The 62,755-nt window shown below is 31.7% G+C and overlaps 2 protein-coding genes across 5 annotated transcripts; one reads left to right on the top strand and one right to left on the bottom strand.

Annotated features, from left to right (window-relative positions):
• Positions 1-7,198: 7,198 nt before the first annotated feature.
• LOC132724393 (hexosaminidase D-like) lies at positions 7,199-57,153 on the bottom strand (the record flags this gene model as incomplete). Of its 2 annotated transcripts, none has more annotated exon segments than XM_060709248.1 (12): positions 7,199-7,353; positions 28,735-28,821; positions 29,721-29,825; positions 47,266-47,347; positions 49,784-49,866; positions 52,786-52,981; positions 53,514-53,582; positions 54,124-54,307; positions 54,791-54,876; positions 55,520-55,598; positions 56,402-56,489; positions 57,044-57,153. In XM_060709248.1, coding segments are annotated over 12 exon segments (1,251 nt in total), but the record flags the coding sequence as incomplete, so codon positions are not given.
• LOC132724392 (uncharacterized) lies at positions 12,937-45,821 on the top strand. 3 transcript variants are annotated; one of them, XM_060709245.1, is made up of 2 exons: positions 12,937-13,503; positions 39,823-45,821. In XM_060709245.1, the coding sequence occupies exons 1-2, from the start codon at positions 13,172-13,174 to the stop codon at positions 41,165-41,167; spliced, it is 1,677 nt and encodes a 558-aa protein (XP_060565228.1). In that variant the 5' UTR covers positions 12,937-13,171; the 3' UTR covers positions 41,168-45,821. The 3 variants fall into 3 exon arrangements, with proteins under 3 accessions (XP_060565228.1, XP_060565227.1, XP_060565229.1); XM_060709244.1 differs by lacking the exon at positions 39,823-45,821 and adding an exon at positions 14,021-15,625 and having other exon boundaries at positions 12,943-13,503; XM_060709246.1 differs by lacking the exon at positions 12,937-13,503 and adding an exon at positions 29,848-37,068.
• Positions 57,154-62,755: the final 5,602 nt, after the last annotated feature.

Raw genomic sequence — 62,755 nt, 5'->3', positions numbered from 1 at the left:
AGTTTCATTGCACACAAAATATCTAAAAACTGATCTGATGATTAACTTGGTTAAATTAATTCTATGTATGTTTAAAGAAAAAGAAACTTCTTGCAAAAAGTAACTTTTGCAAGTTTCACTAAAATGGTGATGATTTTATTTATTTAAACCCACCAGTTGTCCCCTACTCCCCTTAATGCTGTCTTTGACAAACCTTTTTTACTGCAAAACAAAATTAAAAAATTATCTTAAAAAAAACATTTTTTTACAATGCCTGTTTAAGAATGAAAGAAAGTCCATCTCAGAAAAAAAAAAATGGTAAACTTTTTACCTTTCTTAAATTTTAAAAAAGTGGTGGGTATTATGAATTTTGTGCATTGTTGAGTATATTAATTTATTTTGGGAAACTGGTTTAAGCTGATTCTTAATTCTTTTGGACATATATAGCTGACAACCTTTTTTACACGAATTTTGCCCAAGCTTGTTAGTAATTTTGGTTGGAGATCAAAATTGAAAACCCAGTTTTTTCCCACAGATCTTTAAAATTATAAATTCAAACATGAGAGAAAATAAAAAAACAGGGTTTTAAAAAAAATTTTATGTTATTTTTAAATTTTTCAGAACGACAATATATGGATTCAAAAAAAACATGTAATTTTAAATTTCTTCAGAAATTATCATCAATCATTATAGTAGTGATTATTAGTAACAAAAATGTCCCCACATTTACACAAAAAAATTTCTTGACACATATAAGTTTTTTTAAATTTAATGAAAAATATAGGGAATAGTTAGTGTTTCTTTTTTTTTGTTTTTTAAAATTTCTACACTAAATGAAATACATGTATTTAAAAATTCTAGTACCGATATTATAAAAAAGTTTTTTTTGCGATTTTTATAAATTATTTAAACAATTTAAAAAGGAATTTCTGTATTAAAGTTGCGTTTATCTTATAATTTTGGGCAATGTTTTTTTCATTTCAGATTTAGTGCCAAATTGGGAAAAATTTAAATATTTTAGATAATTTTTAAATCACAGGGATTAAAAAAATTTAAAAAGATGTAGTTAAACATTAAACTGTAAAATTGGAAATTTTTTAGACTTCTGAGATAGTTTTAATGTTTTTTCCCAACCGACTTTATTTTGGAAAAAATTAAAAGAAAATTTTGCCCAAGATTTTAAAAAATTTTCCCCCACTCTTAACGTTGGGTGAAAAAATTGCATTTTCCCTGAAAAAATTGACAGTTCCCCCAAAAAATGACATAAAACAAAATTGACTGTTGCAGAAAAAATTTGGGCATTTGAGAAAAAGTTATTTCTTAAGTAATGTATATTAAATAGGACTCCGAATATATGAAAATGTGTTTTAAAACTTGTGTAAGGACCATGTGTTAAAAGTTTCCCTTCATAAAAAAAGTGTGAAAAACAATACAGTGTTAAATGAATGTGTTAAATGTTTTACTTTTTTATGTTATAAAATTTTTGAAATTTTTTTTTAACATTTTTTTTTTTTGTAAAAAAAAATGATAAAAGAGAAAAAAATGGTAATATAAAATTAGTGTTTTTTATATAAAAATTTGTATAAATATATTTTAAAGCATTGTAAGAATAATTTTTTGTCAACTGTCAAAATTATTATGTATAATGTTCCCGAGTGAAAATTGTAATTATTTCATTCATTTTTAAAGTTGGAGACACAGTCCCATCACATGTAATGTTTTTTTATTCAAAATTGTAAAAATTAATCAAAGTTTTATTAACTTGAAATTTTGATTTCAACTTAAAGTGTTTTCACTTTAAAAAAAATTTACATTAAATTACATGAATTTGATTTCAGCATAAAAATAGGTGTAAAAATTTTTTTTCACATATGGGTGTAAAAGGAAAATTTTTTTTTTTTGTGGTCAGAAAAAAAGTAGTTTCTGATTTTTTAGGCTTCTACCTTTGTTTTTGGATTTGTTATCAATGGGTTTTTTATCGTTCAAAATTGAAAAAAAAATTTTTTCATTGGTTTTAAACCCCCTTTGAAAAAGTAGATGACGTATCCAAAATTTCTCTATTCCCCAGGTAAAGTGCTGATTTGATTTACCTGAAATATATCTTACTTGTTCATTAAGCCATGTAGTTCCAAAAAATAATCCCTTTTCTGTTTTGGATAGATGATGTGGGCAAAATTTTTGTTGGTTCATTATGTATTTTTATGTCACATGACTCCCCCAAAATTTTAAAAACCCTGTGGTTTTTTTACGTGATTTGAAGCCCTGTGACTAAAGATTTATAATACCTGTATTCGTGATCAGTCATGTGACATTAATTTTCATATCAGATGGGGTTGATGAATTCCAAGTATCTATTTTCCTGAAAAGGAGGAGATTGTTAGTTCGCTTCTTACTACTTTTAAATTTTAAAAATTAGAAAAAATCATGATAACTTTATTAAAAATTCATATTTGTTTTTATATGCAAATTTTTTTTAAAAAAACCATTCCCAATTGCTTAAAAATCTTGCTTTTGGATAAATTTCAGTCTCACTTATTAGGGTTAAGAAAAACGTTTTTCTTATTTTAATTTTATCAGAAAAAAGTAATACTTTTGATCTTGAATTTCCCACATTGCATTGCAAATTTAACAAAATTTTTCCCCCCATTGACTTCAGATTTCAATTAAATGACGTTTTAAAATTTTAGATAACGGAATTTTTTACATAAGTTCATTAAAATTGTTGAAAAATCTCTTTCTTAACTTCAGTTTGAAATTGCTGTTTTAAATTCAGCGTTTACTGAACTATGTTTATTTGGGTTTTAAACAACTTACAAGACAAATAAATAGATTTATAGTTTTTTTTCCTTTTCTTTATCGGGTAATTGTACAATTTAAAAGGGTAAAAAATATGCCCAATTTTGTTTGCATTAAATCAGCGTACTAGATGTAAAACTGAAATATTTACTTAACATTATATGATTACTTGTAGAAAAGTTTGTTTAAAAAAAGAAACTTAAAACCTTTGGTTTAAAAGGGTAAAATTTAAAACTGTAAAAACGTGATTTAAAACTCTCCGGAAAATTTTAGATAAGTTAAATATAAATACGTTTACAAAAAATTTACCTAAATTTGAAACATTTAAAAATAACATACTTTAAAAGTATGACAAAATGTTATCGGCCATGTATTTAATTATTACGTAATTGATGAATAATCAGAAATTTTAAATAAGTAAATATATTATTTAAAAAAGCTCCACAAAAATGTTTTATTGTATATTTGACTTTTAAAAATAACATGCCTCTTTATCCTGGTTTGTCTCATTATTATACCCCCAAATTGGGGGGGGGATAAAGATTGTTTGCCGGTTCGGGTAGTCGGTCGGGTTTTGGTCGGTCGGGTCGGTCGGTCGTGTTCCGTTCCATTTTTTGTCGCTTAACCTATTTCCCCTTGAAGGATTTTTAACTTGGGTAAATGTTCACTCAGCAAGGGGGTGTGCAGAACCATTTGCCCCTGTGTCAGCTTTAGGGCAAGGTCACAATTGAAGGTCAATATCAAAAACAATCATATTTAGACAGTATTTGTGTCCGTTGTAGGCACAATGTTGAAAAATTTTCTTAACTTGGTAAAAATTTCCTCAACAAGGGGGTGTGCAGAACTCATTTGCCATGTTTTTTAAGGTCAAGGCCCCAAAATTTAAGGTAAATATCAAACAATCAAAAATTTCACAAAATGTCATGTCCGTTTAAGTCCCACACTAATTGAAAGATTTTTTCAAATTGTCAAATTTCATTTCAAAAATGGGATGTGCAGACCCAGTTGCCATGTGTCCCCAGGTCAAGGTAAAATTTAAGGTCAAAAATTTAAAAAATAAAATTACAAGTATGTCGTGTCCCCTGTAAGTCTCACTTATGGAAAAATTTTCTTCAAAAGGTTTAAATGTTCACCTCAAAGGTTTGTCAGAACCCCTGTCACTTTGCCCCCTTCAGGTCAAGGTCCCCCTTAAGGCAAAAAAATTTATTAGAAAAAAGTTCTTTTATTTTTAAAATATATCTGAAAATTTTGAAATTGGAAAGGGATTTGCTTTAAACTTAAAAAAAAGTGTACATTAAGATATGTGGTAAGTTTATAACTCTGTATGCAATTTTAAAAAATTATGCCCCCTTTTTTAATTAAAAAATTTTCATACAAAACATATTAGCAATATGTTTTGTGTCCGTCTATAAACCCTTATAAAATGGAAAAAATTTTTTTAAAACTTTTCTCAATTTTTCACCTAAACGGGTTTATGGTAAAATTTATGCCCGTTTGGGTGAAAGACAAAAGGGGTAAGGTCAAAATTTAAAAAGGGTAAAAATTGATTTAAAGAAAAAATTTTTTAGTTTAAAAACATTTTTTTGAAATTTAACCCTAGAAAAAGGGAAAATTTTTGCTTGAAATTTAAAAAGATAAGAGGTGTCAAAATTTTACTTGCAGGTCAAGTTTTATAACTCTGTTTTGGAAAATTTTGCAAAGTTATCCCCCCTTTTTAATTTTTAAATTTACATACAATAAATATAAAACAATAGTTTTTCCCGTTAAAAATTCTACCCTAAGGGGAAGGTTTTTCTTCAATTTTTACTAAAATGTTCATTTTCCAATTGGGGCGATTGGCAAAACCATTTTAACCCTTGTGCCACCCGAAGGTCAAGGTAACTTTGAAGAAAAAATTAAATTATAAAAGTTTAGTTTTTTTGGGAAAATGAAAGGTTTTTTGGGAAAATTTTTTGGAACATAAATTTGAAATAGTTTATTTTTAAACTATTACCTTTTTTAAAATTTTTTTTTTTTTTTCCCCAGAGAAAATTTTTTTTTATGTATTTGTGTCATTAAAGTTTTTCCTTAACACCTTTAAAAGTTGTTTTTTTGTAAGGCATTGGTGGGGTTAAAATCGCATTCGGGGATAGTTTTATTTGTCCAGTCATTCCAAAGATTCAAAGAAAAATTAAAAGTGACAAAGAAAATTCTTCACATTAAAAAATGTTTTTTTTATTTTTTGTTAGGGGGCCATTTCTTATTTTTAAAAAATTTAAAATTTAACAACTCACTCACTGTAAAAAAGTAAGTAAATTTTTTTGTTACAAACTGCCCCATTTTAAAAAAAAGAAAAACTTTGAAAAAAGTTTGCTTGTTTTTTTTTCAAGTACGGGAAAAAATCCCCCAAACAAGATTTAAGAATGAAAATTTAGGGGAAAATGAAAGAGGAATATAATTAGACTTAAAAATTGACTTTTAAGATTTTCCCTTGGGGAAAAAACCCAAAAAATAAAAGGGTTTTGGGGGCCAAAAGAAAGCCTAATTTTAATAAATTAAACCCTTAAATCCCATGTACATTTCAAAAAAAAAAACAAAAATTTTTTAATCCCATTTAATATAATTCATGAAAAAAACATTAATACAGACTAAAAACCAAATAAACCAGAAAACCCCCAAAATTTAAAATTAAAACATTTAAAACATTTATTAAAACCATTTTTCTAAAAGGGTAAATATACAAAAATGATATTGAATTTTTAAAGGTTATAACATCGGGTTTGGGGGTGGGATGGGGAAATTTTCCCTTTAACCTAGGAAAGAAAATAAGTTGTACATTTTATTACTCCCAGGGCCATGAAAAACCGTTTCTTTTAAAAAATTATCTTTTTTGTAAAACAATTGTTTTTTGGAATATTCATTACCTCCATAACAAAAAATTCAAGATGCATAAAGGGTACTGGTTATACTATGTATAAGAGAAAAAATGATCCCTTCCCATAATTTTTTTAATAATTTCAAAAAATTTCCAAACCCAAAAACCCATGTTTTTTTTCCATAATCATATAAATTTGATTCAAAAAGAGTTTTTAAAATTTGATTCTCGTACAACAGGGGTTTATTACTTTAAAACTTTTAAAAATTTTCCAGAAAAAAATTTTTGAGTTATTTTAAAGGAAGATTTTTGCTTTTTGCAATGTTTGAGTTTTGGGGAATTTCCCTTTTTAAAAGGACATGACAATTTTCATACATATTTTTTTCATGAGGTACTTTCAATATTATTATTTTAAAAAAATTCAAAAAAAATTTAATTTGTAAACTGTAAAAGGGCAGCAGATAAACAGTTTTTAATATTTTAAATGAAATTAAATTAGTTATTTTAATTTTTGGGGTTAAAAATTTTAAATAACTTTTTAAAGATATTATTTTAAATTTCGTTTTCAAAAGAAATAAACTTTCCCCCTTCCCAAACATAAAAAAACATGTTTATAAACATAATAAAAAAAATTTTTACTGAAATTTTTGAAAAGAAAAAACATTTTAAATCTTTCTGTGTAACATAAAGGGCAACAATTTATAATCATAGTTACATAAACCACGTTATTGCTAAAAAAGAAATTTTCTTTAGAAAATTATCAAGGCAGGAATAAAAAATCTCGTGTTAAAAACAATCCAACTTTAAGAATCGTTGAAAATATAAGATTATTATTCCCCAAAAACATGCTAAAGTTTATACATTCAGGTATGTCATTGATAAAAAGAAAAGCGAAACTTTTTTTCTCAGTGCCGGTGATATAATGTTGAAAAAAGAACAGCATAGAAACAGGGGCATAAGTTAGCAGAATGCAAAGCATATTAATTAGTCAACAAGATAGTTTAAAAGAATACATTAACAGTTTTTTTTTCTACCCTGAGAAATGCTATTTCAATTTAGGAGTGATCAAGAACTCCAAGTTTAAAGTGAATTTTGTTATGTTTTTCTTAACAAAACGTTAAACCAAAATTTTAAAGTCAAAAAAGGGGAACTGAGAAAAAACAAACTCTAAAGTTATTGTCTTTCAAAATAATTTAGGATTTCTGCCCTGCTGAATCGTCTTTTAATAACAATAAACATGTAGTGAAAAGCTTTTATAACTTCTGCGAAAAATGGACCTTAACGTAAAGATTAACCCATCACATTATCGACACAACGTAACACGACAGTAATTACAATAACTCCACTTTTTTTCTCTTTTGAAAAGTGAAAGCTAAAAAATACTAGACGCTTAGCTCTAGATTCAAAGGAACTGAATTTCCGGTCTTCACTGATATAAACATGAAATCAAAATTAAAAGCAAAAACTTTTTACTTTTACTGAAAAATGTTGAGAGGCAAAGTCATAATTTAAAACAAACACCAGATTTTATCCAATACACATTGGCTATGTCTCTAGACTAAAGCCGCTATCCTGGTTCCTGGCCAACTCCACAATGTCGGTCATTTTGTCTATTTTAGGTTTAAGATATACACCACACCATTCATACAACAGTATCAGGAAAGAAAACAACTTTCAGAGAAGTCTCAAACTTTTTATGTAAAAGTTTTAAGCCATTTAGAAGGCTGAAATAGAACAACAAAAGAAAATATCAGCATTTTTCTGGTATCAATCGAGAAATTGTTTAAGAAATCGGAAAAAGAACCCCTTCAATAGGACGTAAGTATATGTATACTTTTGACCATGATTTGATGTCCATGTAAGTTGGATTTTCACTTGCTTTCAGTTTCAAAAACAAAATCTTAAGTAAAGGCATGCACAGACGAAACACAATATTCAAAACAATTTTAAGTAAAAATTATTCAGTTGAAATGAAAACTCACAATTGAATGTAAAATTGTTATACCTAATAAAGGCTTTTCTTTTTTTTTTCGCTGGACATTAAGATAAAAAATTTGGTCAGCCAACATCGAGCCTGATCAGACTCCACAGACATGAAAGCTGGCCTGATTCTATACTAGTGGCAAAAGCTAATAAATATTACTGTTTGAACATCAATATATTCAAGTTAAAAAAACAACAACAAAATCACACACACGGAAGCATATTCTTATATTAGCCTTATTAAAGAGGTTAAATAACAATCACTCCTGTTAGTACAATTTCTGATAAGGCGGCAAGTAATTCTTCATACAAGTTAGCTGTCCAGTAAGCTTAAGAAACGACAATGCTTCTATTTAAAAGTGCTTTCTAGTGCCTCAAACAATTAACATAGAGACATTTGCTTTATTCCAAATCTTGTGAACTTACAATGTTATGATGTTTTTTGTTCTAAAAATCTCTGATCCCCCAAAAAAATATATATATAAAAAGTTTATTACTGTACCCGTAAGACAGTGTGCGTAATACCTTACTGCTTGAGGCCAGAAGTGCTTTCTAGATGCATTGGGTTTGGTGAAGTTTTCTACGCATGTGATATTCATTCATCCATGAACAATCTCCTACAAAAATCAAAATTTAAATAAAACATCAAATTAACAAACTAAAATTTAAACTGATTACATAATTTTTTACATGTTCTTCGTTTATATTTATGCATAAGCATTAAAAACTGTTTATATTCAAAACAATACGTTTGAAAAAAACATCAAATTTGCAGTGTATAAATTGAACTTTAAATTGAAATTTATTTGTAAAGATATTATATTAGGATCTATATAACTTTTTTCAAGGAAGTTTACATAACTGATTATTTAATGTTTATAAGTTAACAATTCACACAGAGTTGAGAGTTGTGAATTTTCAATATATTTAAGGAGTCCCACTATGATCCATGGTTTTAAAAACATCAATTCGCAATTAATTGTTTTCTTACAGTGATCAATAAGTGCTAATACCATAAAAGGAAACATATAAAATAATAAGGAAATAATTAAATTAAACTAAAAAATCATTTCTTTGTGCTATTTTAAACCTGATTTATGTTAAACGTTTCATTGTTTGGGCCATTTTTCACGCTTATAAAAATAATTATTCACGAAAAACGATGAAAAAAAAAAATGAAATGAGATTTAGCACTCAAGTTATTTGTCAAAACATACATCAAATTGTAATATACACCTGATCACAAATGTATGAGAAAGTAGCACAAACAAAATTATGTTTTAAAGATAGGAAGTAGATTAACTGTTGTAAATGATGCAGCTGATGATTCTATCCGATAATGCAATTACTTTAGACCTGGACAGGCAGATAGACAGACAGACAACTCCGCATTATAATACATCCCCAAACGAATCTTCGGGGGCTTATAAGAATTGGTAAAGCATCAAGTATTTTATAGAGGAACTTACCCTTCACTATGCAGAAAATCCTCATAGGCAGCTTCTAACCTGAGTAGTTCTATTGTGTCTTTATAAATATCTGAACCAGGAAATTCACATGCTGGAATGTCCTCCCTGAAAAAAGTAAGAAAAAAATACCATGACCTTTCTTTAAATATTCTCCCCAAAAACTGTCATTGACAATAGTGAATAAAATGATATTAAAATGTGTTTGTTAGTTTATTTAGAATTTCTGTAAAATTAAAACTCTGTAAGAACATTACCATGCAAAAATGTCATACCAGCGCAAAATAGAAAAAAAAAACAATTTGAAAAGTACTTTAATTAGACATAAATGTATATAAAATCTATTAAGAAAGAATTTCTTCTTCCTTCAAAACTGTTCTGGAACGAACATCTCTCCATGCCACTTTTTTATGTTGATAAATCCTACTGACTTAAAAGTTATGCTCTCAACAAAAATTAAGTACGAAAATTAACTCCTTATTATACATAAAAAGAGTTACAGCTCTTTGACATCTCATTCACGGGGGTGGAACCCCATATGAATCTCAAAATGGAGCATCGGTAAAAATATATGTGAATTTCCGTTAAATGTTTCAATAAGTGTTTGTTTGAATGATAAGCATCGTTTGGTGGTAATATTTTGTGAAAACTCTGTATTTGGAGTCCGTTTAGCGACATTTTCTTCATACCCATTGCATATTTTGGGCACACCAGAACCCACGACGGAAAGAATATTTCGTTGAAGACTGCATAAAAATCCGAACAAAACTGGGTAAATATAAGGGGAAGCCAGGAGGGTAGGAATCACATTTCGATTTATTTTCTTCGATTCTTCGATTTTCTTTAAAAAAAATCTTTGAATTAAATATAAATGTTTAAAATGTTGAAAACTTACCCTGTGATTGACCTATTTTCTCCTTCATATATCATGATGTTCAATTTTTAGAATCATATGAGATTCCATCCTCGTGGCACTTTACCTCATCAAGATTTATTTAACCAATAAGCTTCATATTGATAATTGATAAAAAAATACAAAAGGCAATGACTGCAAAATGCATAGATCCCTGAGCTATCTTATTCTTATTATCAGATTAGTGGATATATTTTATAACAATTTAACAACAACCTATTTGTTAACAAAAGAGCACATGTCTATGTTTGTGGTTAAATTTATTGTTATTCAAATAAGTAGGGAGCTATCAATTGCAACTACTAGAGTTATGGTTAAAGTGGATACGTTTTATAACCATCATTAAAAAGGGTTAATAGTCCTTGACATGGACTGAAATTACAAGAAACATGAACTAATCCAGATCTAATCAACCTATGGAGGAAATTTGTATGAACAAATGAAAAATCAAGATTGATTTGAAAAGCAATGCCATACAAATGCAGCAGATGTTAAAGTTGAATTCATTGTTGATTCGACAATAAAGAATGCCTTAAAAGATTGTTAGACATTTGGATTAATTTCAGTGACTGCAACAGACAAAAGGTAAGTTTTGAAAAGCAAGAGACAAGTCAACATCAAACATGTAAATGATAGAACATCATGTCATGTGCACAGTACATGCTTTACTGATGATGGACTATTATTTCTAGCCGACTATAACAATAAAGCATTAACGCTTATTGATTTGTCTTCAGAATCCATAAAACATCGATTAGATTTGGGCGTGCCTCAACATACAATTTACAAAATAAGCAAAAACGACTTTGCAGTAAGTTTGAGCAATCAAACCATTCAATTTGTTTCAATGGGTGACAAACTTGTTACCACCAAACAACAGAAACTAGATCATAAGTGTTATAGACTGGCTTGTAAAGACAACATAACTGTTTATCTCTGATCAAAGTAACTCCCTCTATATTTATTATGAGAATGGTATCATGTTTCGCAAAATCAAGAATGACAAACAAGGCAATGCCATCTTCAGTTGCAACAGACATATCAGTGTTAGCAGTGATGGCAAGACGATTTATGTGGCTGATTTTGATAAGGGTCTTGTTGTCTTTGACCTTGAGGGAAACTACAAGACAACAATCACCGATCCAAATTTTGTTTATCTATGTGGAGTTTACACGGACAAACATGGAAAAATATTTGTGTGTGGATCGGGCTGTCAAAACTTGTCCAGATCAATGAGAAGACTGGTGTTTAATTGGGAGCCCTTGGAAATGTTTCTAAAAGTTTGTCTACAAGCTTTGATTTGAAACATAATAGACTGGTGGTTACAAATTGGTCTAGTAATATGATAGAGGTGTATGATTTATTCTAAGTCTACCATACTAAAAAAACTAGTCATCAAACTGAAGTGAAGATGTACATTATCATAGCTTATGTAAATCATCAATAAATTACAACAAAGAAAAACTTCAAGTTCTTATGATGAACTGTATTATTATCAATTTTATATTCTTACTTTTAATTGGGGTCCATTTGAAAAAATGTATTTTTGTTTTTGTTTTTCAAACCTTCTTTTTGGTTGGGTTATAAGGACATATTATGCTTCAGAAACAAACCAATTTTTATTTCCTATGAAAGGGCAATCATGGGTTTTACAATGGAGCTGATTATTAAAGTGTAAAACCTAAAACATATAAGGAAAACCCATGATTCCCAGAAATTGGCTAATTCTGACCCCACGACAAGGCTTTAATTTGAATGACAAAACTTGGATAATGTCCATTACACAATGTTTCATGCAAAATACCTAAGCTCTAACCTGATATGATTTTTAAAGACATTTAAGGAAAACCAATGAACCTACGGCTTTTATTCGAACAAGCTTGGTAGAGGTCCACTTTATGTTGATTCATGACAAATATCGAAACTCAAACGGCTTCTGGGAGAAGATATAAAAGAATTTACTATACTAACATATACGGAAAACCCCTTACCCTTTAGGCGAGGGGAATTTTAACCCATGGGCTCCGAACAAGCTTGGTAAAGTTCCACCTTATGCCAAATATCATAGCTTTACGCAGAGGAGATGATTTATAAATATTTTTCTTTCGGTTGCCATGGCTAGCAGAGTTCTACATGAAATAGATATTTTTGAACAACAAAGATCGCCTTGAAATGTTGTTCACAAAGAAGAGTGGACAGACGGATGCCGGATGATGACACTAGCTCACTTTGAACAAGATGTGTTCTGGTAAAGCTTAAAAGTAATTCAAAAGACATGTGGGATTAATGACACAATCAAGTCATTATTACTCTGTAATAAGACCTGCCTGTTGAAAAAATACTGATCGTTTTAAAGTTAAAGGAATTATAATACATACAGACTTTAAACAATTGTGTTGTAAAACAGAATTACATTTATAATATTTGAGCAATAACAACACATAAATAAATAAAACAGGTGCATCTTTAATTGTGTGCATCCCATTCCTAGTTTTTGGATTTTTTTTGTATTAAAATGGAAGACATAAAACTATCCATGACTCCAGCTATATCTGTAAACACCAAGAATGTATCTCAATATAATCAATTTGAATGAAAACATTCAAGATTGACATCATAACAAAAGGTACTTGAAAAAGAAAATGTAGGGCAAAAAGATAAATCAGAGCTTCTATATCAAATAATTGTTTAAAGTAATTTAATAGGCTGCTCAATACACAGTAATTTGATAGGCTAAGTTAAAAGCTAATACCTAACTACCCCAAATGAATGTTTAAAAACTTTGTCACTTACTATCATAAGTGTTTATGTAAATATTAAAAATTGCATAAATAGAATTTTCTTTTTTATTATACTTAAATTTTTACATAACCGGTGAAATAAGTGAACAGTATCTTTCTTCAGTGACCTACTTATTTTCATATAACATCTGTTACGCATGTACATGATTTATAAATACCTCAAATAACAAAGTCCAATATCTTGTACACTGATAATGCTATCAGTAGTTAGATCAAAATTTAGGTCGATTTAAACAAGAAAGTAAAACTACACTACTGGGATCACCTCTAAATAAAATGGATAACGCTGTTTTTAAACTTTTTTCACTAATAATTGATAAACTGTGTTACGTTGGGTTTTTTTTGCAGTAACTAGGAAGTAAAAAAGAAATTGTAGAAAATGGCGGACGGAGGTATTGGATCAGATGAATGTATCAACTTTAAATGTTGTTTATGTGAAAAGAAACATATAGTAAAGGAGGCAGACACTTATTGTGTAGAATGTCAGGATTATTTTTGTTCACCATGTACAGACTTGCACAAAATGTTTCCTTCTGCTATGGGCGTACATCAGTTTATAGACAAGTCAAGTTTCAATACAGTTAGCTTACAGAAATCGTTGCCAAGTTTTCCAGTTGAAAGATGTGAAGTTCATAAAACCAAGTTGCTAGATATGTATTGTGCAGATCACGATGATATAGCATGTGCGACCTGTATAGCCGTAAAACACAGGTTAGATTCTTTAATTATAGCATTAAATTTAACTGAAATTAACAATTTAGACAGTTGCATTTTTCAATCAATATACAATTACCTGAAACTAAATTAAAGGTAATTTATTTCTCTGTTGTTATTATTATCATACAAACTTGTAGAAAACTTACAAGCATATCATATAAAGCTCATTTTCATTCAGTTGTTACCATTCATATGAGTTCCAAATTAATCAGTGAAGATAATATATAACAAAAATAGTAAAACTATCAAATGAATAGATATTTCAAATGCCATGTTACCCAAGTAACACAGCAAACTGTCTCGGAATAATTCTATTATCTTTTTTTTCTCAGTTTAAGACACAATTGCTTAGTTTAAATATATCGCAAAAATTAGCTCTAAATCTATGGCTAATGAGTAAATTTTTGTAATAGGGCACCAAAAATATAGCATTAATGAGATGAAATGGGCCTTTAACTTATATCACAAATCATTCTCGTAATTTTTATATTTTTTACACTATAATTTTCAGAACATGTCAACATATACATTCGGTACCAGATGAAATTGATGACTTGTGTAAGGAGATTAATGCTGATAAAACAAATATTGAGCTGATTCATATAAAAACTAAACTTGAATGCGCTGAGAGAGCAAAGAAACTTCTTGTAAAAGAGCTCGATGCACAGAAAGACAAGGCTGTAGAGTCAATCAGACAATTCAGAAAAGAAATGGAAGGAATACTGGACACACTTGAAAAGGCGACATTAAAATCTTTAGAGGAAAAGTACAAAAATGGCAAAGAGAAATTAGAGAATGAGATTAAAAACCTACAAAGACATATTGATGAACTCGAACTATCATCACAAAAACTAGCAAAGTCAGTTGGGAATAAAGCGCAAGAGTTTGTCGCTGTGAAAACTTCTCGGAAACAAGTCATGGCAGCTAATGGAGCAGAAGCAGAGTCTGTGACAAATTCATCAGATGTTAAAGTTGAATTCATTGCTGATTCAACAATAAAGGATGCTTTAAAAAACTTCAAGACATTTGGATTAATTTCAGTGAGTAATACTGAAAATATAAGAGACAAAATGTATGTTGTGAAAAGCAAAAAACAAGTCAACATCAAACATGTAAATGATAGGAATACATGTAATGTTTATGGTTCATGTTTCACAGATGATGGACTACTATTTCTACCTGACTATAACAACAGGGCACTGAAGCTTATTGATTTGTCTTCAGGTTCCATAAAACATCGGTTAGATTTTGATGTGCCTCCACACACAATTTGTCAAATAAGCAAAAACGACTTTGCAGTAAGTTTGAACAATAAAACCATTCAATTTGTTACAATGGGAGACAAACTTGTTATCACCAAACAACTAAAGCTAGATCATAACTGTTACGGACTGGCCTATAAAGACAACAAATTATTCATCTCTGATAAAAATGCAGTGCTCTACATTTATGATATGAATGGCTCCATGTTACGAAAGATCACAAATGATAAACAAGGAAATTCAATTTTCATTGGGAACAGACATATCAGTGTAAGCAGTGATGGAAAGATAATTTATGTGGCTGACATGTATAAAAGTCTGATTGTCCTTGACCTTGAGGGAAACTATAAGACAACAATTACTGATCCGGATTTTGTTTCCTTAAAGGGTGTTTGTAAGGACAAACGTGGAAATATATTTGTGTGTGGATCAGGGCGGTCAAAAATTGTTCAGATCAATGAGAATTCTGGTGCAAAAATGGGAGTACTAGGGGATATTTGTGAAAGTAGGTCTGCTAGCTTTTATTCACAACAGGATATACTGGTTGTAATCATTAGTAACAGTGATACAATTGAGGTGTATGATTTACTGTAAAGCAATATACTGACATCAACCAAACTAAATATTAGTGGGCTATTTACACTATCTACAAACACAAATGTTTTACAACAAAGAAAAATTTCAGATACTTTTGATGAAAACATTTCTATGGATTTTTTTGCTTTAAATTTAAGTCTTCTTGAGATTTTCTTTTCAAACATTAAATAATTCTAGAATATGCTATATATACACTGATTACTGTGTAATGTTGCAGTTTTGTTATGCTACAATAAAGGGGATATGCTTGTGTTAGATTTCACTGTTTATGTTCTGTGTTAAAGCATTTTTTTATTTAAAAGAATAAGAGTCAGGTCATTTCTAAACCAGAACATGTTTGGTAAACACATATGGCCCTGGTCCAGATTTTTGTCGGTAGCATTTTATTTTCAAAAACGGTTTACACACTCACACAGTTATAGACATAATATTTGCCAAAACAAGAGCTGTCATTGGTAACAGACAAATGCACTCCATCCCAAGCAGGGCCAAGTAGAGAAACCATGACCTTGACTTGCATCAAAGGTATGGTTACAATAATAAGACTGTTTCAGTAAATAATATAGAAACATTCACAAATATCATCTCATATTCTCAGTTAGCCCAAGTTTTTAAAAAATATCTGTAAGTGAATGACAAAATATGTCAAGACACAGCCCATAGTGTGGAATTTTTACATTGTATTTATAACCATCATCTTTTAGACAGTCAACCTGGCCTGTGAATGTGACAAGTTTTCCTAATGTGCGACAGAAGTATGTCTTAGGCCAGCTATTTCAAAATTCATTTCTGGATTACAGAACTGACAATTGGATATAACTGTTGCACTCTCATAAAAATATAAAACATGACATTGAACTTTTAAAATTGTTTTAAAGAATCATATCTTTAATCAAAGTTTATTACAAAATCTGTCAATGAATAACAAAAAGACATGTCTGGACATGACCATCAAGGCACTGTCATATCATAACTTATGACATTTAAGTATGAATTTGAGTTAAGCTAAATTTTGCTCAAAACATTATCTTAATAAGCAGCATATTTATGCATAATTATTTCAAAGTTCATCCATGAATAACAAAGCTGTGCACAAAAGAAGGCAATCTATTCACAATTGTCTAGTATGACCATGCAAGTGTCACCTTGACCTTTGAACTAAATACTTGACCCTTTTGGGCGACATATCATCATCATATCTTTGACACAACCATAAATTCACCTGAATTTAAACAAGAAATGTCGGACGGTAACGCTCGACTATTCGAAAAGTTGTCACAAGGGTGTTTCATCGAGTATAATAATGCGTACCTAAATCAATACATAAAATTGTCCGATAAGGTACAAAGGCTTGTTATTAAATGTTTTATCGAGTAAATCACTGCTTTATTATTATGAATTCATAAAATTGTCCAAAAAAAGGCACAAACCCTTCAGTAGCTATGGAGATACCAGTTTACAAGCAAAACCTTTACCAAAAATTTCTAAGTCGCAAAAGGGGCATAATTATGAAAAAACAAATCAAGAGTTATGGGACTTGTGCCAATCATGTAAGGTTATCACAGAGAACAAGTGTGTGAAGTTTCAATCCATTCCCTTCAGTAGTTATGGAGATCCAGCTTACACGCAAAAGCTTAACCAAGAATTTCTAAGTCGAAAAAGGGCATAATTATGCAAAAAAGCAATCAGAGTTATGGGACTTGTGCCAATCATGTTAGATTATCATAGAGAACAAGTTTGTGAAGTTTCAATCTATTACCTTCAGTAGTTATTGAGATACCAGCTTACACGCAAAAAATTAACCACACGGACTGCGAATAGTCGAGCTAAAAACTATATCATGACTTTGGATAGTGTGACCTTGACCTTTGAGGTAGGAACTTGATCCATGCTCAATACATACCATAATGTCAAACACATTTATTTATGCATAATAATATCTAAATCCATCGAGGAACAACAGAATTGTTGAACCAACTTCGCTTGTGGGGATATAAAAAATAGAGAAAATCATTTTCTTTACAAATAGCATTACACATTTCACACTTCTTCACACAAAATGTGATACATAATATATTATTATTGCTTCAAATGGATTTAGTGGCAGGAGACCATGAAATTTGAGTTGCTGGGTCACATCTCAATGAATGCCAGAAGTGAATGTTTCTGGAAAAAACATTCAAATGCAAATGTAGACATCCACTAGAAGATGTTTCATGCTTAATATTTAAGCTCTAGCTATTTGAGTTTTTGAAAAGAAGATTTTTAAGCTTTTACTGTATACATATTAGGAAAATCAATTGTCCCCCCTATGCGGGCCAATTTCAACAAACTTGGTAGACACTCACTAGAAGATGTTTCATGCCCAATATGCTATATGACATCTAAATTTATACATGCTATATGACATTTAAATTTGAGGTCAGTAAAGCAAATTATGTCATAAAAATTACATCTCTCCTCAATGTATTTTAAAATAGATGATATTGAATGAGTATAAATTTAATAGACAAAATCATATTATCTGAGAATTTTGCGAGGATAATATTGTTTTATTCAACAAGTACAATAAATTTAGTATTGTATTTACATTAATATAATCTTCTTTTTATCACAAATCCAAAATAAGGAAAAGATAACAGTTAATAAAAAGTCTGTTTTCATTGATGCACCTGTAGTGTAACACTACATCAGCGTGTTTGTACGTCATGTTTGTATATAATGCAAATAACATGACGTCAAATTGTAATTACTAAAGTGTACATTTGTTTTATTTAATGGCTTTATTACACTCCTGCACCTTGATTTATACAATAAAAATTTCTATTGATTGAATAATGGGCTAAAATAAAGTGTTTGCATTTAGGTGATTCCGCTTTGTCACCAAGTCTATCCAAAGTGAAAGTAGGCCAAAATTCATATAATAACAAAGTTCACGATGTAAAATGATGAGCCATTTGCATGTTTACTTCCAGTTCTATGTTTTAAGGACTGTTTTAAACAAAAATGAAAATGATAACAATAAGAAAATTTACCTTGAATATGCTTAATTTCTGAAGACCAATTAAGTACAATATGTTGTAAAGTTTTATGCACATTTCATGAATGGCAAAATCCAGTTTAAAGTCAGTTTTAGTGCAGACAAAATGCTATATTTTGCAGAACACACAAAATACTGTGTAAAAATTTAAGTAGTACCATGAAAATAAACATCAATAACCTATTTCTTGTGTACATGACAAACAGACACACTTCACTGTTACACAATATAAAGGTTAGATTTTAAAGTCTGGTTGTGTTTTCATTTTAATTGTAGTTCATCAGGCTAGAAATGGTTATTGTCTTCTTGCACTACTTTTTTACAAAAAAATAATGGAGGCCATGTGCTTATAAGGACATGTGATACTGATTTATTTGGAATTAAGGTTTGAAAGATTTTTGTATTTGCTACATAATATAGCATTTGTTGGCACAAAAACAGACTTAAAAATGGATTTTGCCATTCATGAAATGTGTATAAAACTTTGCAACATAATGTTCTTGGTCTTCAGAAATGTAGCACTTTCAAGGTAAATATTCTTATTGTTATGGTTTATATTTTGACGGTCGGTCTATTTACACCAAGACACCCCAAGACTACCCCAAGACACCCCTAGACCACTTCAAGACACCCAAGACTACGTCAAGACACCCCAAGACAACATCAAGACACCCCAAGACCACCCCAAGACACTTTTACTGACATGTTAATACGTCTTAAATTTACATTTTATATGGGAGGAAACTATGCGATTTCACATTTACACATTGAATCTCTCTTCATTTATTTCCATATATTTTTTAATGTAAGATTATAAATGTATTCTTTTTTGTGCAAAATAGTTTACAACAATGAAATAATTGCAATGTTGCGGGATTTGGGTGTAGTGCAAGTTTAATTCGGCGACAATGTCATTTTATGAGTGACACATTTTTGATGCCTGATTATTAAATTGATAACATTTTGTTTCATAATATTGATTTTTTTTTATTTCATCTGCCCTACATTTCATTAGATTAACATAGTCTTGCTGTTTCAGTAAAGTTAATTTTAATCAAAATATTTTTATTTTATATTAAAGAGCATATCAATAAATAGTTTAGTGATGAAAGAACTCCATACATAATTAACAATATTTGATATATTAAACAGTAATTAACAAGATGAGATGTAAATTAACAAGTGACGTATATAACACTTTCCCAATATACACAATATACACAATATATAAGTTTCTTGGAGTGTCTTGGGGTAGTCATGGGACTAAAAATGTGTATCTTTCTGTACCAGAGTAGTCTTGGGGTGTCTTGGGGTATCATGGGGTGTCTTGGGTAAACCTGGAAGTGTACTTTCAAATGGTTCATCATTTTACATTGTGAGCTTTGTTATTTTATGAATTTTGGCCTTCTTTCACTTTGGATAGACTTAGTGAAAACAAACATGGCTGACAAAGCGGAATCACCTTACGACGACAACAACAACACAAAAATCATTAATAGTTTGACTTTTCCATTGGAACTTGATCAGCTTGAACTGATCAGCTTAAAATCAATGTTCATTTCTCAAAAAATAAATTCACATTGTTTGTCATAAGTTATAGTTATAGTACATGAAACGATTTATTTACGAGGATATTACACTGGCTGGGGCGGTATCAAGGGATGTTTCTGCTAAAAAATGGCAATATGACCTAAACAGTGTAAGTGTTAACTTAAAACCAAGGGCCACTCTCTGCTGAATCAAATCCGACTAGGGCTAATGAATTCTTTCATGCGAGGAAGCTATCCAGCCAACTTATAGAAAGTCTGTGATTCAACTTCAAGTGCATATTTGTGACTGAAATAATGCAAAGATGGGCATCTGAGGACTTCCTTCACCAGTAAAACTGGAAAATGACCATATGCCCTATCAATGACATAAATGTAACTTGAAACCGACAAAATGAATAAATATATAAATACAATGTCATTTGATATACTTGTAGTTGTTTCTGACAGATTGATTCTCGAGACATGTATTTTCAGCATTAGAAAAAAAACAAGAAGTAAGAAAGGCTATTTATATCTATAGTATTTCTATTCTATTTTTTTCTTGTATATTTGCATTGTACAAAATAAAAGGAATAAGATATAAAATAATAAACAAAACTTTCTATTCTGATTTTAGCTATTATATTTTATTCAATGTGTACATAAAGCATGTCTGTTATCCAGCCATTCCAACCCCCCCCCCCCCTAAAAAAACTTTTGAAAAAAAAACATTTAAGTGACTCCTCATTGAAGTTATTGCCTACAAAAGGTTTGACTATTATATATAGGATATGGACTGGATAAAAGTTTACTTCTATATCATACAATTCACCTTTGCCAGTCAGTTATTGCAATACCCTTGATGTTTTCAAATTTTGATTTGATACGATCTAAAACATTCAGCCAGGTGAGATGATTGTCCACATGATACATAATGTTGGTAGCATTTATACACGCCCCTGTAGCACCTTTAAAAGCACTCGCCACCCAAATGTTACTAAATACTTTGGAAAAACGATCCCATATATCTACAATATAGAAACGGTTCTTCCTCCACTGGTCAACTCATGCCAGAAATAACGCACAAAGATGAAACTAGTCCACTACTCATGCCAGAAATAACACAAATAGAGGCACCTGAGATATTCCCCCAATAATCCTCTACTCCTGTTAGAAATACACACAGAATTGCACCCGGAGTCTTCCTGAAATAACACACAAAGGGGCACGTACTCCATTACTCATGCAATAAATAACAAAAAAGGGGACCCTGAGGTCTTCCTCCACTAGGCTGCTCATGCCAGAAATAACACACAATGGGACACCTTAGGTTTCCCTCCACTAGTTCACTCATGCCAGAAATAACACAGACAGGGGTACCTGAGGTCTTCCTCCAGTAGTTCACTCATGCCAGTAAAAACACACAAGTGAGCACCTGAGGTATTCCTTTACTTCTCCGATCATGCCAGAAGTAACACACCAAGAGGAGCCTGAGTTCTTTCTCCACTATCTTGAATATGCCACAAATAGCACACAGAGGGGTTGCTCCTCTATGTGAGATTTTGTTTTTGTTTTTACTATATACAAATTAGGAAAATCAATGATGCCCCCCGTGGCGGACCAGTTTTGACCCCAGGGATTTTATTTGAACTAACTTGGTAGACACCAATCAGAAGATATCTTAGCTCTAACTCTTTGGAGTTTTAAAATGAAGATTTTTTAAGTTTTTACAATACACATATATAAAGAAATTCAATGATCTCTAGCTTTTTGGGTGTTAAAAGAAAATTTTATAAGTTTTTGCTATATACATACATGTATTAGAAAATCAATGACGCCCTAGGCAGGGACAATTTTGACCCCAGGCATTTTATTTGAAACTCACTAGAACATGTAGAAGACATTTCAACCCAAATATATTTATAAACGTTCTAACTATTTGGGTTTTTTTTTAAAAGAGGATTTTTTAAGGTTTTTTTTCTTTCGGTTGACATGGCAACCAGAGTTCTGCATGGAAATTAATTCTTTAGGTGACCACCAAAAAAACATTTATGTATCATAACGACATTTGGATCGCGATGTAATTCCAAAATATCATAATGCCTCGTAGATCTGTAATGTGATCGATGTCATTAGATCCCAAGATTTATAAAGCCATGTAAATCTTCTTATAAATCCATGTGATGGTTGCCATGTGATTGCAAAATATCATTATGCCATGTGATTCTATTACATAGCGGATGGCCATACGACTTAAAATACGATTTAAAACACAATACATAGATGTTTTAACTGTCATGCTTCTCCAATTGACTTCAGATTTCAATTCAACGAAAATTTTCTTTAGTCCTGAATTGAAATTGCATTACTAAACTGACAATAGTTTACAATAAGTATAGTTTATGATGGCTAAACAACTTGCAAGAACTACAGAATATAGCTATAGTTTTTATTTAAATTTCCATTCTCTATACAGATAAATTCCTACACAGATGAAATTCACATTTCACAACCAATGATGTACTAGATAGTCATACATGAAATATCTAACACTAACATTATCATGACATAAGTTATAAGTTAATGTTGTAAAGAACAATAAACACTTAAAACTCTTGGTTTTATATGGATAGGAGAAATTATACTGTATAAAACCGATATATTGGTCTATGTTTCTAAACTCTCCGGCTCATTTTAGCAATTCTGTATAACATTTAAAATACCCTAATATAATAACAACATCTACGACTATATGTATAGTATGACAAAAATGCTTCATCAGGTTTCATATATATGTAATTATAATCAGATGAATAATCTCTGACAATATTTTAAACTAGAACTATCACTAAATGTGATTAATACCCCCGCAAGACTGCTTTGGAAATTGGGAAGTTACTAGTCACTAGTTACTAGTAACAGAATACCTTGCAAAAGAATTGGAAAAGAGTTATGGTTGTGGGAAATTAAAGATAGTTGTGGTTCTTGTATGTTGCATTTCCTTTTAATGTGGTTGACTATTGATGAAATTATATTGAATTACTCTGTAATAAGTCCAGAAAGAGTTACGCTTCTTGAGCACTGCACTTTCCCTCATTGCACTTGACAATTGTATGAAGTTCCATTAAACATTAGTTTTTAAGTAATGCACCGGACAAGGAAAAAGAACAAAGGGCAATAACTCTACAAATACTGAAGATGGAGTAATGGTTATTGTACACTGCACTTCCTCTCATTGCCTTTTACCATTGTATGAAGTTGTACTGAATTCCAACTACTAGTTTTCAAGTTATGCACTGGACAAAAAATAACAAAGGGCAATAACTGTAATTTGTTCAAATAGAGATATAGTTCTTGTGCACTGCACTTCATCTCACTGCCCTTGACAATTGTATGAAGTTTCATTGAATTCCAACTATTAATTTTCAAGTTATACACTGGACAATAAAAAGTAACAAAGGGCAAAAACTCTTAAATGAGTCAAGAAAGAGTTATGGTTTCTGTGCACTGCACTTCCTCTAAATGTGCTTGATCATTGTAGTCTTCTAGTTATGCTCCGGACAAAAAAAAGCAATGGAAAAGTAACAAAGGGCAATAACTCTGTAATTACTTTGGATAGAGTTATGGTTCTTGTGCACTGCACTTTCTCTTATTGTGCTTGACCATTGTATGAAGTTGTTTTGAATTCCTACCAGTAGTTTTCAAGTTATGCTCCGGAAAAGGAAAAGTAACAAAGGGCAATAACTCTGTAATTAGTCAAGATAGAGTTATGGTTATTGAGCACTTGCTCTCAATGTGCTCAATCATTGTATGAAGTTGTATTGAATTCCAATCAATAGTCTTCAAGTTATGCTCCGGACAATTAGTCAAGATGGAGTCATGGTTCTTGTACACTTCACTTCCTCTCAATGTGCTTGATCATTGTATGAAGTTTCATTGAATTCCAACCATTAATTTTCAAGTTATGCACTGGACAAAAAGAAAGCAATGGAAAAGTAACAAAGGCAATAACTCTGTAATTACTTTAGATAGAGTAATGGATTTTGTGCACTGCACTTCCTCTTATTGTGCTTGACCATTGTGTGAAGTTGTTTTGAATTCCTACCAGTAGTTTTCAAGTAATGCTCCGGAAAAGGAAAAGTAACAAAGGACAATAACTCTGTTATTAGTCAAGATAGAGTTATGGTTTTTGTGCACTTCCTCTCAATGTGCTTGATCATTGTATGAAGTTGTATTGAATTCCAATCAATAGTCTTCAAGTTATGCTCCGGACAAGGAAAATGATACGGACCGCTGGACCGAACGACCAACCGACCGACCACTGAGTAACTCCTATATAACCCCCCAAACTTCGTTTCGGGGGTATAATAAGTAAAATATATCTTACTTAACAACAAGCAATCCAACAAAATATGTTTTATTATATGACCTAAACTTGCCTTGTTGACTTTTTATAATAAGCATGCCCTCCTTCAGACTACTGGCTTATGCCTCATCATTGTCATAACTATTCAGATATTAAAAGAGAAATATAGTGACTAAGAAAAACAACTTAACTATACTTTTTTTTAGTTATGGCACTTTTATTTATATATTGCATTAACTTACACAGATACAACAAAAAAGACTTACATATGTCACCAGTATAAAGATAGGCCACACCTGTGCTTCCATATAGTCGGAACAAATTCTAGATTTTGGGGTACTTATTTTTCTGAATTCTAATACCAAAAGTTTTCACAATAAAAATCGATGGGTTTTGATTTCAAAACTATAGCAGAAGACCATAATACAAATTAAGTATAGAGGATTAACAATAAAGTTATGATTCCAAACGGTAGTCAACTCTAAACCTGTCAAAGTTAGTTATAAATTTAAAATACATGTACATGTATTCCGTATCAAAATGCGAAAGCTGTTTTAAAATAGATGTCTAGTTGGTATGACTGCACAAATTTGCAACCTGGCCCAATTCCAATTGTAGCAGGTCAGTCATTACAGCTCTTGGGCACAAAATGTATTTCATAAAGTATGAAAGATCCAACCTGTATGATTGAGAAGAATACAACAAACTTTTACACTGTGGTCTGTGATCAAATATTTCCTCCTTTACTAGCTACATGTATGCTATTATCAAACATAATGGCACAAAATTACTCGATTTTCGTAGGTCTACATCAAATATTGAATCAAGTAAAACATTCCTAATTCTATATTTTACCTCTTATAATACTATAATTGCATGCATAGAAACATTTTTTTTTCAAACATAGAAATATATTAAGAAGTAATCACAACAAATGTTTTTCAGTCTTTCAGCTTAAAAAGAATACAGCTAAAATAAGAGGAAAAAATAAAATACTAACAAGACGGCCTTTTTACTGAAACAATTGTGTAATGTTCTTGACTAGACCAAGTAAATTTCAAATAAACACTGAGGGAATAGCTGATATTTAAATGTTTGCTAGGATTTAAAGTTTTAATTGAAATTGACACAAATTTTCTGTCAGATTTACACAAAAGCCTTCATTAAATCTTAAAATATATATCAAGCAGTTTGTGTTTTTTTTTAAAAGAAATTACTAACTAAAACAGGAAAATAATACGATGTTGGCATGTACATCAAAACATGTACAATAAAGCACATTTTAGTACACAAGGTATTACATGAACATTGTACATTATACAAAAGCTTAAAGAAAAGCATTTAAATGTGGTATCTCTGCAGGAAACCTTTTCATAATCTATGTTAGACAAGCTATTCATTTTTAAATATCTTATCCCCTTCATATATGTATTAACTGTTGCAAGCTAAATTGATATTCTGGTTTTTTAAACCAGTATAGAATGGCTTCTTTTTGAGTAAGTCAAAGTGTTACCTACTGCCCCATGTTAGAACAAATCAGAAGAACATTTGAATAAAGTTTGCTTGTTTTCTGTTATCAAGTACAGGAAAAAATACACCCAACAAGATTTAAGAATGTAAATTTGTATGGGAATGAAAGAGCGAATATAATTAGACTTAATAATTGACTTTTAAGATATTCCTTGAGGGAACAAAACTAAAATTAAATATAAGGTTGATGGCCAACTAGATAAGGCTAATATGATAACACTCAACTTAATGCCATATACATTTCACAAAAAACATAATATTAAATACACTTTAATATAAATCAATCAGAAACATTATTAACAGACTACATCAAATCAACCAGAGATACCCCTAAATATAATGTACATTTCAAACATTTATATAAAACATTGTCTATAAGGCTAACTATACATTACAGAGAGATAATATTGCATATTGTAAGGTAATAACATGCATGTTTGGTAGGACTAGAGAATTGTCATAACCTAGGCAAGATCAATGCAGATGGGACATTTTATTACTACCCATGCCATGACAACCGATCCCTATATAAAATTATCTTTTTGTACAACAATATGTTATTTGGAATATTCATTACCTCCCATATACATATTCATTAAACAGAAATTCTAGATGCATAACATGTATATACAATATATAAGAGTAAAATGAGACAAGTCAGAATGTTTTTAATATTTTCATAAAATTCAAAACCCATAAAACCATGTTGCTACCATAATCTTATAACAGTCGATTCACAAAAGAGTTTTAATATAGAACATTTCTGCTATTCACACATGGATTCATTACGTAAACAGTATTAAATGTTCCAGAACAAAATATTATGATGTTACTTTAAGGAAGATTTTATGCACTTAGCAATGATTGAGTGTATGGGAAGTTCACTTTTAAGGACATATACCAACATATTTCTTTCATGCAGGTATCTTTCAATAATTATTACTCTTTAAAATTCAAAGAAAATAATTTGTAAACTGTAGGAAGCAGCAGATATACAGCTTTATATACTTTAAATGCAATTTATAATTATTTTATATTGTTTGGTAAAAGTAAAATAACTGTTACAAGATATTATATTAAATCTTCGATTTCAAAAGAAATGACTTTCCGCCATTCACATGAAATAAACACTGAAATCAAAGTCATAATAAGAAAATTTTACTGACAATGTTGAGAGCAAAAACATATTATCTTCCTGTCTAACATTAATGCAACAATTTATAATCATAGTCATACATGATAAACAGTTATATGCTAAAAAGCAACTTCTTTAGCAAATTCACTCAAGGCAGAGTCAAAAATCTCATGTTAAAAAATCCAACTTTAAGATAGTTAGAAAATATAAGATTATTATTTATATTAAAGTGCCTACATTTTATCATACAAAGTATGTTGTTGATAAAAAGAAAACCGACACTTTTTCTCAGTGCCGGATAATGTTGAAAAAAGACAGCATAGAAACAGGGGCATAATTATGCAGACATGCTAAAGCATCTTAATAGTCAACAAATATTTTTAAAAGAATACCTTAACAGTTTTTTTTCTACCCCTGAGAAATGCATTTCAAATTTAGGAGTGATCAAGAACTCCAAGTTTAAAGTGAACATTTTTGATGCTTTTCTTAACAAAACGTTAACCAAAATTTTAAAGTCAAAAATGGGGAACTGAGAAAAAAACAAACTCTAAAGTTATCTGTCCTTCAAAATAATTTAGGATTATCTGCCCTGCTAAAACTCGTCTTTTTATGACAATAAACATGTAGTGAAAAGCTTTTATACTTCCTGCGAAAAATGGACCTTAACGTAAAGATTAACCATCACAGATGCAGACACCAACGTCAACACGACAGTAATTACAATAACTCCACTTTTTCTCTTTGAAAAGTGAAGCTAAAAACATACTTAGACGCTTAGCTCTAGATTCAAAGGAACTGAATTTCCGGTCTTCACATGATATAAACACTGAAATCAAAATTATAAGCAAAAACTTTTTACTTTTACTGAAAAATGTTGAGAGCAAAGTCATAATTTTAACAAAAACACCAGATTTTATCCAATCACACATTGGCTATGTCTCTAGACTAGAGCCCCTATCCTGGTTCCTGGCCAACTCCACAATGTCGGTCATTTTGTCTATTTTAGGTTTAAGATATACACCACACCATTCATCAACAGTATCAGGAAAGAAAACAATGTTTAGAGAAGTCTCAAACTTTTTATGTAAAAGTTTTAAGCCATTTAGAAGCCTGAAATGCAACAACAAAAGAAAATATCGGCATTTCTGGTATCAATGAGAAATTGTTAAGAATCGGAAAAAAACCTTCCTATGACGTAGGTATATGTATATTAATTTAGCATGATTTTGATGTCAATGTAAGTTGGATATTCACTTGCTTTCAGTTTCAAAAAAAATCTTAAGTAAAGGCATGCACAGACGAAACACAATATTCAAAACAATTTTAAGTAAAAAGTATTCAGTTTTTATGAAAACTAACAATTGAATGTATAATTGTTATACCCAATAAAGGCTTATTCTTTTTTTTTTTTCGCTGGACATTAAGATGAAAATTTTAAGTTGGTCAGCCAACAACATAGAGCCTGATCAGACTGCACAGATAGAAAAGCTGGCCTGACTAGTGGCAAAAGCTAATAAATATAACTGTTTGAACATCAATATATTTAAGCTGAAATAACAACCAGAAATAAACACATACACAAAAACAAGCATTTACTGTTGACCACAGGGTGCCTCAAACAATTAACATAGAGGCATTTGCTTTATTCCAAATCTTGTAAACTTACAATGTTATGATATTATTTGTTCTAAAAAAATCTCTAATCCCCCCAAAATGAAATTTCTATAAAAGTTGATACTGTACCGTAAGACAGTGTGCATACATACCTTACTGCTTGAGCCAGAAGTGCTTCTAGATGCATTGGGTTTGTGAAGTTTCTACGCATGTGATATTCATTCATCCACGACAATCTCCTACAATAAACCGATCAAAATTAACCCTCAAGTTACAAACTTAAATTTACAATTGATTATAAATCATTTTACATGTTCTCGTTCATCAAGCTGTATATACTGTTTATATTTGGCCCACCAATATGTTTGAAAAGAACATCAAAATTTGTGTAAAAAGGTGTATAAATTGAGCTAAAAAATAAGATTTATCTTGTAAAGATCATAATATAAGTATCTATGTAACTTTTCGAGGAAGCTTACGTAACTTAAAATATTTAAAGCCTAAGAGTTCTTAACAATTATCACACAGAGTCGAAGTTGTGATTTCAACTATCACTAAAGAAACTCCACTAAGATCCATGGTTTAAAAACATCAAATTTGAAATTCTTAAAGTGATTAATGAGTACACATAAAACAGAAAATATATAAATAAACAAAATTATAAAGAAATATACTCCACATTTTACTTGAAAATTATTTCTTAGTACTACCTTTAGCCAGATTTTTTGTTAAAAAATGTTGAGCAACTTTTCATTGTTGTGGCCATTTTTCACAATTATGAAAACAATTATTCTGGAAAAACGAAAGAAACGAATGATATGGGATTTAGCAATTAAGTTATTTATCAATACGTACATCAAATTGTAATATACACCTGATGATGACAAATGTATGAGAAAGTAGCACAAACAAAATTATGTTTGAAAGATAAGAAGTAGATTAACTGTTGTAAATGATGCAGCTGATGATTTTATCCAAAATTACTTTACACCTTGCAATGCCTGGACAGGCAAATAGACAGGCAGACAGACAGACAACTCTGCATTATAATACATCCTAAAGTTATATCTTTGGGGGCGTATAAAATTGGTAAAATATAGAAATGGTAAAAATTCAAGTATTTTATAGAGGAACATACCCTTCACTATGCAGGAAATCCTCATAGGCAGCTTCTAACCTGAGTAGTTCTATTGTGTCTTTATAAATATCTGAACCAGGAAATTCACATGCTGGAATGTCCTTCCTATGAAAAGTGAGCAAAAAATACCATGACCTTTCTTTATAAATTCTCCCCAAAAACTGTCAATGACAATAGTGAATAAACTGATATTGAAAGATATTTGTTAGTTTGTCTAGAATTTCTGTATAAACCAAACTCTCCAAGAACTTTGCCATGCAAAAAATGTCATACCTGAGCAAACTAGAAAAAGGAAAAACAGCTTGAAAAGTAATTCAATTAGAAATATATGTACATAAAATTTATTAAGAAAGATCTTCATCTTTCAAAACTATTCTGGAACAAACATCCTCACATGCCACTTTATCAGAAGGATATTATGAAAAATATAAATCATAGTATTACTGACTTAGATATTATGTTCTCTACACACATTTAGTATGGACATTTACAAAGAAAAGTAACTCCTTATTATATATAAACAGAGTTACAGCTCTTTGACATCCCACTTTACCACATCAAGATTTATTTATCCAATAAGTTCCAATGTTGATACAATGTAATTTTAAATTTTTTAGCTCCAGATAAAAATAAACAAGAGGGTCATTTAGGCCACAAGGATGGGGCCAATTTTAACCCCAGGACTTTAATTTAGACACCCATTAGAAGATGTTTCATGCTAAATATCTAAGCTCTAGCTCTTTGGGTTTTTTAAAAGAAGATTTTTAAAGTCTTTATGAACAGACGAAAAATCAAGGATAATGTGAAAAGCAATGCCATACTTTAGTCATACAGATTTGTAAAGAATTCAACGTAGAAGTATTACAATATTATCTCATTTTTCTTTTAAATTATTAATATTAATACACTTTAATCATTGGTAATTATGCAAAACATGAGATCAGTAATAGCATTTTAATTTAAGAACACCTGTCTTTAATGATCTCACAATGTTATATTGCATAGGATATACTTATACACACACATGTTAAACATGGTTTAATATCTACGTCAAATTATTTCAAAAATTTTAGTCAATACATTATACACGGATCAATATTTAAATCACAAAGTACTCCAATATTAAAATAGGAAAATAAAGCTATACCATACATACTAATAATACCTATATAAAACTAGAAGAACTATCGCTGAATGCGATTCATACCCCCACCAATGTCCTTGACAGAAGACGACTTGGAAAGGTGGTTAAGGCAATTACAAATATATATACATAAAAAGAAATTATCTCTGGTGAAAAAAAAGACAAATTATAAGGTAATAGTATAAAAATATATTGTCAAATCATGTTCGAAACAGTTACAAATAACCTTAAATTTTCCCAATGTACTAAAACAAAAAAAAGCAGTGAAGTTAAGAAAATAGCATAATTATGTCAAAATGTAATTAAGAGTGGAAAAACTTTGCATACTTAGCTTACTTGTGACCCTTCATATATTATATAGTTTCAAGTGAATTTCTGTTCTAGTTTCAAAAACATTTAAGTATTAATGGTTATATCAGAACATCTTCTAAGCCTAAAAGGGGCATAACTTGTGTCATAATTCAGTGGAATTGTAGAAGTTTCCTCATCTGAGCTTACTTGTAACCATTCATGTAAATTTTAAGTTTCAAGTAAATATCTGTTCTAGTTTAAGAAATATGACATCAAAATGGACTTAACTTTGTCAAAATACTATATAAAGTTATCCCCCAACTTTTTTTTAGTTATGAAACTTGACCTGCATATCTTACTTGCGACACTTCGTATATATATATATATATGAAGTTTCAAATGATTATCTGTTCTTGTTTTAGAAATATTCAAGTACATGTTAATTTTTCAGAACATTTTATAAGTCAATTTTTTACCTTCAAGTGTGGCCTTGACCTTAAGCTGGCACAAGGGTCAGAAAGGTTCTGCACATTGCCCAGTTGGGATAAACATTTGAGTCAAGTTTGAAGAAAATCCTTCCATTAGTACAGAATTTATAGAGCGGACACGACATATTGTCTAGTATTGATTGTATGTAAATTTAATGACTAAAAAGGGGGCATAACTTTGTCAAAATGCAATACAAAGTTATGAAACTTGACCTGCATATCTTACTTATGACAACTCATATATCTTTCAAGTTTCAAGCAAATACCTGAAATTTTCAGAAATATTCAAGTACATTTTAAAATTTAAGAACATATTTTACCTTTAAGTGTGACCTTGACCTTAAGCCGACACAAAGGTAACATGGGTTCTGCACATAACCTTCTTGAGGTGAACATTTGTGTAAAGTTTGAAGAAAATTCTTCCATTAGTATAGGATTTATAGAGCTGACACGACTTATTGTCTAATATTTGATTGTATGTAAATTTGAAGACTTAAAAAGGGGCATAACTTTGTTATGAAACTTGACCTGCATATCTTAATTGTGACAATTCATATATATTTTAAGTTTCAAGCAAATACCTGTGCTAGTTTCAGAAATATTCAAATACATGTTAAAAATATTTTCTTAGTCAATTTTTGACCTTCAAGTGTGACCTTGACCTTAAGCCGGCAAAAGGGTGACATGGGTTCTGCACATAACCTTGTTGAGGTGAACATTTGACCCAAGATTGAAGAAAATCTTTCAATTAGTGTAGGACTTACAGAGCGGACACAACATACTGTCTAATATTTGATTGTTTGAAATCTGACCTTTAATTGTGACAAAGCGAATCCATTACTACCCCCCCCCCCCCCACACACACACACATATTGTGGTGGGGGTATAATGAAAAGCGATGTAAAACATACAGATTTTAGCTTGTTTAGCTTATCATAGAATCAATACTCTATGTTAAACTTATTTTTCTTAACAAGCAAAAAAAAATAACTTGGCGAAAATGGCGGACGGAGGTATTGGATCAGATAAATTTGTCAACTTTAAATGTTGTTTATGTGAAAAGAAAAATATAACAAAACAGGCAGATATTTATTGTGTGAAATGACAGGATTATTATTGTTTACCATGTACAGACTGGCACAGTTTTTTTTCCTGCGAAGGACCTGCATCGGTTTATAGACAAACCAAGTTTCAACACTGCTAAATCGGTGCCAAATTGTCCAGTTGAAAAGTGTGAAGCTCATAAAACCAAGTTGCTAGATATGTTTTGTGCAGATCACAATGATATAGCATGTGCGATTTGCATAGATATAAAGCACAGGTAAATCTTACTTGGAATCTTTGATTAAAATTTTGAATCAAATTGAAACTAAACTGTATGCTGTCACATTATTCAATCAATGTAAAAATGAATATCTCTCTTAGCTATTACCATATAACAAGCATATCACACAAGCTCACTTTTAATTTTGTTGATATTTTTGCTCTAAAATTATTTCTCATTTGCTTCAATTGATATAAAATCAACGTTAATCGATGCAATGATATGACACTGTGTATATACATGAAAAATAGAAAAGATAGAAAACAAATTTTAAGAATAAGCATGTATTTTAAATGCCATGTAAACTAAGAAATAAAAGAGAAAACTTTGGAATTATTGTCTTACATTTTTTTCTCAAATCTGGAGACAATTGGTTAGTCATAATACATGTATTTTACACTGTAATCTTAACTTTTTTAATGCTCAGAATTGAAGTTATTTTCAAATTAAAATTTTCAGAACATGTATATATGTAAATTTAGTCTTAAATGAAGTTGGTAGCTGGTATAAGACGACAAATCTAGGGTTAAACAAATACAGAGCTCCTTCATATAAAAACTAAAATTGGGGACAAAGAGAGAGCAAAGACACTTATTGTAAAAGAGCTTAAAGCACAGATGGACAAGTCTGTAGTGTCAATAAGACACTTCAGAAAAGAATTGGAAGTAATACTGGACACATTTGAAAACGCTTCATTAAAAAGTTTAAAAGAAAAGTACAAACATGCTAAAGAGAAGATAGAGAATGATATCAAGAAGCTACAGAAACATATTGATGAACTTAAACTTTCATCACAAAAACTTAAAAAATCAGTATGGAATAAAGTACAAGGGTTTGTCACTGTAAAAACTTCTCAGAAATAAATTGTTGATTCTTATGAAACAGAAATGTTATTGACAAATGCAGCAGATGTTAAAGTTGAATTCATTGATGATTCAACAATAAAGGATGCCTTAAAAGACTGTGAGACATTTGGATTGATTTCAGTGACTGTAACAGGCAAACTGTATGTTGTGAAAAGCAAGAGACAAGTCAACATCAAACATGTAAATGATAGAACATCATGTCATGTTCAGGGTACATGCTTCACTGATGATGGTCTATTATTTCTAGCTGACTATAACAACAAACCATTAAAGCTTATTGATTTGTCCTCAGAATCCATAAAAGACCACTTAGATTTGACATGCCTCCACATACAATTTGCAAAATAATCAAGAACGACTTTGCAGTAAGTCTAAACAACCAAACCATTCAATTTGTTTCAATGGGTGATAAACTTATTACTTCCAAACAACTGAAGCTAGATCATCACTGTTACGGACTGGTCTACAAAGACAAAAAATTATTCATCTTTAATAATAATACAGCACTCTACATTCATGATATGAATGGCACATTGTTGCAAACAATTACAACTGATAAACAAGGTAATGCAATCTTCAGTAACAGCAGACATATCAGTGTCAGCAGTGATGGCAAGATGATTTATGTGGCTGATCCTTGTAAAGGTCTGATTGTCCTTGACCTTGAGGGAAATTACCAGACAACAATTACTGATCCGGATTTTGTTTATCTATGTGGAGTTTGCACGGACAAACGTTGAAACATATGTGTGTGTGGATCGGGGCAGTCAAAACTTGTCCAGATCAATGAGAAGACTGATGTTAAATTGGGAGCCCTTGGAAATGTTTCTAAAAGTTTTCCCACAAGCTTTGATTTGAAACATAATAGACTGGTGGTTACAAATTTGTCTAGTAATATGATAGAGGTGTATGATATATTCTTAGTCTACCATACTGAAATAAAACTAGTGACATCAAACTGAAGTTAAGATGTGCACTATCATAGCTTATGTAAATCACAATGATGAACAGCATTATTATCAATTTTTCATTCTTACTTTTAATTGGGGTCCATTTGAAAAAAAATGTTTTTTTTTTCAAACATTCTTTTTGGTTGAGTTTTAAGGACATTTTATGCTTCAGAAACAAACCAAATTTTATTTCCTATGAAAAGGCAACAATGGGATTTACAATAGAGCTGATTATTAAAGTTTTAACCTAAAAGATATATGGAAAACCCACGATTCCCAGAAAATGGCTAACTTTGACCCCATAATTTAAATGACAAAACTTTGATTATGTCCAATACACAATGTTTCATGCAAAATACCAAAGCTCTAATCTGATATGATTTTAAAAGACATATAAGGAAAATCAATGAACCTACGGCTTATATTCGAACAAGCTTGGTAGAGGTCCACTTGATGTTGACTCATGACAAATATCTAAGCTGGAACGGCTTCGGGGAGAAGATATTTAAAGAATTTACTATAAACATATACGGAAAACCCATGACCCTTTAGGCGAGGCTAGTTTTAATCCATGGTCTCCAAACAAAATTGGTAAAGTTTCCACCTTATACCAAATATCATAGCTTTACCCAGAGGAGATGATTTATAAAGATTTTTTTTCGGTTGCCATGACCAGCAGTTTTTACATGAAATGAATATTTCTGAACAACTTTTAAAGATCACCCGAAGATCATTTCTAGAAATGTTGTTCACAAAGAAGAGGACGGATGCCGGATGATGGAAGTTTAGTGATGACCTCACTTTGAAGAATATGTGCTCTGGTAAAGCTAAACAGTTACCGCTCAAAGTAAATTCAAAGACATGTGGGATTAGTGACACAATCAAGTCATTATAACTCTGAAATGAAACAAGCCTGTTGAACGAATCCTGAATTTTTTAAAGTTAAATGAATTCTAAAACGGACTTTTAACTTATTGTGTTGTAAAATAAAAAGACATAATATTATTTATCACACACCTGTGCCGATTTTGCGACTCCGTAAATATGGTATTGCACGGCCATGCATATCCTCTATATAATCAAATAAAACAACAGGTGCATCTTTATATTTTGCATCCCATTTTGAGTTGTTAGATCTTGTATTAAAATGGAAGACATAAAGCAGTCCCTCATTCAAGCTATGTTTGTAAACACCAAGAATAAAGCTCAATATAATCAATTTGAATGACCAATGTTGCTTGAAATAGAAAATGTAGGGCAAAAGATAAATCAGAGCTTCTACCGGCTTTGGAAACCTGTTGTAAATATAACATGGGTAAGTGCACTTCAGAAAAGTTCAATTATGAGTGTATGGACAGGATAGTAATAATTATTGTCCATGGTTTTTGCAGTGAGGCGTTGGTAGTGCATATAGCTTTTACCTGCCACCCCTGTGTACTTTTAAATTTGAGATTGTACATTCTTAATCATATTTAAATCTAAAGTATAATGTGTATAAAAATATTTACAAGATCAACAAACAAAATTTGATAGGCTATGTTTTATGTGTGTACCTAACTACCTTAAATGATGATTCGTACTGTCCTGATTGTTTTTGTAAATATTGAAAATTGCATGAATTGAGTTTTCCATTATTGTGCTTATTTTAATTACACTTAAATTATTACATAAACGTTGAAATAAGTCATTGCACTGTTATATAGTACCTTTCTTTAGTGACCTAAATATTTTCATATTATATTTATTATATATTTACCGTCATGTTTTAAATAAACTCAAAAATTGTACACTGATAATACAGTGGTTTAATCAAAATCTAGTACGATTCAAACTACTCTATCGATATTACCATATTTGCTGTTTTACATATTGAAGTTAAACTTATTATACTGATTATCAATAATCTCTGATATGTTTGTTTGTAGTAACTAGGAAGTAAAAAAGTAACTGTATAAAATGGAGGACGGAGGTTTTGGATCAGATGAATTTGTCAACTTTAAATGTTGTTTATGTCAAAAGAAACATATAACAAAAGAGGCGGATATTTATTGTGTGGAATGTCAGGATTATTATTGTACACCATGTACAGATGTGCACAAAATGTTTCCTGCAATGTGCACACATCAGTTTATAGACAAGACAAGTTTCAACACAGTAAGCTTACAGAAATCATTGCCAAGTTTTCCAGTTGAAAAATGTGGAGCTCATAAAACGAAGTTGCTAGATATGTATTGTGCAGACCACGATGATGTAGCTTGTGCGACCTGCATAGCCGTAAAACACAGGTTAGAATCTTTTAAGTGTATAAAGCTATATATCTGATGCAAAATTTATTGTTTGGATTTTAAAAAAGAATATTTCCAAAATGCTTGTATGAAATAACACAGGTTAGATTCTCTAATTATAATATTAAATTTAACTGAAACCATTGCATTTTTCAATCAATGTACAACCACCTGAAACTGAATTAAAGACAATTCATATCTCTGTTGTTATAATTATCACACAAGCATGTAGACAACAAACAAGCACATAATACATGTTCCAATTCATATAAGATTCTGTGGCAGAGATTTCAAACACCCTTTTTTTACACTTGTACACTTTTAATTTTCCACCACATTAGAATAGAAGACGAGAACGAACGTTTAAATCCACATATTTTATTTTCTATTTGTTCACATTTTTGGTTGTATCACTACTTTACTATATTCTATATAGTCCAGAAACATACAAATCAGAGCGTATATTTGTACCAAAATTGTTATCACCAAAAAAGTATGAAAATCATGATTTAGAGTAAACCTAAAGAGTAATGTTTTCCCGCCTTAACTATATGGAGCGAGATAGTTATATAAGAAACATTTGGAGCAATTAAGAATTATGGAGCATGTCAATATGAACACAAAAAGAAGCATTAATATGTTAAATCAACGAGTATTTCGTGGAATTAACGATAATCTCAGTTTATCAGTGTGAAGATTTCATGACCAGCATCAAAACAAACAAGGGGGCCAACTGCCCTCATCTGAAGACTTTTATTCATGTAAGGGCCTATTTTAACAATAGGGGCAAACTTTGAACAACCATGGCAGAGGACCTATAGATGATATTATAATATTATTCCAAATATCTAAGCTCTAAGCATTGTACCTTCAGAATAGAACTTTTTAACATTTTTACTTTATACATTTAAGGAAAACTTATGACCTCGGGGTGGGCCAATTTTGACCCCAGGGCTATAATTTGAACAATTTTAGTACAGTTCGACTACACAAAAATGCTTCATGCCAAATATCTAACCTAGCTATATCCTTTTTCAATTCAGAGGAGAAGCTTTATAAGATTTTACTATATATACATATAAGAAAAACCTATGACCCCTGGGGTGGGGCCTTTTTTACATTAAGGGCTAATTTTAAACAACTTTTGTAAAGGAACTATAGATAATATTACATACCAAATATCTAAGCTCTAAGTTTTGTACCTTCAGACAATTAGATTTTTTAAGTTTTTACTATATACATGATTTTAAGGAAAATCTATGACCCTCGAGGCTGGCAAATTTTGACCCCAGGGCTATAATTTGAACAGTCTTGGTAGAGTTTACAGATATTTCTAATGCCATGTTACCTAAGTAAGACAAACTGCCTCAGCATAATGACCAATCAGTATGTGAAATATGAAGTCTTTGTGGTAAATAGTTTTTAAGATAATCAGGGGAAACCATGTGGTCTACCGACGGACAGTCTGACAGACAAACAGACAGACATTTGCAAAACAATATACCCCATCTTCTTTGAAGGGGGCATAATAAAGATGTAAGAAGGAAGTATTGTAAAACAAGAACGTGTTTGTTAAACACAAATGCCCCCCGGCTCCGATTCTTGTCAGTAAGTTTTATTTCAAAAAATGTTTACCCATTCACTCAGTTATGGACAGAAAAATTGCCAAAAAATTGTAAACACAAGTTATATAGCTTGACAGAGTCATGGCATTTTGTAATTGTGAAATATATAAGTTGCCAAGTCATTGCTATGACTTGTGAAGTGATAAATATTCAACTTCATCAAATATATATAAATGTAAGAAATCTATACTTGGCACCCTTGACCTTGACCAACGGACACCTATAGAATATCCTACCAAATATGATATACACCTGTCAATAAATAAAGGCTGTATGGGCAAAAATGTTAAAATCTATTTTGAGCATTGATGACCTTGACCAAACTGACCCCTAACTCCATCCAAAGGAAGAATACCATGCAAGTTATCTTCAAACCAAATATGAAATAAATCTGTCAATAAATAAAGGCTGTATGTGCAAAAGTGTAAAAATCTATTTTTAGCACTTGTGACCTTGACCCAACTGACCCCTTCATCCATCCCAAGTAGGAATAACATGCAGGTTATCTACCTACCAAATATGAAATATATCTGTCAATAAATAAAGGCTGTATGGGCAAAAGTGTAAAAATCTATTTTTAGCACAAGTGACCTTGACCCACTGATCCCTATCCCTATCAAAAGAAGGAATACCGTGCAAGTTATCTTCGTACCAAATGTGAAATATATCTGTCAATAAATAAAGGTTAACCATTATTCATTTTCTAAGTGCTGAAAAGGGCAATAACTTGGTAAATATGGAAGCCATAGTTATGTAACTTGACCAGATCATGTACTTTGTATTGATTAGTAAGTGTGTAAACTAAGAAGCCATTGGTACAGGTAGAACTTAAGAAAAATCCAACTTGCAGTTCTAGGTTAACCTCGTACGGACAGACGGACGGACGGTTCAATTACTATATGCCCGGGGGCATAAAAATACTTACTCACTTTACCAGCTGTACTTATATATTGCCAAAATGCAATAGAAACAAAATAAGGCTTAGCTTTAAATGTATGGCTAATGAGTAATTTTTTGTAAACTGTAATAGGGCACCAAAATATAGCATTAATGAGATTAAATGAGCCTTTAACTTATATAACAAATCATTCTGATAATTTTATTATTTTTTTTACATTAAATTTTTCAGAACATGTCAACATATACATTCGGTACCAGATGAAGTTGATGACTTGTGTAAGGAGATTGTTGCTGATGAAACAAATATTGAGCTGATTCGTATAAAAACTAAACTTGAGGGCGCTAAGAGGGCAAAGAAACTTCTTGTAAAGGAGCTCGATGCACAGAAGGACAAGGCTGTAGAGTCAATAAGACAAGTCAGAAAAGAAATGGAAGGAATACTGGACACACTTGAAAAGGCGACATTAAAAACGTTAGAGGAAAAGTACAAAAATGCCAAAGAGAAATTAGAGAACGAGATTAAAAACCTACATAGACATATTGATGAACTCAAATTATCATCACAAAAGCTAACAAAGTCTGTTGGGAATAAAGCACAGGAGTTTGTCACTGTGAAAACTTCTCAGAAACAAATCAAGGAAGCTAATGAAGCAGAAACAGAGTCCGTGACAAATTCATCAGATGTTAAAGTTGAATTCATTGCTGATTCAACAATAAAGGATGCTTTGAAAGACTTCGAGACATTTGGATTAATTTTAGTGAGTAATACTGTAAAAATAAGAGACAAAATGAATGTTGTGAAAAGCAAGAAACACGTCAACATCTCCCATGTAAATGATAAGGTGACATGTTATGTTAATGGTTCATGCTTCACAGATGATGGACTATTATTTATAGCTGACTTGAACAACAACACATTAAAGCTTATTGATTTGTCCACAAAATCCATTAAAGATCGTCTAGATCTTGATGCACCTCCATTAAGTATTTGTCAAATAAACAAAAACAACTTTGCAGTAAATTTGAACAATAACACCATCCAATTTGTTTCAATGGGAGACAAACTTATTACCACCAAACAACTGAAGCTTGGTCATTACTGTTACGGACTGGCCTACAAAGACAACAAATTATTCATCTCTGATCAAAATGCTGCACTTTACATTCATGATATGAATGGCACATTGTTGCAAACAATTACAACTAATAAACAAGGCGATGCAATCTTCAGTAGCAACAGACATATCAGTGTTAGCAGTAATGGCAAGATGATTTATGTGGCTGATCTTTGGAAAGGTCTGATTGTCCTTGACCATGAGGGAAACTACAAGACAACAATCACTGATCCTGATTTAGTTTCCTTACAGGGTGTTTGTACGGACAAACATGGAAACATATTTGTGTGTGGATCGGGGCAGTCAAAAATTGTTCAGATCAATGAGAATTCTGGGGGGAAAATGGGAGTTCTAGGGGATGTTGGTAATAGTAGGTCTGCTAGCTTTAATTTGCAACATAATAGACTGGTTGTAACCATTGATAACAGTGATACAATTGAGGTTTTTGATTTACTGTAAATCCAATATACTGACAGCAATCAAACTAAATATGAGTGAACTATTTACATTTAATACAAACACAAACGTCTTATAACAAAGAAAAACTTCAAATACTTTTGATGAAGACATTTTATGGATTTTTATTTTCTTTAAATTCAAGTCTCATTGAGATTTTTTTTTCAAACATTAAATCATTTTAGAATATGCTATACACTGATTACTGTGTAATAATGCAGTTTAGTTATGCTAAAATGAAGGGGATATGCTTGTATTATATTTCACTGCTTATATTCTGTGTTATTCTTATTTTTTTATTTAAATGAATAAGAGTCAGGTCATTTTTAAACAAGAACATGTTTGGTAAACACAAATGCCCCTGGCCCAGATTCTTGCCAGTAATTTTTTTTCAAAAAAGGTTTACCCATTCACACAGTTAAGGACAGAAAAATTGCCATAACAAGAACTGTCATTGGTAACAGACAAATGCTGTCCACTCCCCCTAAGCTGGGCCAAGTAGAGACCCTTGACTTGCATCAAACGTATGGTTACAATTAAAAGTGTTTCAATAATATAGAAACATTAAAAATATCATCTCATATTCTCAGTTAGCCCATGTATCAAAAGAAATATCTGTGTGTGAATGACCGAAATATGACAAGACACAATGATCAATGTAGAATTTTAATAATAACAATGATAATAATAATTATAAAGGCTTTATTTAACGGGGCTACATATTAGCCAAAACAATCTTCCATATGTAACTCAACATTTCTACAACATATTTACATCAAAATTGTACAAAAGACAATGTAAAATTATAAAACATAGTATTAACTAGTTATAAATGCAATGACGAACATTAACAATGAAAACTTCAGTAAACATTATTATATTAACATAATACTATGGTACTGGTTTAACCAGAGTTCTTCCACTATATGTAATCTTTTTTTGAATTTTTCAGTATTTTCAGACTGGCGTACATAGAGTGGTATATTATTCCAAATTTTAGTTCCAGAATAAGAAAGTGATTTTCTGTAAAACTCAAGATTAGGTTTAGGGACATGTAGATTAAGATTGTTTGTTGATCTGAGATTTCTGTAATGTAAAGTTGAGACAAATTGAAATTTCCCTATCATGTAGCATGGTGAGTTTTCTTCATGTAATGATTTGTATATCAGGATAGCCTTTTTGTACTCAACCATGTCATTAAATTTCATCCATCTTTATTCTTTGAAAAGAGGGTCAGATGGTGCATCTGTAGCTTAATTTAGGATAATGCGAGCTGCTCATTTCTGAAATTTTAGCATTCTCTCAAAAGTTCATTTGAGCAATTTCCCCAAATTGAACAGTAATAGTCTATATGAGGTAATATAAAAGCATTGTAGAAAAGTTTCCTGGCATGTAAATTGAGAAATTGTTTTAACCATAAAAGGAGATAGGGATTGCTATTGCATTTCTTTATTGTTTGTTCCACTTGAAGTTTCCATGTTAGGCAATTATCAACTTGAACTCCAAGAAGCTTTTCAGATTCAGTGGACTCTATATTATTGTTAAGTAATTGAAGTGATGTAATTGTTGATGCATGAATGCAATGTTGGGTCTTTTTTAGGCTGATATGTACATAGCTTTAGTTTTGTCTGTATTAGGTATCATAGCAACGTGAGTGCACCATTCTTGAATAGAGTGTAGGTCTTTTTGAAGTTTTAAATTGAACATCCTGTAGCACTTATTGTAGCATCATCTGCAAATATATCCATTTCTGAGTGTTCAAGATGTAAAGGTAAATCATTTATATAGATCAAGAATAATATGGGCCCTAAGACAGATCCTTGAGGGACTCCAGCTGAATCAACCAAAGACTCAGATGTGGTACCTGAAACAGATACTTTCTGAGATCTTTCTATTAAGTATGATTGGATCCACTGTAATGTATGATTTGAAAACAACTAAATTTTTCAATGAGTAGTTTATGCTTAACTAGATCAAAGGCTTTTGTTAAGTCAAGAAATATGGTTCCTACAAGATTGTTGTTCTTGATTTGATCAATCCAGTTGTCTACTTTGGATGTTAGACCAGTTTCATAAGAGTGATTTGTTCTAAACCCAGACAGTTTTTGATGAAAAAGGTTATTGTCTTCAAGAAATTGTTTGAGACTATCAGATACATGCTTTTCAATGATTTTTGATAAAACAGGTACAACAGAGATTGGTCTGTATTTATTACCCTTTTTTGTAGATTGGAATTACTTTAGCCATTTTAAATGCAGTAGGAAATTTGCCTGTATCAATACTTAGGTTAATTATTTTAACCAAATGGCTTGAGATAGCATGGCAGCTTAGATTTAAGAAACGAGCTCTTATTTGGTCAAGGCCAGTTGCTTTGCAACAGTCTAGAGTTTTAAGCATGTTCCTCACAAATTTTTCAGATATTGAGGATATTCGAAACAATTGGTCAGTTTTGAAACAATTAGAATTATGAATTCTTAGTCTAGTTTTGTATGATTCGGGTTAGTTATTGACATTAGGTGCCCTTTTAAAAATACTTGTGAAGAATTCATTAAATTGTGTTGCACTTTCACCTGGATCAGTGATTGGTTCTCCATTATCATCGTTAATGTGTGTTTTCACATTGTATAACCATCATCTTTTTAACAGTCAACCTGGCCTTTGAATGTGACAAGTTTTCCTTATGTGCAACAGAGGTATGCCTAGTTATTTCAAAATTCATTCATGGACAACAAAAATGATGACTGGGTATATCCATTGATGCACTTTATAAAAATTTAAACCATGACGTTGATTTTTAAACTACAAACTTATCACAAATTGTTTATAGAACCATATCTTTAATCCAAGTTTATTACAAAATCTGTCACTGAAGGACAAAAAGACATAGACTGGACATGACTATCAAGGCACTATCATATCATGACTTCTGACATTCAAGTATGAACTTGACCTTTGGACTGCTAAGCTAAATTTTGTTCATCATATATCTTAACAAGAATTTGTAACAGAGTAACCAAACTCCCCCGCCTCGGGGAAGTTTTATATGAAGCATAAAATTGTGCTATTTCAAAAGATTGAGGTATGGATCTCATGACTTTTAGTCCAAAATTATGATCAATGCTAGATCTGCAAATGCAACAATAAATTTATTAAAGAAATAAAATGAAACACGGAATTTAAAAATCTATAATGTTAAGCTTTGACCTCTAAGTATGACCTTGACCATGGAGGTAGATGTGCATGTGTTATGCACAACATAGTGTCTTATCATTGTAACTATTTGTGCCAAGTATTTTCAAAATCCCTTTAACTATGAAGAAGTTATAGATCGGACACAAAATATACCCTATAACAGACTATGTAAATCATTGACCTCTAAGTGTGACCTTGACCTTGGAGGTAGGGACACAGGTGCCACGCATGACATATCATCTTATCATTGTGACTATTTATGCCAAGTATTTTCAAAATCCCTTGATCTATGAAGAAGTTATGACGGGACACAAAATATACCATTTAACAGACTCTGTTTACCTTTGACCTCTAAGTGTGACCTTGACCTTGGAGGTAGGGGTGCAGGTGTTGTACTTGACATATCATCTTACTATTATGACTTTTTGTGCCAAGTTATTTCAAAATTTCTTCAACTATGAAGAAGTTCTAGATCGACACAATGTATACCCTATAACAGACTATGTTAATTTTTTACCTCTAAGTGTGACCTTGACCTTGGAGGTAGGGATGCAGGTGTTTCGCATCGTCTTATTACAGTGACTATTTGTGCCAAGTATTTTCAAAATCCTTTGATATATGAAAAAGTTATGAACCGGAAACAAAATATACCCTATAATTAACAGACTATGTTAATCTTTGACCTCCAAGTGTGACGTTGACCTTGGAGGTAGGTGACCGATCGTTGCGCATGACATATTCTCTCATTGTTGTGAACAATTGTGATGAGTATTTACAAAATCCCTTCAAAGATAAGAAATTTATAGACCGGACACAACATATACCCTCAAATAGACAATGTTGACCTTGAATGAGCAAGTAGGGGTCTGGTTGTTGTGCAATTCCTTTGATAAATGACAAAGTTATGGACCGGACACGAAAGTGCGTTGGACAGACCGACTGATAGATGGACGGACAGACAGACGGACATCCGGCCCAATTGGAATAAGGGGCCATTTCTATTGTTATACAGAGGGCCAATGACCCCTTACTCTATTGTTACGGAATGAACTCTATTGTTCTCTTTTGTTCTGTTTACAGTTAGATGGCCCTCTAACCCTATTCGGTAGTGCAGTCAGACGAAAGGAGCCTTTTTATATATCCCCCTTTTTTCTTCGAAAAGGCGGGGGACAATAAGCAGCATATTTATTAGGGCTGGGAACAAATAAGGAATTTGATATTCGAATATTCATTTTCTATATTTTTACAATATATTCGAATATTCGTTTTTACAACATTTATTCCAATATTTCTCTTTAACTTATATGTATCCTAAATTGATTGAGTAGTATTCTATATTACTTTAATATGCTTGGAATAACTGACGATTAAAAAGACCTTCATTACTATGTCAAAGTTTTTTATATTTTATTTATTGTTATTAATCAATATGTATGTTTACTTTTGAAATAAAGTCATAATTTGTTTGTTTTTTGTTCAGTTTCTCTGACTGCTGATCATTTGTCTTATTAACGGAGGTAACTCATGTGACTTGACTGACAGTAATATGAATCATCTTAGCCTCTTGGTATAGGTTAAAGTTAATTAGTTTGTATTTATATTATTTTAAATTATTTTTATAAACAGTCGATTTACTATTTGCCAATTTACCAAAAGTAAATGTGTTATGATTCAATTGAAATACTGCCATCCTTTCGGACAAAAAATAATTTCAAACACTAAGCCTCAATAACACATATTTATATTGAAACTTAACTTGTAAATAAATATTTTTATTTATTTATAATTTTGAATACGGTTTAAAATATTCTAAAGATAATTTAAGCTAAAATGCAGTAAATATCACATGGAGTCTAATTTCTACGAAATAGATATCTTCAGACAGAATATAGACACTTCCCATGCTTTCATAACGCTCCAATTATTTACATTATAAACTGTTAAACAGCTAACTTGCAAACTGTGAAACGGTTGCCCTTTTGATTATCTATACCCAAAACTTTTCACAGTTACTGCGATAATCATTGACACGCATTATGCAAACATATAAAAACCTGGTAAAGTGAAGGTCCAGGGTTTAATTTACGATCTCAATTGAAATTTTAAAGTAATAACAAAAAAAATAAACACATTTCTTTTTGTTTTCGAATATTCGTATTCGTTTTTCAATGTTTGAATATTGGATAGTGTTTTGAATATTCAAATATAATTCCCGGCCCTAACATTTATGCATAATTATTTCAAAGTCCATATACAACTAAAACGGATGGACAAGTGCAACGCTATATGCTCCCCACTTTGTGGAGGCATAAATATGACAAAGCTATACACAAAAGAAGATAATTTATTGGGTATTCACAAATGTCTACTTTGACATATGTTACAGGAGTGACTTTGACCTTTGAACAGAATAATTGACCCCTTTGCCGAACACATCATCATGTCTTACACACTTATGCCTAATTATGAATACCAGAATTGTTGACCGGACACAACCATCAATACACTTGAATGAAAAAATTCATATTATGACTTTGGAATACAAGTGTGACCTTCACCTTTGAGGTCAGGGCCTGATTCATGCTCAAGACATGCCATAATGTCTAATAATTTATTTATGCATAATTATTTCTAAATCCATCCAGGAATGTCAGAATTGTTAAACCAACACAAACATCAGTGTATTCTTACAAAAATTCATATCATGGCTTTTGACCTTGACCTTTGAGGTAGGGACCTGATTTATACTCGCAACACACTATCATTATGTCCAACAATTTTATGCATAATGATTTTTAAATCCATAACTAAAATAAAAATAGAGAAAATTATTTTCTTTACAAATAACATTACACATTACACATGTCTTTAAATCAAATTTAATACATACCTTAATTGTATTAAACTTACCCTTCAAATGGATTTAGTGGCAGGAGACCCTGAAATTGGAGTTGCTGGGTCACATCTGAATGAATACTAGAAGTGAATGTTTCTGGGGAAAAAAAAACAATAACAATAAACATTTAAATGCAAAACCACACATATTTCTGTTTATTTATGGTATTAAAACATGAGAAATATAAATTTTAATGACATTTTCTGCTTGCTATTAAAGGCTTGAGGTCAGTAAGATTTAATGCAGTAACATTAAATTAGCAAGATGATGAAGCAAACATATTAACAACGGGAGACCGTCACATTAATTTTACATAAATATAATATTCTGTTTACCACATATCCAAAATAAGGAAAAGTTTACAGTAAAAAATAGTCTGTTTTCATTGATGCACCTATGGTGTAACACTTATAGCCTGTTTTTACATTATGTTTGTTTATAACGCAAATAACGTGACGTCAAAATGTTATTACACAAGTGTAAGACCGTTTTATTCAACTGCTTTATTACACTTCTGGTGCGAAAAAAAATCCAATGATTAAACAATCGGCTAAAAAAGGAATATTGCATGAAGATGACAGTAACGACAGAGCAAACATAATAGTCTTTTCCTTCAAAACAGAAGAGCTAAAATCAATGTTTATTTCTTAACAAGATTGCATTTGAGAAAAATGCTATGCCACCGCATTATAAGTTCTATGCCTTGTACCTTCAGACAAAAATATTTTTTATCTTTTACTATATGTACATAATGAACATCAATGACCCCCGCGCAATAATTTGAACAATCTTGGTAAAGGTTCACTTTGCAAAGTCTCATGCCATATATTTAACCTCTAGTCTTTGTCAATTCAGAGAAGAAGATTTTTCAATTCAGAGAAGAAGATTTTCAAGTTTTTACTTTATCTTATAAGGAAAACTATCGCTTCTGGGGCAGGGTAATTTTAACACTAGGGGCATAATTATAACAACTTTAGTAGAGGACTCATAGATGATATTATATACCAAATATCAAAGCTCTAAGCCTTGTACCTTCAGACAAGAAGATTTTTTTAATTTTTTTACTATATGTACATAGTGAAAATCAATGACCCCTGGGGGTGGGGCCAATTTTGACCCCAGGGCTATAATTTGTACAATCTTACTAGAGGTTCACTACATAATGTTTCTTGCAAAATATCTTAACTTTAGCCTTTGTAAATTTAGAGAAGATGATTTTGTAAGTTTTTACTATATACATATAAGGAAAACCTATTGCCCCCGGGGCGGGGCTAATTTTGACACTAGAGGCAAAATTTGAACAACTTTGGTAGAGTACCTATAGATGATATTATTTAACAAATATCAAAGCTCTTAGCCTTGTACCTTCAGACAATAAGATTTTTGACTTTTTACTATATGTATATATTGAAAATCAATAACCCCCAGGACGGGGGCAATTTTGATCCCAGGGCTATAATTTGAACAATCTTTCTAGAAGTTCACTTCACAATGTTTCATGCAAAACATCTAACCTCCAGCATTTGTCAATTGCTTGAAAATTTTTTTTAAAGTTTTTACTATAAGTTTTTACTATATACATTTAAGGAAAACCAAGGAACCCCGGGGCGGGGCCGATTTTGACCCCAGGGCTATAATTTGAACAATCTTGGTAGAGGTCTACCAGACAATGCCTTATGCAAAATATGTAAGCTCTTGGATTTTTGGGTCTTTACAAGAAGGTATTTTAAGTTTTTACTATGTGAACATATAGTGAAAATCAATGACCCCCGGGGTGGGGCCGATTTTGACCCCCAGGGCTATAATTTGAACAATCTTGGTAAGGGTCTACCAGACAATGCCTTATGCAAAATATCTAAGCTCTAGGCCTTTTGGGTCTTTACAAGAAGGTATTTTAGGTTTTTACTACATGTACATATAGTGAAAATCAATGACCCCCAGGGCGGGGCCGATTTTGACCCCCAGGGCTATAATTTGAACAGTCTTGGTAGAGGTCTACCAGACAATGCCTTATGCAAAATATCTTAGCTCTAGGCCTTTTGGGTCTTTACAAGAAGGTATTTTAGGTTTTTTCTACATGTACATATAGTGAAAATCAATGACCCCCGGGGCGTGGCCGATTTTGACCCCAGGGCTATAATTTGAACAATTTTGGTAGAGGTCTACCAGAAAATGCGTTATGCAAAATATCTAAGCTCTAGGCCTTTTGGGTCTTTACAAGAAGATTTTTTTAATTTATTCTTATAATTCCTTTTGGTTGCCATGGCAACCAGATTTCTGCATGGAATGTAATTCTTTGAACAACTTTGGAAGCCCTTCACCCAAGGATCAATCCTGCCAAGTTTGGTTGAAATTGGACTAGTGGTTTTTCACAAGAAGATTTTTTAAGTTCACTATATAATCTATATAACACAAACACAAACAAACACACACACAGGTGAAATGCTATATGCCACCGCATCGCAGATGCTGCGGTGGCATAAAAATATAAATTCACAGCGTTTGTCATAAAGTAAAATAGCTGCTTCATACCTCTATTGATGACAGCCAAACATGTAAGTAAAGATGGTAGTGCCTGCGGTAACAACTCGCACAATATGGCATAATGATCATACCTTCAAAATAGAAAATACAGTAGAACTTAGGTAAGTTGAAGTTGAAGGGACTTGCGTAAAAACTTTGACACATCGGGACTTCGACTCATGAATTGGTCTCAATTTGATGACAAAATTTCGAGCTGTTTATATATACAAGCAAGTTACAAAGGGTGTAACAAAAGGAAAGGGAGATAAATAACCAAGCTTATAGTAAATATATCCCCGTGTGATAATCACTCGACACTGGGTCACGGAAGTTCTCAAATGAAAGTAGTTCTTATTGTTTACTTTCAAATACCACTTTTAACAATTAAAGCACGTAATCACACATTTAAACGCAAACAAAGGCTGTTAGAACACAAGGCTATGTTATTAACACCTGTCACACAAGTTGATTCGAAATCATCTTCACAGCTAGAAAAGGTGTGAAAAAGTCTTAAGATCGATGTTGTCAAAATAATCGAAGGACTTCGACTTATTTGTGGTAAATTGTACTTGATTTATTCTATACGGCCCTCTAAAAATAGTTTGACAAATCAAAAAATTCAACACATAAAATTTCAACTCATATATAGTATTTTATAAGGAATATATAGGGGAAAAATCGGGACTTTCATTTTACTTCGACACATCGAGAAAATCAACTAATCGAAGTTCGACTCATAGAAGTTCTACTGTACAATTTATCATTCTTAAGCTGATAATGTAAAAACTCACACATTACTACATAATGTGACTATAATAAAACTAAAGTTATTGAGCAATTGATGGAAAAGTCTCAATATGACCTAAATGATGTAAGTGTAAACTTAAAACAAAACCAGGAACCAATCTTTATGGGTTAAAATTCCCACTAGGGCAAATGAATTCTTTAATGCAAGGAAGCTATCCAGCCAACTTATAGAAAGTCAGTGATTCAATTTCAAGTGCCTATTTGTGATAATAATAACGTAAAGATGGGCAATTGAGGACTTTCTACACCAGTAAACTGAAAAATTGCCATAAACGTGACATGAAACCGACAAAATAAATAAATAGATATATAAAAACAATATCATTTGATATACATGTAGTTGTTGCTGACAGATAGATTCTAGAGACATTAATCTTCAGCATTAGAAAAAACTAAAACTGTGTCCAAAGGACACGGATGCCCCCACTGTGCAGATGTGCTCGTAAACAAGAGCATGCATATCTGTATGTAAGATTTTTATGTGGAACTTTTTATTAACTGCCATCCGGTTTAAGAGGAGTTGCGTTCAAAATATTTCTATATGGTATATAGTGAAAAAATCAACAAAGGGTTATAATTCTGTTAAATTTGGTCGCAGCAAAAATTCTCTCCTTTACTTCCATCTACACATTAAGGTTGTTCATCCCTGGAAGTTAAAGCAAAATCTGCCATCCGGTTTAAGAGTAGTTGCGTTCACAAAATTTCTACATGTTTTATAGTGAAAAAATCAACAAAGGGTTATAATTCTGTTAAATTTGGTCGCAGCAAAAATTCTCTCCTTTACTTCCATCTACACATTAAGGTTGTTCATCCCTGGAAGTTAAAGCAAAATCTGCCATCCGGTTTAAGAGGAGTTGCGTTCAAAATATTTCTATATGGTATATAGTGAAAAAATCAACAAAGGGTTATAATTCTGTTAAATTTGGTCGCAGCAAAAATTCTCTCCTTTACTTCCATCTACAAATTAAGGTTGTTCATCCCTGGAAGTTAAAGCAAAATCTGCCATCCGGTTTAAGAGTAGTTGCATTCAAAAAATTTCTATATGGTATATAGTGAAAAAATCAACAAAGGGACATAATTCTGTTAAATTTGGTTGCAGCAAAAATTCCTTCCTTTACTACCATCTACACATTAAGGTTGTTCATCCCTGGAAGTTAAAGCAAAATCTGCCATCCGGTTTAAGAGTAGTTGCATTCAAAAAATTTCTATATGGTATATAGTGAAAAAATCAACAAAGGGACATAATTCTGTTAAATTTGGTTGCAGCAAAAACTCCTTCCTTAACTACCATCTACACATTAAGGTTGTTCATCCCTGGAAGTTTAAGCAAAGTCTGCCATCCGGTTTAAGAGGAGTTTCCATTGTTATTTTCTTTTGTTTAATAGAGGGCCATGGCCCCTTATTCTATTGTTACGGAATGAATTCTATTGTTCTCTTTTGTTCTGTTAACAGTTAGATGGCCCTCTATCCCTATTTGGTAGTGCGGACGTTCCTACGAATGGTCATTTATTGGGTACTTCTTTTGTTTAAAAGTACCCAATAAGACAAAAAAAATTCCCAACAGTACTGACGGAATGAATAGAATTACCCAACAAGTGTCCTCTCGTGTGTTCAAGGTACCCAACAAGTGTCCTCTCGTTTGCCCTGACAGACGGACAAGTGCAACGCTATATGCTCCCAACAAAAGCACAATTTTATGTTGAACCAGCTATTAATAAACATTATTTTTTGTTTTTCATCACAATATACTTCTAATTTTGGATTTTTCACATTTTAATCAAGTGTTTGACATGCTTGACAGGTTGTGATTGTAAAAGGTGTCAAGATATAACCCAAATTTTACAGGAAAATCGTTCGGAATTCATAATTTGGAAGTTCCGGAACTCAGAGGTATTTATTGAATAGAACACAGGAGAAATTTTGGGAGAATGAAAAATTTTCGGATTTCAGAAGTTCCCGGATTTTTGAAGTTCGCGAATTCAGAAGTTACACTGTATATTTACATAGGAGTAAAATATGTGTAAACCAACTTTCTATTCTTATGTAGGCATTTATAATTCAGTATGTACATATAGCATGCCTGTCCCAAAAAATACAACGTTAAAATGACTCTTCAATGATGTTATTGCCTACAAAAGGTTTTGACTGTATTATATATAGGATATGGACTGGATATAAGTTTACCTATATATCATACAACTCACCTTTGCCAGCCTGTTATTGCAATACCCTTGATGTTTTCAAACTTTGATTTGATATGATCTAGAACACTCAGCCAGGTGAGATGATTGTCCACATGATACATAATGTTGGTAGCATACATACATGCCCCTGTAGCACCTTTAAAAGCACTCGCCACCCAAATGTTACTAAACACTTTGGAAAAACGATCCCATATATCTACAATATTGAAACAACTTTAAAATTAAACCACATCAAAAACAAGCACTTGTTAATTAAACATTTAATCTAGAGAACTAATTGGCAATACTATCTATTGTCTTAATAAAATTTAGTACATGTATAATGTTTTTAAAAAACTTTATTTAGTTTTGTTTGTTTGATTGGGTTTTACGTCACACCGACACAGTATAGGTCATATGGTGAAGTTCCAGCTTTTCTAGTGGCGGAAGACACGAACAGGCACCTGAGTACAACCACCGACGTTCCGTAAGCTAGCTGGATAGCTTCCTCACATGAAAGAATCCAAAGTCCCTGACAAGATTCGAAACCACAGCAAGTGATTTGAAGTGAACGACCTTAATCACTCAGCCACAAACTTAAAATGAATGAATAAATACAAAAACACATTTAAATGTCATAAATTTACATGTGAGCAGCAGAAAACTAATTACAATACTTACAAAAATTATTCAATGAAAAAATTTATAAACATAATATTAAATTATTAAATTCAAGGGAGATAACTCACCAGGTGGTAACAGGAATGAGGGGAGGTAATGCCATACCATAATTTCTACAAGACTTCCTAAACCAGACTCTGAAATTATGATATGAAGTTCTTGAAATGATCAAAGTAACACATTACCATTTTAAAAGCTGACATTCTTCATACATTATATTTGCCTGTAATCTTTTTATAGTGTCGATGTAGGGCTACAAATCAGATCTTAAAAGTCTACAAGGTCAGGATTTTGATTGGTCAGTGAACATCCTGTGGCAGTTTCTGACCAATCAAATACCCAAGGTCTGAGTTTAAGCTTAGAGAATGTCTTTTTAACCTCAGAAGCTGGTAAATAAATTCCAAATCACTAATAAATTGTTGTTGTTGTTTTTTTCTGTGACATACTGCTTAATTCTTTTGATAATTCAGCTGTAAAGATCAATTAACTTTCAAGCTAATTATCACTGTAAACCTGCATTATACTTTGAAAATGTTTTTAATTCAACATATGAACCTTAACTCTGTACTGAGCTAAATTGACCAGCTTTCCTAGCTTTACTACAAATGTACTTTTGAAACCCATGATGAGAACAGCTTCAAATACAAACCAAACTAAAGAATTAGAACAAAATTTTACCTGCAAGAACAGGAAGTTCTAGAAAACGTAGCATGTCGTCCCACATTATGATTGTGATATGTGGGTATTTTTCTTTGATGAACAAACAAACAGCCCTAACATGGGCAAAGAACAGCTGTTGTACAGTCCAGTTCTCCATTAACATCTTCCTTTTACATCTTTCACATACCCCTAGGTGATACACCTGTAACAAATTCATAAAAACAAGTTTTAATTAAATCTTTGTAACATACACTCAGGCATGCCTTATAATCATCTTTGTTTCACCTCCAGCAACCCATGCCAGTTTGGATAGGGTAGGTAAGTCAATAAAATATATCTTTCATCATCTCAAGGACAAAATGGTTATTACTTGAATAACATACAGAAAGAAGGTAGCCTAAATGAGCGTAGGCCTAGTGGTTAAGGTATCTGCCTCTCAACCCAGGGATCATGGGTTCACTCCGTAATTGTATCAAAACCATGCTTCTTCATATGACAGTACTCAGGTTGGTTCCAGGAAACGGACTCGAAAGTGATTGATATAAGTTGCAAGAGCTTCTTTTGCAATCCAACTTAAACCAAAAAGAAGGTAAAAACTAGAGGCTTGAAATTATTATACATGTACTAAAAAAATTGATATAAATGGGAGAAGAAAAATTTATCTTCAATCAGTATTGTTCCTTACCTCGTCACCTCCGATATGAAAATATTGTATGGCAGGGTGTGCAGTCATCACCTGATCTATAATCATACTTATAACAGTCAGAGAATCTGAAATATGTGCATTTGTTCAATAAATAACTTTAGAAACTGTAAAGCATGCATTTTTAAATTCACTGTCTGATTGCCCACAATAGATGCAAATTAAACTATAATTGCTTGTTTGGGGTTTTAAGTTACACAAATATTGTGAAGGTCATATGGGGACTTTCCAGCTTTACTGGCTGGTACAGAAACACCCCAGGTGCCTTTCTGAGCATTATTTCGGGCATGAGCCACTGGCACCTTGGTACAAGTAAAATCATGGACATTCAATTAGATAGCTTCCTCATTTGAAAGAATTCAAAGTGCCTAATGCCTGGATTTAAAACCAAAGCAGTGAGGGGCAAGTGGTTTGATGTCAAATACCATAACATCTATGCCATGGAAGCTTCTATAATCTTAATCATATTCTATCCAACAAAGGCTTGAAACTGTTATTTATTATTAAACAAAGAAATAGCTTTATCAAACCTGATTATTATTCAATTTCAGTTCTTCTTTTATGCTAAAAATAAAACGAACCAATTACACCCCCTTTGAAACAAAGAATATAAAGCAAAACTATGAATTTGAAATGATTCATATTTTAAAACAATAAAATTTTACAAATTATTTCAGAGAAGAGTACAGAAAACATGTTGATATTACATACCTGCATTAGATGGGCACAGGGCACTAGGGTATCCTTCTAACTCACACAAACTTTTAAACTTTTCATGCTTCAACACAAACTAGAAAACAATAAAACAGTAACATTGCCTTAAATGTGAAAATAAAAATATTTCAGAAACATTACATTGAAGACTTGTATCAACAAATTCCATCTGAATTACCTGTATATTCTACGTATACAAGACTACCATAGTTTTACCACACAGGTTGGGAAATTATAACATTTAGACATCGCATATATTTTTTTTCTCTGTATCTTTATGCCACCCCTTTTAAATTGGAAAAATTAATTAAGAATCATTATGTAATAAAGAATATCAAAATGATTTAATTTACTCATATATTTTTCAAATATTTCTCGATACACATACGTGTACAGCATGATGTATACAGGAAAATGTCCCCCTGGCACCCTTTAACTGATTAGTTTGTTTTTTTTAAAAAAACTGAAATTATTTGAACAATTTTGTTCACCAAAAGGATCATTTTGGTGTAATAAAAAATAAGTAAAAAGATAAAAATATGCAATAATAATTATAAGAAATAACCTTGAATCAATAACAGTCCAGAATTATTGATAAAATGCATTTTTCAGATAAACAGTTTGTCCATGGTGTTCCCAAAACTCCCATAATATTTTGTTCTACCTTGCAAATAGATAGTACAATATAAATATTGGCTTCTGAAGATATAAATAAAAACATGTCATCCATTTTCGGAACTTTAGAAGGAGATGACAGGAAAACTATTGAAGTTATAAGAACTATTAGATCACTATCAAAAATCATTTACAAAGCGTTTATGTCATGTATGTGCTTGACTATAAAACTGAATAAAGAAGACATAGACTCAAACCACATACCTCAAAATGTCCGAATGTCTGAATAAGAGGTATAACAGTAAGACTATTGTCTTCGGCAAGCTGAAGTAACTCTGCTATATTGTCTTTACTGGAAAATAAATTCACTTTGTTCATTATGTTTATCATATCAATTTTCAAAAGAAAAATTAGTTAACATTATAAAGTCGAAAACAAAATTTCAAGTCACACCAACAAAGTAGAGGTCATGTGCTACTTTCCAGCTTTACTAGTTGAGGCAGACCTCAGGTGCCTCTCTGTGTGTTATTTCTGGCATGTGTGGGCAACTGAGTAGAACCAACTAATCACACAAGAGCAAGTTTAACCTGGCTTGTATCTGTACAAATCCTATCAGAAACAATTTTCAGGCTTAAACTGGTCAGATTTTAGTCACATGATTGGTCAGATTTCAGATTCATAATTGGTCAGATTTCAGTAAGATTTCAGATACATGATTGGTCAGATTTCAGTTACATGATTGGTCAGATTTCAGGTACATGATCGGTCAGAAACCGGCACAGAAACTGAGAATGTGCACTGACCAATAAAAAATCATGATATCCGAGACAGTTCTCTGAAAAAACATTTTAAAAGCTTGAGACAGTTCTCTACAAACTATTGTCAACTGAGAATCCTTCACCTTACCTATAAGCATATCTCTGAGATAATTCCTCTAACTGACCAACATATGGGAACATATCTTCATATTCTAACAACAACCCTGTAGCTCCATTCTTCTTTAGAATTGGAAACAACTGAAACAAAATATTCATTTAAACAATGTTGTTTTAAAAGGCAGAACTATGAAATGAAAAAGGAAACAAGTTTTTTTTTGCCTTCTATTTGAAATTGATATACTTTATATGTATGCTCCATCTTATATACAAATTATCAAGGTGCCCATCAAGAGGCAGGTGCATTGATCTAATGGTAACACTGTTTGACTACAAACCCAGTTGTCATATGTCTGATATGCCACCCCCCACACCACTTCGAATAGGGAAACTAGATAATAATGGCCCTTAGTGATCTCTGATAATTAGTTATTTTCAAAAAATGTATAAATATTATTTAAATAAAGTATGAGATAAACACCTGATTGCATAGAAGATATTTGAGCCACGTCATGACAAAACTAACATAATGGGTTTGCGACCAGCATGGATCCAGACCAGCCTGCGTATCCGCGCAGTCTGATCAGGGTCCATGCTGTTCGCTATCAGTTTCTCTACTTGTTATAGGGTATGTAAGCGAACAGCATGGATCCTGATCAGACTGCGCGGATGCGCAGGCTGGTCTGGATCCATGCTGGTCGCAAACCCATTATGTTGGTTTTGTCGTGACACGGCTCATTTGTTTAGTTCAGTGTTGGATCTGAATATATTTCACCGAGTGACCACCAAAAAGTATATTTCATGAGTGGCACAGCCACAAGTTAGATATGAACTTTTGGTGTTCATGATGTATAATATATATCAATCTTACACTAAACTAAACAAATATTCTATTTATTATATGCAAAGAAGACATTTTAACCTAAAACAAAATGAAAAGCGCGCCAAATAAATTGAAATAATAATACAACGTGACGTCATTTACGACCTCATGTCATGAAGTTGGTTTCCAGTACTGTCCATGCTGGTATTTTCAATGAAACAACGTAACAGGCTTAAATTCAAAACAGTGCAAAAAATATCAAAATGATAATTTCACTGTTTCTACAGTGAGAATATCAATTTTATATTTCACTGATATATTTCTATAAACCACCAAAAAGTTTGTAATAATTAATTCTACACTCAATTGCAAAGGAAAGTGTGGACTTGGTTACATGGAAATTGTGTTTTCTCAATTAAGCAAAATATTGGCATTTTTGTATCAAAATGCAGTCTTAAAGATTTTCGTTGATCAACTGATGAGATGGACACAACAGATAATAACTGTCCCACAATTAGATAAAAACAAGATTGCATTTGAGAAAAATGCTGTGCCACCGCATTTATACAAGACTAAATAGTAGTGTAGGAACAGATTTTTTTTTTCTATACAATTTTGTAGATTGTCATAATGCATAGATCCCTGACCTATCTAATTCTTATTATCAGATTAGTGGTTAAATCTGTTGTTAACTCAATAAAACATCAGAGTAGGAATATATCAATGCACTTGAGTCTAGTGAATTTGGTGGTGAAGGTCATATTTCACACAGCCTAAATTTCATATGACTACATCAAAGGACAAGTCAGCTGATATCAAAGTTCACTTTACATCTTAATCTGTGCACATGGTTCAAATTTCATAGCTGTACATCAAAGGACAAGAAAGTAGGTCACATCATCAAAATCTAGGTCACCTGATATCAAAGTTTAATTTTACAACTAAAACTGTGCATATGGTCAAAATTTCATTGCTGTACATCAAAGGACACGAAAGTAGGTCACTGTCCCCTTGGGCAAGGCAAAATTTTGGACCCAAGGGTTTAATTCAAAACAATCTTGATACAGGTCCACCAAACAACATTTCAAGTCAAATATTTAAGCTGTAGCTTTCTCCCATTCAGACAAAATTTGTTTTATTTTCTGTTTTTACTATGTGAACATAATGAGAATCACTGCCCCCGGGCAGGGCCAATTTTGACACCAGGGGAAAATGTGAACAACTTTGGTTGAGGACCTATAGATCAGATATTATATAGCAAACATCAAAACTCTATGCCTTGTACCTTCAGACAAAAATATTTTTTATTTTTTTACTATATGTACATAATGAAAATCAATGACCCCCGGGGCAGTTTGCCAGAACCAATTTTGACCCCAGGGCTATAATTTGAACAATCTTGGTAAAGGTTCACTTCGCAAAGTCTCATGCCATATATTTAACCTCTAGCCTTTGTCAGAGAAGAAGATTTTTTAATTCAGAGAAGATTTTTCAAGTTTTTACTTTATACATATAAGGAAAATTATCGCCTCTGGGGCAGGGCAATTTTAACACTTGGGGCATAATTAAAACAACTTTAGTAGAGGACCCTTAGATGATATTATATACCAAATATTAAAGCTCTAAGCCTTGTACCTTCAGACAATAAGATCTATATGTACATAGTGAAAATCAATGACCCCTGGGGATGGGACCAATTTTGACCCCAGGGCTATAATTTGTACAATCTTGCTAGAGGTTCACTACATAATGTTTCATGCAAAATATCTTAACTCTAGCCTTTGTAAATTTAGAGAAGATGACTTTGTAAGTTTTTACTATATACATATAAGGAAAACCTATAGCCCCTGGGGCGGGGCTAATATTGACACTAGAAGCAAAATTTGAACAACTTTGGTAGAGTACCTATAGATGATATCATTTAACAAATATTAAAGCTCTAAGCCTTGTACCTTCAGACAATAAGATTTTTTTATTTTTTACTATATGTATATATTGAAAATCAATGACCCCCGGGGCGGGGGCAATTTTAACCCCAGGGCTATAATTTGAAGAACCTTGCTAGAACTTCACTTCATAATGTTTCATGCCAAATATCTAACCTCTAGCATTTGTCAATTGCTAGAAGAATTGTTTTAAAGTTTTTACAATATACATATAAGGAAAACCAATGACCCCCAGCGCGGGGCCGATTTTGATCCCAGGGCTATAATTTGAACAATCTGGGTAGAGGTCTACCAGACAATGCCTTATGCAAAATATCTCAGCTCTAGGCCTTTTGGGTCTTTACAAGAAGGCATTTTAAGTTTTTACTATATGTACATATAGTGAAAATCAATGACCCCCGGGGCGGGGCCAATTTTGACCCCAGGGCTATAATTTGAACAATCTTGGTAGAGGTCTACCAGACAATGCCTTATGCAAAATATCTAAGCTCTAGGCCTTTTGGGTCTTCACAAGAAGATTTTTAAAATTTATTATTATAATTCCTTTTGGTTGCCATGGCAACCAGATTTCTGCATGGAATAATATTCTTTGAACAACTTTGGAAGCCCTTTACCCAAGGATCAATCCTGCCAAGTTTGGTTGAAATTGGACAAGTGGTTTTTCACAAGAAGATTTTTTAAGTTCACTATATAATCTATATAACACACACACACACAAACAAACACACACACACACAGGTGAATCGCTATATGCCACCGCATCGCAGATGCTGCGGTGGCATAAAAACATTAAACTTGAAGTAACAATCTGCAACTTTTACTTTTCACCCTTCAGCTTTTTACACAAAGCCACAATTCTGACATTCATCAAAATTTAATGAATACAAAGTGGTCAATATATTTCTGCTAATTTTGAAACCAAATTTTACCAAAATATTGCTCAAGTAAGTAACAGAATTTCCAAGTAACCAAGTGCACTCTTTCTTTTATAACTTACCACCTGCAGATATTCTATCCTAGGGGCCGCTCCTTTTAAATCTAAATGCACCAACCTAAAATTTACATATTTGTTTGATTTGGTTTTGTTTGATTTAGGTTTTACGTCACACCGACATAGTATAGGTAATTTGGCGACGTTCCAGCTTTACTGGTGGAGAGAGACCTCAGGTGCCCCTCCGTGCATTTTTTCAGGCACGAACGGGCACCTGAGTAGAACCACCGACGTTCCGTTAGCTAGCTACATAGCTTCCTCACATGAAAAAATCCAAAGTCCCTGTCGGGATACGAACCCACAGCGGTGAGGGGCAAGTGGTTTGAAGTCAACACCTTAACCACTCAGCCACAGACGAAATGTACATATAATATTGTTGAATCTAGTGTAAGAGTATAATAAAACATCTTATCATTCACTACACTACAACTTCTCCTATAAATACAAATGAAAACTTTTTGTTGTACATGTATAAAAAAAATAATTAAAGATTATACTTAACTCAAATTTGATATAAGAAAATATTGACAACTGCCACACAGTCTCTTTGTAAATATAAAAATAAACATGTTTTGACTTCACACAAAGTAGATATTTTATGTTTAAAAATTCTACACACTGTAGGTCATCACAATAATTATTATAATATGAATATTTATTATATACTTATAAATGAAATATTGAGAAATATTAATTAAATAAAATGCGTATTTTCATTTTCCGTATTTTCACTGTAAAAAGATTTATTTTTCACTGCAGTGAAACATATTTTCCGTATTTTCACTGGTGTCTTGCCGGACTTCTTTCTATTAAACTCTGCCAATACGCAAAATTTAAGGGAAATTCTTTCAAATTTTAATGTCAAAAAAGAGAAATGTATATCATACCACTCAATGAAAATAAATCATGTATTTATAGAAAAAACTTGAATATCCTCTATATATTGTCATTAAAAAACTGGCAGTTTTTACTTGACCTATTTTAGGGAACGCTGCTTCCAAGTATAGGTTAGAGTGCATATTGGGTGTTCTTCGTAAATAAGAAAGCTAAAAAGGAGCGGAGCTTGCGAAGCGACTGTAGCTTTCTTATTTACGAAGAACATCCAATATGCACTCTAACCGGCTTAGTGCTCCGCCCATTTTTCCGCCCAACACACCGCGTGACGTCACACGATAGCCTAAATATGCAGTAACCATATTTAGAAGAGGTAGCGATACACATTTACGGGTCACGTGTGTTGCATAGCTTTTTTCCGCATTCTGTCTAGGTAAATCAGACAATATCGCGGTGCATATCCATATCGGTACCCTCTTTGCGAAATATTCTCAAACGGTACCCTCTTTGAACATACACAGGTCATTCTCTGCTAAAAACAAACCAGCGATGGATAACAATGCAGTAAAAAATCATTGTAATAAGGAAAGGAGGTATGACACGTAGAAAAGATGTATTCCACGGAACACTAGAATGTTTTATTTATGTGCTGATTTGTCATGTGCCCGATTTTCATGTACTGTAACTTCACAATAAGCTACAAAAAGTCGACATGTCTTGCCTTGCCCGTCACCTCGACATATTTTTCGGGCTGAAATGAACCTGTAGCTTGATTATATATGCATCATACATATTTATTATGTTCATATACATATCATCTTCGGACAAATGGCAGTATATTGTCAAAAATAAATGTAAAATTAATAAAAACACCCTACTTTCGGTTTTGCAGCGGCACGGGCTGTAATACATAAAAAGTAAGAAATATTACATACATACTTTGTTGGAATAAGTGAACTTTTTATTTGGAAATTATAAAATGATACTGGTTCCGTAAGTAATAAAACATTTTTTTACTGTTATTTTTGCCTGTTTTTCATTTTCAATGAACCTCTTTTTTTTAATTCTATGCCGTAGTGACGATATACATGTGCGTTTATGGAAAAACATGATGCATAAATATTGATTAGTAGGAGTAAACTTCAAGAT

This window comes from Ruditapes philippinarum, unplaced genomic scaffold (assembly GCF_026571515.1).
Source record: "Ruditapes philippinarum isolate M1 unplaced genomic scaffold, ASM2657151v2 ctg5605_1_1_1_1, whole genome shotgun sequence".
NCBI classification, from domain to species: domain Eukaryota; kingdom Metazoa; phylum Mollusca; class Bivalvia; order Venerida; family Veneridae; genus Ruditapes; species Ruditapes philippinarum.
Note: the sequence above shows the minus strand (reverse complement) of the source record. Positions and strands in the feature narration are given on the sequence as shown.

Coding starts and splice junctions, on each gene's coding strand:
- LOC132724392 (XM_060709245.1), top strand. CDS start 13,172: ATGGCGGACGGAGGTATTGGATCAGATGAATGTATCAACTTTAAATGT. Junction 13,504..39,822: donor TGTATAGCCGTAAAACACAG/GTTAGATTCTTT, acceptor TAAATTTTTCAG/AACATGTCAACATATACATT.